This window comes from Solea solea, chromosome 1 (genome assembly GCF_958295425.1).
Source record: "Solea solea chromosome 1, fSolSol10.1, whole genome shotgun sequence".
Lineage (NCBI taxonomy): Eukaryota > Metazoa > Chordata > Actinopteri > Pleuronectiformes > Soleidae > Solea > Solea solea.
Window position 1 is genome coordinate 28,603,635 of NC_081134.1, and position 62,610 is coordinate 28,666,244.

The 62,610-nt window shown below is 41.1% G+C and overlaps 5 protein-coding genes across 6 annotated transcripts; 3 read left to right on the forward strand and 2 right to left on the reverse strand.

Annotated features, from left to right (window-relative positions):
- Positions 1 to 228: 228 nt before the first annotated feature.
- si:ch73-264p11.1 (uncharacterized protein LOC100000923 homolog) lies at positions 229 to 6,030 on the reverse strand. 2 transcript variants are annotated; one of them, XM_058637225.1, is made up of 5 exons: positions 5,451 to 6,030; positions 3,473 to 3,709; positions 2,744 to 2,807; positions 1,531 to 1,708; positions 229 to 1,328 (listed from the first exon to the last, which is right to left on the reverse strand). In XM_058637225.1, exons 2-5 carry the CDS (start codon positions 3,619 to 3,621, stop codon positions 1,279 to 1,281), a joined length of 441 nt encoding a protein of 146 aa, XP_058493208.1. In that variant the 5' UTR covers positions 3,622 to 3,709; positions 5,451 to 6,030; the 3' UTR covers positions 229 to 1,278. The 2 variants fall into 2 exon arrangements, with proteins under 2 accessions (XP_058493208.1, XP_058493197.1); XM_058637214.1 differs by having other exon boundaries at positions 4,905 to 6,030.
- Positions 6,031 to 6,163: 133 nt separating this feature from the next.
- On the forward strand, positions 6,164 to 21,268 carry avl9 (AVL9 homolog (S. cerevisiase)). The gene is made up of 16 exons (XM_058637201.1): positions 6,164 to 6,400; positions 10,246 to 10,366; positions 10,953 to 11,038; positions 11,273 to 11,344; positions 12,046 to 12,135; positions 12,609 to 12,675; positions 12,847 to 12,887; positions 12,973 to 13,011; positions 13,098 to 13,167; positions 14,422 to 14,882; positions 15,664 to 15,798; positions 15,881 to 16,100; positions 16,464 to 16,581; positions 17,305 to 17,358; positions 18,247 to 18,335; positions 18,730 to 21,268. The coding sequence occupies exons 1-16, from the start codon at positions 6,317 to 6,319 to the stop codon at positions 18,849 to 18,851; spliced, it is 1,869 nt and encodes a 622-aa protein (XP_058493184.1). The 5' UTR covers positions 6,164 to 6,316; the 3' UTR covers positions 18,852 to 21,268.
- Positions 21,269 to 22,380: 1,112 nt separating this feature from the next.
- On the reverse strand, positions 22,381 to 34,191 carry kbtbd2 (kelch repeat and BTB (POZ) domain containing 2). The gene is made up of 4 exons (XM_058631416.1): positions 34,015 to 34,191; positions 31,264 to 31,883; positions 27,326 to 27,491; positions 22,381 to 26,895 (listed from the first exon to the last, which is right to left on the reverse strand). Exons 2-4 carry the CDS (start codon positions 31,434 to 31,436, stop codon positions 25,336 to 25,338), a joined length of 1,899 nt encoding a protein of 632 aa, XP_058487399.1. The 5' UTR covers positions 31,437 to 31,883; positions 34,015 to 34,191; the 3' UTR covers positions 22,381 to 25,335.
- Positions 34,192 to 35,133: 942 nt separating this feature from the next.
- On the forward strand, positions 35,134 to 39,773 carry buc (bucky ball). Its single transcript, XM_058631427.1, has 7 exons — positions 35,134 to 35,592; positions 35,690 to 35,842; positions 36,652 to 38,094; positions 38,381 to 38,482; positions 39,135 to 39,224; positions 39,301 to 39,361; positions 39,457 to 39,773. Exons 1-6 carry the CDS (start codon positions 35,586 to 35,588, stop codon positions 39,327 to 39,329), a joined length of 1,824 nt encoding a protein of 607 aa, XP_058487410.1. The 5' UTR covers positions 35,134 to 35,585; the 3' UTR covers positions 39,330 to 39,361; positions 39,457 to 39,773.
- Positions 39,774 to 40,763: 990 nt separating this feature from the next.
- buc2l (bucky ball 2-like) lies at positions 40,764 to 45,926 on the forward strand. Its single transcript, XM_058638949.1, has 4 exons — positions 40,764 to 41,124; positions 42,036 to 44,120; positions 44,306 to 44,416; positions 44,701 to 45,926. Exons 1-4 carry the CDS (start codon positions 40,857 to 40,859, stop codon positions 44,727 to 44,729), a joined length of 2,493 nt encoding a protein of 830 aa, XP_058494932.1. The 5' UTR covers positions 40,764 to 40,856; the 3' UTR covers positions 44,730 to 45,926.
- Positions 45,927 to 62,610: the final 16,684 nt, after the last annotated feature.

Here is a 62,610-nt window from a genome sequence, read left to right on the forward strand (position 1 = left end):
CATATGATGGGAAAGACGCGAGTGACGTCAGAGGCGGAGCATTAACCAGACGTAACTTTAAAAAAAGAAAATAAAACAAAGGTTGCTTCATATTTATTATGTAAAGTAGAATACATTCGCACACACAAAATAATATTTACTTTATCATTTTTACTTATGTAATCAATATAAGATATGAATTAAACTTTAAATGACATTGTATTTACATTTGCATTTATTTCATCAGTTTGATCAACATATGCTCAATTATATTTAAGAGTCATGTACGAACAAAAAAGAAAAGGGAACAATAAAAACAACTAAATGTTAATATTCAGCAAACTACAAAAACAACATTGTCATATTGTAAATTACATCCAGTGCTTGTTTCATTTTATATTCCACTTTGGTGCCACATAAGACGACTGATAATTAATAATAAGGCAACCAAATAATGAAAATAATATAAATCTTACTTGATCATCATTTAAGATCATATTGATCATTTAAGATAACGTGTACAATTTATTGCTGTTACACATTTGCCATGTGTCTGCTGTCGCTCTTATTGCTTCTAGAAAATGTGGCCAGACCACTGACCATCTCTGTATACCCCACCTCTCTGTGTCTCCACTGAATAAAAGTTTTTTTTTCTCATAGAGTCCTCCAATAGTGAAGCACTTATGCTTGAGAACAAAGAACAAATACATGTGGTTCATATTTTGGTGTGTGAGACAACAGGAAGTCTGATGGCCACACAGACAAATATGCATAAAGATGGCTTTGCAGGAAACAACAAAACGGTAAAAAGATACAAAAAAAGGTGACATTTTAATCGCGTGCGCAATTCACAGGAAATGAAATAATTGAATAGTAAAATGGAGAAGAATGCCACCTTACGAGCAAATGTATTTCATGGAGTAAATAAAATATCATAATAACACTTTCACAACTATAAACACAGATATTGTGAGTAAAACCTCATCTCTGTATCGTCACATTACAACAACAAAACCTGTAACTCTTTGGTCTCAAGGAGCCAAATCAAGATTCCACCCTTACATTAAGAGTAAAGATTATTTTCAAAGCCACAATTTATTTCCTGTGCAGTGTCACCACTCTGCTTTTGACACTTATGTAAGGTAACTACAATATGTCGACAGGAAACAAGTGTTCGACCAAGGGGCCTCACAATAACAGGGTTCTTCATTTGAATCCTGGGTGTACCGAGAGAATCTCTCTGTGTGCGCACTGGGTCTTCTCCTCTCACAGTCCCAAAACATGCGGAACCAATGTTTGTCATTGTGTTACTTCAGGCAGAACTTCGACGTACTCAGAATCTGAATAGTCTAGAAGAAGAGAAAAAAAACACATCATGAATCAATCTGAAACGCTGTCAGTGTATGAAAAAAAGGAAGATCATGGGTCTGGACCCACAAATGGGTAATGGGAGTTTTCTTTTGGGTCCCCTAACAAATTTGCCCAAAATTTCCCAACCTTTTAGTGAAGATTTATGTTCAATAACATGCATTTAAATGATACGTGTCATACTTTCATAGTCATTCTCTTTTGGCGCTTCTTTGGGTGGTATGGGACTCCGGATCAACAAGGCCGTCTTCCTTTTCACAGAATGGCGCAGGTGCATGGCCAAACCCTGGTTCCTCCTCTTATAGTGAAGAATCAGATCGTCCAGACTCTTGAAGAATGTCTCTTGCAGACCACCTGCTGCCTGAGAGCAGGAAAAAAGTCACAACAGTTTCAACTTCACTGCAAAAACATCATAGTTGTTTCAACTTCACTGCAAAAACTCACAGTAGCTTTTAGCTTCACTGCAGAAACTCACTGTAGTTACAACTTTACTGCAAAAACTCACTGTAGTTTTAGCTTCACTGCAATAAATTCACTGTAGTTTTAGCTGCACTGCAAAAAATTTACTGAAGCTTTAGCTTCACTGCAAAAAACCCACAGTAGCTTTAGCTTCACTGCAAAAAACTCACTGTAGCTTTAGTTTCACTGCAAAAACCTTACTGTAGCTTTAGCTTCACTGCAAAAACCTCACTGTAGCTTTTAGCTTCACTGCCAAAACTCACTGTAGTTACAACTTTACTGCAAAAACTCACTGTAGTTTCAGTTTTACTGCAAAAAACTCACTGTAGCTTTAGTTTCACTGTAAAACAAACTCACTGTAGCTTTAGCTTCGCTGCAAAAACCTCAATGTAGATTTAGCTTCATTGCAAAAACCTCACTGTAGCTTTTAGCTTCACTGCAAAAACTCACTGTAGTTACAACTTTACTGCAAAAACTCACTGTTGTTTCAGTTTTACTGCAAAAAACTCACTGTAGTTTCAGCTTCACTGGAATAAACTCACTGTAGTTTTAGCTTCACTGCAATAAATTCACTGTAGTTTTAGCTGAACTACAAAAAATTCACTGAAGCTTTAGCTTCACTGCAAAAAACTCACTGTAGCTTTAACTTCACTGTAAAACCAACTCACTGTAGTTTTAACTTCACTGCAAAAACCTCACTGTAGTTTTTAGCTTCACTGCAAGAACCTCACTTTAGCTTTAGCTTAACTGCAAAACACTCAATATAGTTTTGCTGCAATTCACTTCACTTATACAAGCATACTTATAGGTGGTACATTTCAAGTTCCGTCATATATTGATATTTTTAATGACTTGACACAATAATCAGTAATAATGGTTCATATGATCATAAAGTATAATAAGTAAATGGAAGTTTGTCAAGTGTGTGTTTATTTACCAGGAGAGTGTATTGTCCAGTGTGTGTCTGAAGCACTCTGTATGTGTACACCACCTTTTTTTTACTGCAGAGAAAGAAAAAACATTTAAAAAGAAATAGAGAATCTCTCTCTCTAGATTTGTCTCAAATTTTAACACTGCATACATAATGACGAACTGCATGTAAGACGACGAGATAGAAAAACAACCACATCTTCATTTCCTTTTCAATGACACTCAACGTTAGAAACGCACAGAAAAAGAAAGAAAATACTGCGCTAAATGTTATTATTATTATAATTTTCTTCAAATCTCTTGTTTAAATACATATTTTTATGAAAACCTTTACTAATTGTATCACACAGTCTTAAAGCTAGCTTGTGTTATTTGGCGTGTGTTTTCTTTTTTATTTTCATGGCCTGATTTTAGTCTGTCCCACTTGTAGTTTTATTTTGGAAAGTGCAATACAAATAAAGTTTATTACTACAATTATTTATTATTTTGTTGCTTGAAAAAAAAGGAAAAAAAAGGAAATGTACAAAAAAATAAGAATATACTGTATATGAAATTGTACAAAATGGTCTTTTATACCACAAGGGATTAATTGCTTAAAAATTCAATAAAGTGTCAATGTTTTTGGATTAAAATTCAAATGTTTTTGTATTTATTGTACGTGTACTGACCTCATTATACTTGACATGTCCAATTAAATGTAAAATGACCTTAAATGAAGTGAAAGTAAATGACTCACTAGACACAGAGACACTTGGCTCCCAGGATGGTCTCACTGTCTCGGATCAGGTAAGCCCCGTCCCTGTTCTTCTTCCCCAGGAGTTCCTCGCACTCCTCCTTGCTGATGGCGCCATGGTAACACACCGGCACATCTGCTGCTGCCGCCATGGTGCACCTTCTTCTGCTTCACAGCAGGGGATCCTCGTCATGGAGACAGACGTCCAGTCGTGGTGGTGAAGAGAGAGGAAAGATGATGCTGTGACACACAGAAACAAAAAGTGAGAATGAAGAAACCACTGACGTGGTCGTCGGGGGCCTCTCAGGAAGTGTGTGGTGGTGGAGCAGGCTTCCGAGTATCAAACAGAAGTATTAATTGAGGAAATGACTCAAAAAATCTGAAAAAAGAGATACAAACTATTTAAAAGTACATTACATGTCATTTAGCAGACACTTTCATCCAAAGTGACTTATAAGGAAATTGAGTACAACCTGCCAGGGGATGGAGTTGAACTTGCGACCATGAAGTCTTTGGCACACTGGGTACCGGTCTTAACCACTGAGCCACTTGACCCCTTGTGACTTCGCATCTCCAATAAATACTGTTGTGACTCTTGATTTTGCAAAATAAGTGACACTACTCATCATAAAAAATACATTATTATTTCAATAAATAAAACATACTTGAAACATCTAGTCCAAATCAAAATAACTAAATAATGGACTTATTTTACAGGTTTTGCCAACTTGTGAAATGTACCTTTAAAATCTTCAATAAAACATGCAAAGAGATTTGTTTTCCCCATTAAAAGACACAATGTCATCTTCGGTGAGGTTGCTTCCGCTTTCCGAGTTGGAAATCCGACTCGAACTTGGAAGTTCTGACCTCCAGCGATAACCGGAAAGTGTTTTTCCCAGGTATAGTACATCAATGAACGCTTTTCCATTGAAAGTGGAAATAAATTAACATTTATATTTAAATATATTATACATACATTATTATTATATATATTATATTATTATATATTAATATTTAAGTCACTATGACATCAAAATAAACATTTTAGTGTTTTACTCATGTATATGTTGCTTGAAATGTCCCCTTAGCTAAGGGAGAGTAGATTGTTTTGTGCTTAGTAGCAACATTTCTGCTCTAAAATATCAAAAATAGAAAAGACTAATGTTATACAAGATACTTTACTAAGTTTTCTTAAAGGCGACATAGAATGCTTGTATCACACATATATGTTAGTTATGGAGGTCTAATTACATATATTAACTTGTTTTCATGGTTAAAATCCTCCTAATCGCTGCAAACGAGCCGATCAAAATATCTCCTCACTGACGCTCTCGTGGCGCTGTTTCAGACCAAAACCACACCCCCAGAACGTGGACTGTGTTGTGATTGGCCAGCCAAAGAGAGCTTTCCCACTGTCCTGTTATTGGCCAGGTACCTGGAAGTGACGTAATAGAGCTCTCAGATACACAGCTCCCCCTCTGGCACGGTGGATGCTCTGCATCTCAGCAGCTACAACGAGAGTAGTTCTTCTTCCTCTGCGGTTGAATGTACGCAACCGGATGTGCCCGGACTAGTGCCCGCACCGGGAGGCACTACGGTGGTGAGAGGAGTGGTGAGGATTTCTGATGACGACATCAAACTACGGAAGTGCCGATCCGCTTCGCAGAGCCCAGGAAAACAATAAAACCCTATTTTCTCAGCAGTGGCTGAACTGTTTGTTCTGAAACTTTAGGGTTTCATAAACGAGGTAATGACGCAGATACACACACACAAACGCAGCGTTAATTGGAGCTTCCGGTCTATGTGGCCTTTAACCCTTGGGTGTCATTATTGTCCATTTGGGCAAATTCCTCTTGATCTGGCATCATTTTAAGAGATTCTTCGGATTTTTTCAAAAAGGGTTTGAATCCTCAAAATGATTAAATGCTTGGTTTTGAGCAGGGCTAAAGTTATTTAGGAGATCTATACAGAAAAAATATACCTGTAAAGTTTTTATGACGTTTCGTGGACGTTTTCGTAGATATTATTTTCCTTAATGACTTAAGAGGGAACTGTCCAGGGTGTACCCCGCCTATCGCCCGATGTAGCTGAGATTGGCACAGCACCCCCCGCGACCCTCTGGTTGAGGATAAAGCGGTAGATGATGACTGACTGACTTAAGAGGGCAGTAAATTAAAGTGAAGCCAGAGTGTTCATCTAACCAAAAACATTCCCAACTGTTTTCAAACCCGAATGACGGCAACTTTTTGACCATCTCGCAATAACTTCCGGGTCAAATCTATAACGAAACTGAGCGAAGTAGGAAATATTCAGAACTACCAGTTCGCGGATGTGTTGTCTTTTGTGTTTTTTAGTAATTTATTCTTTGTATTTAAATTTGATTTTGTTTTTGTCGCTCAGGAGAAGCAAACGTGTCGATGCAAATGTGTCGCCTCCCGAAGTTATCAAACGGCCTTCTTCTTTAATGATTGTGATGGAGGGACACCTAGCGGCAGGAGTTACGCACTGTGTGTTTTTTAGATCAAGTAAGTTTGTTAATTCCTTGATTTGTGAACACACATTACGTTAAAAAATACATCAAAGAACGTTGACGTTAAGGTCAGTTCTTAGCCAAGTCAAACGCGGAAGTGCGCTGTAGTGAACTACCTCAATGTGCTCATTATTACTGCGGTTCTTTGTGTGACGAAGCGGAACAGAACGGAGTGATCGTCGCCGCCGCTGCTGCTGTTGTTGTTGCTGCTGCGGCGTAGCTCCGCTCTGTTCATCGCTCCCGGAGCGAATATCGCCTCCTTTTTACCGTTCCCTCGTCTGACCCTGGAGCTCAGAGCTGTGCAGGGCAAGGTGGACATGGAGCCTCACGGCAGAGACGACGTCAAAGGACCGGTGCTGCACATCGTGGTGGTGGGATTCCACCATAAAAAGGGCTGTCAGGTAGGTGAACCCTGCTCCGAGCTAATGTGGCTAACTGACAACAAATAAAGGCGCATTTCCTGCTGTTTTTGCTGTAATCCTGCTGGATTATGATGATTCTATAATGATTTATATGTGCTGCTATTAAAATAACAACACATATAAATAATCCTGCAGTGGTGATCAGTGTAGTTTCCTGTCTGACATAAAGTGAAGTGAAATCAGCTGTTTCCCTGGGTTAGCTAACATCTCATCCAGCGTTTTAGCACACGATATTATTACGATATTTAGGTCATGATACAATAATAAAGTGCTTGTACCACACTGCAATATTATCACGGCACACTATACGATAGTATTACGATATTTATGGCATTATACAATATTACGATACTTATGCCACAGTATGTTAATATCATGATACTTATGCCACAATACCCGATACTTATGCCCCCGTGCTACATTACAGTAGTTATTCCATGATACAATATTATCACAATACTTATACCACAGTGAAATATTATCACAATACTACCACAATGATATTATCATATTAATGCCACAGTACGATATTATCACAATACAATTACCACAGTATATCATTGTGTTACTTGAGCCACAGTATGATATTATTGCGATACTAATACCACAATGCAATATTATCATGGTACTTTTACCACAATATTATCACGATAGTTATTCCATGATACAATTTTGTCACAATAATTGTACGACAATAATGTGATAAGTGTTACTTATGCCACAATAAGCTATTATTAGGATACATCATTATCACAATACTTACACCACAATACAATATTATTGAGATACTTCTGCCATATTTTGTCATGAAATTATGTTCATATGTTAATATATATGTTGTCGTCCCAATGAAGAATCATGTTGTTCAGAATATTGCAATGCTTTCATGTCTGTTCCTGGACTCTGCAGTCGTTCTGCAGCTCTGCTCTCGCTCTTTAATCGATCTGCCGTCTTGTTTACAACCTGCTGCCTCTCAACAACCGTGTGGAGTGGAGACATTCTGTGTCGTGGTTCACTGGGAACCAATGTGGTGAAGAAGAGAAACTGATGCTGTGATGATTAATCCATTATCAGTTCGTGGCATCAAGTCTGATTTTAGCTTTGGCTCATTTCTTGATAAATTATGTCTTTTGATTGTTGTTACCATGGCGAGCTTGCATGAAGAAATTTGCTTGTGTTTACGTCATGGTAAAGGGTTGTGTGTGTGGACTGCAGGTTCATTGAGTTTTTTGAGTTTCAGTTTGAAGGATTTAGCGGCATCTAGTGGCCAATTTGCAGACTACAAAGTTCAATTACAAATCTAATGCTTTGACAGCAGTGATTAAAAACTAATCTAAATTTATGGAATAATAAGTCAAAAAATGTCAGACAAAAGGTTAAAATATAATAAACTAGAAAAAAAATGATTAAGTGAAAGTCAAAACTATGAGATAAAAAGTTAAAATTTCAAATGTATGGAAAATGTATAATTAAAAAGGTAATTTGAGACATAAAAAAGTTAGAATTATGAGATTAAAAGTCAAAATGATGGGGTTAAATGTCAAAATTCAAAAAATCTAAATCATGAAAAAGGTAAATTTACGTGAGATGAAGACGTTAGAATTACGAGACAAAACTCGTAAACATTATGAGACTAAGTGTCAGAATCAAATACATTGTGGAATAAATGTCTGAAAAGGTTGTCTGTATCTAAAATAATTCTGGCTAACTAGCAGGAGTTGCTAATGTTGCTATTGCTAAAGTTAGCCCCCGACAACGTTTAGAGTGGACTTGAACAACTATGTTGCCATAATTATACAATAAAATGTTCAGTGTTTTATTGTCTACATCCAACAAATGCGACTTTCTATGGCCTCCTCCGTTTGCAAACAAGCTAACATCATGCTAACTGAAGGGATTAAGCTCTTCATGAACACAACAACAACAGTCAGTAGTTTACGCGCTAAAAAAACCAAAACTCTCTCTGAGAGAAATATGAAACACGAGGAACGTGATGACAAAGCAACTATGACTCAGCAGAATGTTCTGGAAACACACGGCAGCTCATTAGCAAACATACGAAAAAATGGAGGGAAAAAATCACAAGGACAGGAAGCTAAATCTCAACATATACACATTGAATTCAAAATAAAACAGGAAACATCGTTTGAAAAAAGAGCAGTAAAACTTCAGATTTGGTGTCAAATTATTATTCTATATCTATAAAACAATAATTAAATCCATTCACACAGGAAGTTGTCGTGTTTCAAACTTGTTTAGCGGCGATTATAAACCTTTTAAGTTGCACCTGCTCAACACAAGTAGAGATAATTCATCCTCTAATTATCCTGTTGATTATAATTACATAATATAGTTTGTAATCACACAATTGTGACTATTATTAAATTGGTTTATTTGTCGGGCTGCAGCAGAGCAGATCAGTGTGAGGAGTCTCTGTGTTTCTGTTGCGGTTATCTGATCAGGGGTCAGTGACCTCCTGCTGAGTGTCAGATGATCTGTCTCTGTCCTGTCATCCATCTGTCGCAGCAGCAGCAGCAGCAGCAGCAGGTGCTGTCTTTTGTTCAGATACAGTCAACTCGCCCTGAGGGAGCTGCTGCTGCTGCTGCTGCGCCGGTGTGTGGTGCGTTCAGGAGCAGCACGTTTCAGGTTAATCCTGTAGGACGAGAGGCTGCCAATAATGGGCTTTATCTCACACCACGTGTTTCTCCAGCAAAGAAAAGACGACAGAGAAAAGAAAAACAGGCTTACATACAGACAGATAACAGACATATCACACATGTCAAACATCCACATCATGCATGAATAAATGAGTATTTTCAAAAACCTGGAACTGCAGCTCACACTTGTTCTCACTACTGAATAATCTGTGGATTATTTTCTTCATGATTTAGTTCATAAAATGTGGTGAAAAACTCGACGACTTCTTCAAAACAAACCAAAGTTTTTTTCACTTTACTGTAGACGGTTAATCTGAACGCACAGACAAAAACAGCAACATTTAAACAGATTAGGGGATTAATCGGGTTACGAGGCTTAAACTGAAGCCACGATACAAACATCCACAATCGCAAATGATGATATTTCATCCAAAAAACCAATGAACACTGATGTATGAAAGAAGAGAGAATATTTTTAACAATAGTCAAATGAAAATAAATAAAAAACAGAATGCGATGATAATTTCCAGTGTTGGGTTTAATTGTGAATGTGGAAAATTGTTTGTATGCATTCCTGGTGATTTATTTTGTAGCACCACTAGGGGGAGCTGCATCTTTCCCCACATTTTCATTTTCTTGATTGATTTGATGACTCGTTTGGTCTGAAAATGTTGAAAAGTGTTGCAAATTATTCAGTGAAAGTCAAAAATGATGACATGAAAAGTGAACATTTTCGTGGGATAAAAGTCTGAAATGATGAAAGTTTGTCTGGATATGCGATCATTTGCAATCATTTAAAGTTTTTAATCTCTTAAAAAACACCCACGTTAAGTCGTTTTGTGGTGGATCTTCATGATTAGGATAATTTTATGTAAGTGACCTTATGATGCCGTTTAGCTCACCAATATACAGTACTGCCACAAGGGGGAGCTGCGTCTTTCTGGACATTTTTGATCATTTTCTTGATTCATCAATGACTTGTTTGGTCCACAAAGTGTTGAATTAAATGTTGAAAAATCGGAAAACAACGGCTAGCCCAAGCTTTATTGTACATTTGTGTCCGTTGCTTTTTTTTTTTGACTTCTTAAAAAAAGAAACCAGGGTAAAAAGCCAGGAGGAAATTCGCGAACAAGAGTCTAACCTAGTCTCCTTTCGTCACTTCCTTAGGTGGAGTTCTCGTATCCTCCGCTGATGCCGGACGAAGGTCACGACAGTAACCTGCTGCCCGAGGAGTGGAAGTACCTGCCATTCCTCGCTCTGCCAGACGGGGCGCACAACTACCAGGAAGGTAACGACTCGTCCACGCGCTCCGATTTCAAATTCATGCTGAAAAAAACGTGATATTTCCAGTTTTTGGATTGTGTGTTTTTCTTTCTCTGATATCAGAAAATAAAACAGTGATTTATTAAATATTTGATCTCCAATTGACCTTGGGGGTCACGGAGTGTCCAGTTTGGCCAGGAGGGGGCGATGCAGTGAAAAAAAAACCCAAACATGAGCTCAAAATGGAATCTATATTTGTTATGATATTTCATCGAATTTCAAAATAAGTGTCTATTTTGACATGAAACAATAAAAAACCTAATATCTGCATCTTATATAAGCAGCAGTTTGAGTTTTTACAGTGTGAACTGTGTGTGTGTGTGTGTGTGTGTGTGTGTGTGTCTAGAATGTGAAGAGTCCATTGAAAGTGAATGGAGGGAAACAGTGAACTTTACCCTCAGGTTGATCCAGTTTGTCTGCTGTTTTGAAACCACTGTGTGTGTGTGTGTGCTTGTGCGTGCGCGTGTGTGTGTGTGTGTGTGCGTGTGTGTGCGCGCGTGTGTGTGCGCGAGGAATCACCTGACTCTGCTTGTTGTTCATGTTTCCTGCAGACACAGTGTTCTTTCACCTGCCTCCTCTCACTGGAGACATGAAGTGTGTTTACGGAGTTTCCTGTTATCGACAAATAGAAGCAAAGGTCAGTTTACCAAAAAAAACTCATAAAACCTTCATTTTCTTCAACGTTGCATGAAGCATGAAGACAATAAGTCAATATTTACGCGTGAAACGTGTTATGTAATAAATCTTATGTAAAATGACTCGTATGTGGCTCGTGACTCAGTCTTCGACAAAGAGCCTTTCAAAATAAAAGCCACAGACGCTGTTGGAGCAGGAAAGTTGTTAAATATTAAATATCTACCTCTGCCATCAGGCCCTGAAGGTGCGACAGGCTGACGTCACCAGGGAAACGGTTCAGAAGAGCGTCTGTGTCCTCAGTCGAGTGGTGAGTTGCTCGACGATGACGTCGTCTTCTCACGATTCGAATTGGTACTGATGACATGACGAGTGGAGGAACTGAAGCTTATCCTCTAATGTTCATATAATACATCTAGACACTGTGTTTTAGATCAATGACAGGGAAAAAAAAAAATCTTACTTGAAATTATAAGCATTTTCATGCTTATTTAAGCACAAAAACATACACATAAAACACACAAATCTCCCACAATTCAACAGTGACGGTGACAAACCCAGAGGAAGAAAAACTGATTTTAACCACTTAACAAAAGGCTCACCTCATTAAAGTGGACACTCGCTTTCTGTCACTGTTGGACGCCACGTATTCTCCTTACACCAAAGCCCATTTAAAAAATTGGCGATTTTAGCTCTCGGGGAAGCTGGAGCTGTTGATCCGCTGCTGCCTCAATTCCTGAATTCAAATGCGTTATTTTGTGACTTTGAAGTTTGAAATTCTTCGGCAGGATTAACGTGATTGACGCAAATGAACCAAACGTAGCAGTGACGTAGCAGTAGCTCCTGCGTTTGCATGAGCTAAAAACGCTGATTTTCTCAAAAGATGGACTTTGGTGTGGGAGAGTGAGCGGTTTTACAAAACATGGGTTTCCAGGCAGGAAAAGTCTGTCTATAGATTTATGCTGGCATAGATTATCTGTAGTGACCCGGTGTTTGTTTTTGAACCGGCAGCCTCTGTACGGCCTCCTTCAAGCCAAACTGCAGCTCATCACACACGCGTACTTTGAGGAGAAAGACTTCTCGCAGATCTCTATTCTACAGGTGAGAACCTCAGCTGCTGTGTGCGTTTACATTTAAAGGTCCAGTGTGTAAGAGTTAGTGACATCTAGTGTCGAGACTGCAGATTGAAGACGGGTTCTTTGTGAGCCTCTGTTAGGCACAAGATGGCCGCCTCCATAAAGCAAGACCCTCAAGTACAAATAAAAATCTTATTTTTAACACTTCCTTCCGTTTACATCGGAATTCGGAAGTCGGAGTCGGAAGTGACTCACAGCGTCTTCGAATCATAAAAAAAACAAGCTAGTCGAGCTAGCTATTGTTAGCAATGTCAGTCAATAACCAAAATGATTCTTATTTTTAAGCCATCATACACTTCTAAATGGTTGTTTACTCAGTTTCTGTGTTTAAAAAAAAAAAACCTAAATATTACACACTGGACCTTTTAATTAAAAATTGGTGGGAAAAATAAGGTTTACACCGTGTTAGCTTGTTTTTACGGCTGTTTTGTTTCGCAGGAACTTTACGACCACATGAACGGCTCGCTGAAGGGTTCGTCGCTGGAGGGATCGCAGGTTTATTTAGGTAAATAAACGCAAAAAACCAACACAGAATGTGTGATGTTATTATTTAAACACTGTGAACCACTGACGGCAACTTTAATGTTTAAAAATGACAACTAAAACGCCGTCTCATCAGACGACGACAAACACCTGTTGTGTGAGTTTCATGAGTTCATGAGCATTTTTCTCTCAGGATTATCGCCAAGAGATTTGATTCTGCACTTTCGACACAAGGTAGGAGAAACAGAAACCGTACAATTCAACGTTATATTAACAGACATTTGTATAGATGAGTAAACGTCTTTACTCTTCATTGCAGGTTCTTATTCTCTTCAAACTTATCCTGCTGGAAAAGAAGGTACAAACAACCGTAACGACCACTTTTTTCACATGACTTCAGTGTTATTCTATTTTAAACTACAACTTACTGTTTTTGTTTTTCAGGTGCTGTTCTACGTGTCTCCTGTCAACACACTCGTCGGCGCGTTGATGACAGTTTTATCTCTGTTTCCAGGTCAGTAAAAACTAAAACTTTGACTTATTAATAAAACATTCACTTAATACGTCTGTGCCACTTTAAGTCTTAGATCGTTATCTCATTATCAAACTGTCCTTTTTTTTGTGTGAATTCTTTTTATTGAATTTTCCTTTTAACAAACAAAAAACAAAACAAAAGAACAACCCTCATTCCCATCCGCCAACCCACTGCACAATACAAAGGTTGTTTTATGTATGTCATTTACAATAAGCAAAAGACAGCAGAGAGGCCTATCTTTACAATTATGGAGTTATGACATCAAAGTTCATTTCTTCAATAATTTGGAGGACTGGTTGCCACACAGCAACACATTTTTGTTTATTGCCCTGTATAGAGTAACAAATTTGCTCCAAAGTTAAATGTTGCATCAAATCGTTAACCCAATGCTTCAATGTGGGTGGAGACTTGTCCTTCCATTTCATAAGAATAAGTTGTCTGGCCAAAAAAGTAGCAAAAGCTATCATTATTTTACCAGTCCAGTCGTTTTTAATACCTTGGAGAAAAACCTAAAACCAGACTTCCAAAATTCAGCCAATTTTGGACGGCTCCAGAACATAAAGTACCAGATACTGTGCAACAACGGTCACATATATCATCAACATTAAACTTTCTTTTCAACAGGAAACTGAAGTTTGTAAAACACTCACTTCCTAACCCACACCAAACCCCATAGATAAAATCATCGATTTAACATCACAGCAAACAGGAGTTGTTCATTCACTGCTGCCTCCATCACTAAGTTCAAATGTCTGATTTTGTGCCTTTGGTGTTTCAAATCCTTTGTTCGGATTCACTTCAGTGACACAAAGTGACCACACGAGGCAGCAGTAGACCAGCAGCTCCTGTGTCCCCGCCAGCTAAAATCACTGATTTTCTCTATGGGGTTTGGTGTGGGAGAGTGAGTGGTTTACAAACGTGAGTTTCCAGTGAAAAAAAGGTCGTCCAGCAGTGAGATAAAGTGATGAATGCATTGTTAAGATGTCATAGACTTGAGCTGGTGTAGATTTAATGAGATGAGCCTTTTGTGAAGTGGTGACTTTAAGACCTTGTAGCTTGGAGTATGTTCTGGATTTAGGAGGAAAGTAACAAAATGAAGGAAAAAGGATAAAAAAAGCTGGAGCAGTTAGGGACTGATGTTGGAGTGGTTGAAAACGACATGATATTAACAGTTATTCTGGATAATTCAGGGTGTTTGGAGTTTATTTAGTTTGGATGATGATGTTGTCGCAGGTTTGATCGAGCACGGCCTGGTGGACTCGTCTCACTACAGACCAAAGAGCAGCGTGTCCGAGGACCCGGGTCTGCTGGACAGTTTCTCTGCAGCCGACGAGTTCGTCTCCGTGTCGGTCACTGACACGCTGGAGCTGGAGGAGGAGGCGGAGTCAGCCCCGGCGTCCTCTGAGAACAGTGCGGAGGGAGAGAACGACCACCTCCTTAAACCGCCGTCGCGGACGTCACCGGACTCGTCAGAGAGCGACTGGGAGACTCTTGACCCCAGCGTGCTGGAGGAAACCGGACCCAAAGACACGACGTCGGCGACGACGACGACGACAGACTCCTCCCTCAACAAACCAACCACGCCCATCACTGTGCAGCCGCAGCCGGGCAACGGTCAGGGGGGCGTCACCCAGGGTCTGGTGTCCGGTCTGGAGGAGGATCAGTACGGTCTGCCGCTCGCCATCTTCACCAAGGTACCGACGCTCAAGAGTTTAATATCACATATAATAAAACATTATTACAGCACCACATACAGGCCGACAAGTGTACTACAGCGTTTAGAGTCATTTTGTGTTTCAAGACGTGAAACAAAAGAAAAATGAGGGAACAGAGAAACTTTTTTTAGATAAATACTTAGAGATATTCGCCATCGACTTTGTCTTTAGTTTGATTTCCAGCCTCGTGTGACGTTCGAGGTGCAGAGGATATTTGACTTAAAAGAAAAAAAAGACTTAAGCAAGACTTGACCACAATAGTCCCGTGTGATTGCGAGCCGTTAGCAAAGTCATTTGTGTGTCCTCCACTGTCGTCTCTTCAAAAATAATAAACTCACTGTTGTCAGCCGCGCTCACAGCGCCCTCCATTGGGAAACATGTTACCTTAAAATGGATGTCATTTTTTTAGAGAGAATTTTAAACAATTTGCAACGTTAGTTCTGTTAAAAAAATCTCTTTCATAAACATCAGCAATAAAAACTGAAATATCTCTAAAATAAGGCAATATTGAATTAAATAAATGGATTGTTTCAGGAAATTAGCAGCGAAATAAGTCTTTAAAACAGAGATTTTACAATAACCGCCAACAATTTTACAATTAATGTACATAAAGTGACATTTAATATCTTATTAGTTAAGTTATAAGTTAGTTTATTAATTCAGCTTCTTTAGTTTGGCGAGTGAGACAATGACATCCTAACAGGAAATGGGTCTTCACTTGACAGTAACCGCCTGACCTGTGACCTCTTGTCGTTGCCAGGGTTACCTGTGTCTGCCCTACATGGCTCTGCAGCAGCATCACCTCCTGTCAGACGTGACGGTGCGGGGCTTCGTTGCCGGGGCGACCAACATCCTCTTCCACCAGCAGAGGCACCTGAGTGACGCTGTCGTCGAGGCCAGTCTCGCTTTTATTTTTGACTTTATTTTAATGTTTTAAAAAAGCACTGAGAGTAAATAGTGTGGTTTTGTCACTGCAGGTGGAAGAAGGTCGGATCCAGATCCAGGACCTGGAGCTGAGGAAGATCCTGAGCTTGACGACGGCAGACCTGCGTTTCGCCGACTACCTCGTCAAACACGTGACGGAGAACCGCGATGACGTCTTCCTGGACGGGACGGGCTGGGAGGGCGGAGACGAGTGGATCAGGGCTCAGTTTACGCTTTACCTGCATTCGTTACTGTCGTCTGCTCTGCAGGACGGTGAGTTTCCGTCTCCCACACCAAACCCCACAGAGAGACACAGGAGCTGCTGCTCTACTGCGGCCTCGTGTGGTCATTTTGTGTCACTGAGGTTAATCTGAATGAAGGATTTCAAATGCTGAATTCACTAAAATAAGACATGTGAACTTAGTGATGGAGGTAGCAGTGGATCAGCAGCTCCTGTGTGCTGTGATGTTAAAATCACTGGTTTTCTTTGGTTTACAAAGTGACACAAAATTCAGTTTTTTTGGTTGTAAAGTCATCGTTGGTACAGATTTTTAGACGTCATGTTTAACAGAGTTTGTGTTCAGACTCATCGTCAGGTCATCAGAGCGTAAACTTTGTCTCTTCTGTCGTCTCCAGATAACGAGCGGCTTCTGGCCGATTACGGCGCCGCTTTCACCGCGGCGTGGAAAATCACACACAACCACCGGGTGTGGCTCAGCAACAAGCACCCGGCCATGACCTCCATCACCCCAGGGTGAGTGCTTTAAAACAACATCAAAATAATGAGTTATTGAACGTTTAAGACAAAAAATAACACTTTTTGTGGCGGGGCCGCATTAAGTGGAGTGGTGGGCCACATGTGGCCCGTGGACCACGAGTTTGACCACAGTGTAATTGTAAATATTCTGTTAGCTTCTCACTGTGATCAGGTTTTATTATGTTTGAAGTCGATAAGACAGAAAATATTAAACTTAATCTTTAAATTAAATCATAAAATCAATTTTTTTAAAAGATGCAACTAATAATTTCATAAGTTATTGTCTGTGTGCTCATTTTAACAGTTATTTATTATTTTTATATTAAAATATCGATTAAAAAGATCCCGTCATTAAAAAGCACAGGAATAAAACTGTGGAACAGAAAACACAAAGAAGAAAATGTTTGTTTGTCTCATTTTTATGTTTCAAAATGTCATTTTTTTTTTTTTTTTTAAATGTAGAGTGTGGAAATCTTAAATCCACAATAAGAAATGCTTTAATACCAACTTTAATTTTGCATATAAACTTATTTTACTTTGAAAATCTGTGTTTAAACCCTTTAAATATTAAAGTTTAGGAGTTTTATTCACTCTTGCATTAAAGAAAGATGAATATTACAGCATGAAATGAGTTATAAAACCCATTGAAGTTTGTATTTTGTGTTAAACATGACGTAATAATATGGTTCTAATTCATCGTTGTTGTTTGTGTTGTCTCAGTCATCCGTTCCAGGGTCAGTACAGCGTCGCTGACGTGAAGCTGCGGCTCTCACAGTGAGTCATCACACTTTTATTTGTGTCCTTGTAAGAGCAGGAGGTTCAGAGCTGAGTCAGAGTGTGTGTGTGTGTGTTGCTGCCCTCTGCTGGTAACAAGTGACACGACCTCATTAAAGAGTGAAATATTTCAGTGTTCCTTTAAAAAAAAAGGAGTATATTAATAAAACACATCATGACGGGAAGAGGCTGAACGGTTCTTAATTTAGTGTTTTTATTTTGAAAAGGCACCGCAGTGAGACTTCAGTGCTGTTTTCTGTGATTTTAAACATATATGAAGACATTTATGCGTTCACAGGAAACTGTCGTCTCTGAACAGAATAAGATAACATTATTTGGTGAGATATCGTTGTGGTGTCCCTTATGTTCAGTCTCCTGCGAGCCATGCGTCATCCTTAAAAGGAGGCGGTGACAGGGACCTTAAAGAGACACACATGTCCTCAAAGAGACACAGAATGATTCTGAAGACAAAATGTCCTTAATAGAGAAAATTATTTTGAAGAGACAAATGTTAGTACGTGGTCGTCGCTCGCATTTTTAACAGTTTAACAGCTGTATTCATTTTCAGATTTAAGAATAATTGGCTCATTAGAGTCTGTGATGTCAGCAGCTGCTGATATTAATCCACGTGACCTTTTATTATTATTTAAATAAACATTTGATCAGGTGACGCGGGTGTAGGTGCGGGGGGGGGGGGTTTGTGCTGAAGGTCGTCAGGTCAGCGGGGATTCAGTATTAAAGGTTAAAGTGTTGGACTCTGTTCAGATGGACTCAGGTGGACCTGGATTGAGTCCGATCCGCTCTCAGGAAGAACCTCTCCAGAGTGATTAAAGACAGAGTACGCTGTTTGTGCTCCTCATGAACCTGTCCTCCGTTTCTTCTCCACAGCTCGGTGCAGAACAGCGAGCGAGGGAAGAAGATCGGAAACGCCATGATGACCACCAGCCGCAGCGTCGTCCAGACGGGAAAAGCAGTGGGTAAGAAAGCACAGTTACCGTGGTAACCACTTTTCTGTGTGGATTTTTAAATAATTTTATTAAAAAACAAAACAAAAACACAAAGAAATCTTCACTCTAGGACAAAAAATTCAAGGTGACTCGATCTCCCAAAAAAAACCAAACCCTGCAGCTTCCTTTTGGATTAAAAGCCGACGTGATACAAAAATGTTACGAATTCTCTGAAACTTATTCGCAGCTTTGAGATTTCAAACTCAAATGAAACCATCAGTGTTTTTAAAAAGGTCATTTTCGTGGCTTTTCTCCCCGTGGTAACGTTGATTTTAGATTAACCTGAGATCTAATAATCATATTTATATAACGCTTTTCTGAACACTCAAAGACGCTTGAGATCTCACCTGCTTCTCCACCTCAGGTCAGTCGGTGGGCGGAGCTTTGACCAGCGCCAAGTCCGCCATGTCCACCTGGTTCTCCACGCTGGCTCAGCCGGCCGCCGTGGCTCCGCCGGACTCTGCTGAACCTGAGGTCAAACCCTGACCTTCAGGTTTCCTCTTCACTGACTCTGTCCCTGTCCTCTGCTACGCTGAAGCCTGAGGGTCAGAAAGCTGCATTTTAATGAAGGATTGGAAAGAAAAGCCTGGGGGCCCCTGTGTGGATGAGAATGGTACGGTCCAAATATCCACTGTGAGGCCCGAGAGGTCGTCACCTGAGCTGCTTCTTCTTCCTGTGAGACGTCGTTTTCACTCTTTGCTACGGTCGGTCCGTGTCCAATATTTTGATAAATAAATAAAAAAATAAATGTAAAAAAACCAGAGGGTGAAAATAATAATAATAATAAAACACCTTAAAAAACTACTGTGTGAAGGTATAAACTGAAAAAAAAAAAACTTATTTTCAAAACTATTTTTCCTCCAAAAATGTCTAATAAGTCATGAAAGGATCAGTTGCTTCTTCAGTTTATTTATTCTACATATTTGGGGCGTTTTGAATTTTCCCAGATCCTCATAACTGACAAAAATAAAGTAAAAACTGAATCAGACGAGTAAAACCATCAGTAAAAAAACATTGTGAGCTAATTCATGAAAACAGAGAGCAAAGTGTTTGCTTTAAACTCTGTAAACACAAAAAACAACTTACATTTTCTTTTGCTAGGCAGTGGCAGCTAATGTTAGCATGTTAAACGTAGTGTAACTGTGGAAAAATCGTAACTTTGGGAAACTTTTCCTAAGAAAAATAGTAAAAGATTCTAAACTCTGTATGACAAAAATGTCATTAGCAACATTTATTAATTAATTTACCGTCCACATAAAAATTAGCATGTATGGGTTAGCTAAACATGCGTTTTAGCTCACTAGCTAGCTAGCAGTCATGTAGCTTTGACTCAGTAAGAAAAAGGGACATCAAATTCATTATTTACTCTTAATCTGAATTTGACAACTAAAAAATTTTTTTTAGGGAAATAAAAGCTGAGTCATGTTAGCAAGCTAACTTTATAAGCTTGCTGGTTATCCTCGTTTTCAAAAATGGCAGAACCGGTTGAATGTTAAAGTGATATATTTAATTTTAGGTACAAAAGAGTTCCAAATTTGTTTGTTTTTTAAATTATTCTGGGGAAAATTACCCCTGTGTCAATATTCCCAGCATTACACTAACATTACCCACATGCTAACTAGCCTAGCAACTGTATCTTCACAACTTTACCCCTTTAATTTCTTGGTGGGAAAAAAAGGAATAAAAACAGAAAAATTAGTGAATTGAATTTCTTGGAAATATCGTTTACTGATGGATATTTTTGACTTTCCTGACTTCTCTGCACAGTACATATGGTATTTATTGCAAAAATATTCAAGTTTTCAGATTAAAAAATATTTCTTATATTATTTAAAAGGCAGTTATCGCATATTTTTCCTTTTGATAACGAAGAAATTTACTTGAAAATTGAGTTTTTCTCATTTTAAACAATTATAAGATGACGGTTTCTGAAACGACCACCTTGTTATCGCGTGAATCCTTTTTTAAAAACCTGAAAAACAGATTCAAGTGCTTTTCGTTCACCCAGACCTTTTCTACCGTACTCACTGTCAGTATATATATTTTCTGATTTATCTTCAGAATGTAAACGGTATTTACAGCAAAAATGACAAAATATTTAAGATTAAAAACATGGCTTATATTATTTAAAGGGCAGTAAATGCTGCATTTTCCTTTTGATAACTTGAAAATGGAGTCATTTTACAGCTGGATTTTTACAAAAAAATAGAAATTATGAACGCCGTTTATCCCGGTTTATGTAATAAAACTTCCTGTAACTATGAAAGGAATTTTTAACTTGAAAACTGAGTTTTTATCACCGTAAACTCATTTAAATTGTCTTTTTTTTAAAATAATCAAGGTATACGTAATCAAATGTAACCGTTATCTTCACCCACGCCTTTTATACCATATATAGTATATATAAATAAATATAAATATATTGGGAAAACTATGATGAGTAAAACCTTAAGAGAGTTTTAAAAAGTCACATAACTTTATTTATTTGTCGTGTTTGAAAATAATCCACATTTTTGTCATGACAACACTGGAGCGACGAGTCCTAATCTGTGGACCACTGTGAGTTTATTTCTTTGATTACTTTTATTGCCACGCATTCACGTGTATTTGTGTGAAAAAAAAAGTGCTTCCAGCCTCGATTGTTTTGCTTGTGTTGGATTATAAATGTCTCTTTTACATAAACCTGTGTTTAAAAATGTTTTTGTTTTCTTCGGTTTGTTAAAGGTTTGAGTTTCTGTTTTTTTTTACCCTCTTTTTTTTCCCTTTCTTCTATTTAAAGAGATTTGAATGTATTGTGAAGTCAAATTCACACAATATTTTCTTGACCGATGCTTTTAATGTTATTTGGAGAACGTGATACGATGAGATTATATTGCTGGATTAAAAATTATATAATTAAATTAAATGTACCGCAGACTCTTTTCTTTTAAAATAAATAATCAGTTAAAGGCACAAACTCAAGTTTACAAGGAAATTAAGTGCTGTATTTATAATACTAAATATGTTTGTAAGCAATGTGTCATATCCCACATTTAAAAAAAAAATATATATATATACATATACACACACAGATACACATATATATATATATATATATATATATACACACACAGATATATATATATATATATAAATATACAGACACATACATATACATATATATATATATATATATATATATATATATATATATATATATATATATATATATATATATATATATATATACAGATGTCCACATATTGACTAACTTTTGATTCATTTTCCATTTTTCATCATTTCAAATCAAAACACTTATTTTATAATTCGGTGAAACGTTGTCATAAATATGAAGTTCTCATAGTTTTAAGCTGGTGTTGTTCCTCTCTGCACACAATTTAACAATCATGACACTCACCCTTTTTATGTTGTTTTCTCAAAACAAACTCCACAGAGAAAATCAGTGATTTTAGCTCAAACGCTCAGTTCTGACCTCGGTCTCAACTCTCTCTCTCTGCACACGTGTGTTCAGGTGGATCCTGGAGGCTGATTGGTTGCTCCTGCACAGGTGATTCCAATATAACAATCAACTGCTGTGGACACAGCACTATACGTCATGAAAGTGCTGCCGTGTCACATATTATAGTGATGTGTCATGTAATACAGCGCTATGTGATTTAGTAAAGTGCTGTGTCATGTAATAGTGTTATGTCAATTAACGCGCCGTGTCGTGTCACGCATCACGTAATGTGCTGCGTCATGTCACGTAATGTCCTGCCGAGTCACGTAGTAAAGTGCCGTCTTGTCACGGAATGTGCTGCGTCATGGAATATGCCGCCATGTCGTGTCGTGTAACAAGTGCCATGTCATGTCACGTAATGTCCTGCCGAGTCACGTAGTATAGTGCCGTCTTGTCACGGAATATGCTGCCATGTCGTGTCATGTAACAAGTGCCATGTCATGTCACGTCTACATTCAGGACAGTTCCCATGACAACACGAATGATGACAGAAATGAAACAGTGACTCAGCGTCAGGAAGGTTTTTGGTACGTTGTTTTTTTAATAAATTAACGTTCATTCAAAATACAGTGCCAAAGGAATATGATGCAGCCAGACATGCTCGTTAAGTTTCTGTCATGAAGCACCTGTGCTCATGTTTGTAAAGTCAGAGCGAGGGGGGGAGGAGCCTCTTCCCCCTCCCCCTCCACTACTACAACTACTACTACTGCTAGTGGTTGCCGGGACGATTCCCGTAGCAACAGCCCCTGGGCCAGCCCTCTTCTCTCACAACCAATCAGCAGCAAGAATCCTCAATATTCAAAAAAAAAGGAAAAATGGAAAATTCTACCCACAATCACACTACAGTAATGTCTGATATTAAATAATAAAAAAATGACACTAATACAAAATAGACCTGGTTATTTTCCCCCACACTAGAACAGTTTTTATAACATATGAAAAATATATATTTTATTATATATATAATTCAGCAGCTTGGGAATAATAATAACAATAATAATACAAATCAAAAATACATGAGCCTGAAACCAACGTTTGAACCGAGTGTGTGTGTGTGAGTAAGTGACGATCACATGACGATGGATGAACAGTGAGGTGGCGTAAATGCTGGCTGTGTGGAAGACCTGTGTGACGGACAGGCTGAGGAGGCGGGGTCGGGGCAAAGGAGGAGGGTGGAGCTGCGAGGGAGGAGAGGTGACGACCGGACCTGCAGCCGCCCTTTTGTGGACGCTGCTCCTCCGCTCGCACCACGGGAAAATAAAAGGAATTGATTTTTGTCTCCGTGGATTTAAAGACGGCTCTGAAAAGCTTTTTGGTGGAGAAACGCAAACATTTACCAGATTTAAATGTCAAATAATGTTTGTTAATCTAACGCTTAAAGGTCTCACGTGAGGGTTTATTGTAGAACATTTCGTAAACGTAATAAGTATGTCTGTAAGTGCTTTAAAATAATGTTTTTTTTCTCATAATCTTCAATATGCCTTGGGTGGGGTGGGGGTCTTGCTTTAAGGCAGCGGCCATTTTGTGCAACCACAAATGGACTAACCTATCTGAATCAAGAAACTACGGTGGCCTTTACAGATCGCAGAGGGCTTTCTTCTTCTTCTTCTTCTTCTATGGCCTCTACTGTTTACTGCAGTCTGCACTCTGACCACTAGTTGTCGCCACCACTGGATCTTTTTCAAATGAAAGACAGGAAAGAAATGATGTAAAAAAAGGCAGCGAAAACAACGATTTATCAAGACACGCAGATCTACGGCGGAGTATTACAACACTGAGTAAAAGAAAAAATTAACAGACTTCGAGATCAAAGTCTTAATTTACGAGAAAAAAGTCGCAAATTGACAAGAATAAAGTCGTAGGTTTGAGATTTAAGTGGTAAATTTATGGGATTACAGTCGTACAGATCATCTGCAGAACAAGAAGTTATTATCAGAACAGATCATTATTGACTATTATTGAAGAATTACTTAATCCGACAGAACAAGCGACGTGAAAATCTGGAAATACTGTTGATCTAAAATGTACGTTTGAATCATTTTAGGTTTTTTGTCCACGTTAATCAATAATAACGAGATACTTTTGACGTTTTTCTGAACAGAAACGTAAAATAACATCACTTTTAAGTTACGAAATATTTCTGAATTCATATATATATATATATATATATATATATATAGAACCCAATGAGTTTATTTATGACATTAACGAACCAGGAAAACATTTCCTGATTGATTTTATTGGTCTGAAACATGTTTTTTCAGCTAATTTCTCTTCATAGAACAAAATCATTAAATGACGATAATCATCCGCGTCACTCCAAAAGACAGAAATTTATCATTTTCGATTTTTTTCCACTGATTGTTGCTCAAACTAACTCATATTTGTGCGTCCAGGTAACCGCACGTGAACAAACTTAATATTAAGTTTTGCTGTAACCATCTTCTCCTCCACAAAGTCGTGAGAACTTTTCAGAGTGAAACTTTAATGGCGCAGTGTTTAATGCTCTAAAGGTAAAGGTGAGGATTTTATCCCTTTATCAGTGGTGAGAAGAAGAGGAGGAGGAGGAGGAGGAGAGAGGGAAGCCTACATTTAGAGGGTGGAGGTGGAGGGAGGTTTTGGTACAGTTGCCATTGTCATTCAGAGAAGGTTTAGCAGTTAAGTGCATCATCATCAAAAATCGACATTTAGATTATCACATTGTAGAAACAGTATGATGTAATAATATCTAACAGATGTCACAAATGACAGAAGAAAAAAACAGAAACAAAAGAAACAAATATACATTTTCAGATTACTAGTATCTTTTTAAAGGCATAATACAGGTTTTTGTTGAAGTGTCGTGTGTGTGTGTGTTTGTCCGCTTACGTTTAATTTACATGATTCCCATATTTATTTTTCCATGATTCCAATATTATTATTTTATATCTTTACTTTTTCCCCCCAACAGGAAGTTTCACCTTTACCAAACTCCATAGTGAAAAGCGACGACTTTAACGTCACAGAACACAGGAGCTGTTGACTCACTGCTGCCCCCATCAGGGAGTTCAAATGTGTTATGACGCGACTTTGTTTAATCCGAATAAATGATTTTAAACAGCAGAGTGACACAAAGTGACCACACGAGGCAGCAGTTGACCAGCAGCTCCTGTGTCTCCATGAGCTAAAATCACTGATTTCCTCTATGGGCTTTGGTGTGGCAGAGTGAGTGGTTCACGCCACACTTCAAAAAACAAACAACAAAAAACCTGCACTATCCCTTTAAGGGCCATCTTTTTTTTGCGCGTCCATCACTCGACAGCAGCAGCTGCGTCTGATGAAGTCCGCCATCGTCCAACAGAAAAAAATCCCGCGGCGACGCAGAAAAAACGTCAAACCCTTTTCCTCGGGGGGAACTCGTCGTCGACTCCCCTCCGACCGCGCTCGTCCCCCCGCGTTCAGTCAGCGAGGCGATGGAGGGGAGGTTAAGAGCTATACGTGAGGCAGCGTCACCAGCTCGCCGTCCACCTCGAACTCCTCCGCCCCGTCGGGGGAGAAGAGGTACGTGGGAGGTTTCCACGGAGACTCCTCCAGGCAGGACGGGTACAGCTTCCCCACCGCACAGCGGAAGTCCTTCCCTAGGTCCCAGAGCACGCGCTCAGACACGGGCTGCCGCAGGTACCAGCGGTCCAGCTCCACGTCGTACTGATAGATGGCGTACTTGGCGCGCTCGTTCATGTGCGTCTCACGCATGAAGATGCACAGTGAGTTGAGCAGCACCACCGCCCGCACGCATGGGTCCGAGTAGCGCTTTGCAGGGATGTTGGCGGCCAGGCGCCACTCGTTTTTGTTGACGTCGTAGATCTCCACGGTGACGGACGAGCCGTCGATGGTGCTCGTGGGCAGGCGGATGCCGGAGTTGCTGACCACGTGGAGGCCGCCGACGTAGAAGATGAGGTCGCCGAAGGCGGCGGCGGAGGCGAAGCAGCGGCTGGTCTTGCGCATGGCCATCTCCACCCAGGTGTCGGCGCGGGGGAAATAGCAGTACATGAGGTCGTGCGTCATCACGTAGATGCAGTCGTGCGCCACCACGGACGTGCTCCAGTTCCAGGCAAAGGGCAGAGGGCTCATCATGCTCCACTCGTCCTTCTCGCAGTCGTAGCGCTCCACCGTGCGCTTGTTCAGCTCGCCGCCGACGTTGTCGCCGCCGATTGCGTAGATGTAGCCGTCGCAGTAGACCAGCGAGGGCTTGATGCGCGCGCACAGCATGGGCGTCTTGGGCACCCACGTGTTCTGCTGCGCGTCGAACCAGAAGAAGCTGTCGACCGAGCGGAACATGGCCTGCAGCTTCCCGCTCTTCCCGTGGTTGGTGATGGAGTTCTTGAGCGAGATCTGTCCGCCGGCGATGAACACGTCGTTGTCGGGCGTGACGAGCGTCCCCACCTTCTGCAGGTCGCCCGGCGGGTTGCGGAGCTTGTAGACCTTCTCCGCCTGCGGGCTGTAACACACGACCGCCAAGGGCACCGACTCGCACATGACGTAGCCCTCCACCTGCGTCTCGGACAGCGCCTCCATGAAGATCAGCATCTCCTCCTTGGTCATGCCTAACCGCGGCTTGAAGAACTTGGGCATGGACTTGTAGAGGCCCTGCACCACCACCGACTTGTCGTTGGGCGGCAGACCCTGGAACCAGGCGCGCTGCGTCACCTCCGACAGTGCGTCGATGCGGATCTGGCTCAGCACGGAGGACAGGTGCTGTGAGCGCGCCTCCATGTTGTACTCCAGCCACAGCATGGCCGCCTCGCGCACTGTCTCCTCCTTCTCCACGTTGAGGTTGTCGCTGCTCAGGACGTCGACGAGCAGCTCGTGCGAGAGCTGCAGGAAGGCCTCATGTCGGTAAACCATGGGGAACTTGTGCTCCACCATGCGCTTGGCGCTCTGCTTCAACTCGCTGCAGCTGAACAGGTCGCCGATGCTCAGCATGCGGACGCAGTTCTCTGCATTTATCTTCTTCACCAGATAGTCTCTGCATTGCAGCAAGACGTCCTCCACCTGAGAGAGAGAGAGAGAGAGAGAGACTCATTCAGAACGTTCTGTTCTCTCTGAATCAACACATACAAAAAAGGCCATACACCATACAGTATATCAAGTGCAAATGATACTGAAAGGAATAGTTGAGGGTTTCAAGTATGGTCTTGACACATGGAAAACAAGGAAAAACAGATATTAACCAATAAACAAAAGGCTCACCGAATAAAATATTAACCAGTTCAAGTCTATCATATCTTTAAGAACATGTCTATAACGTTTTCTTGCCGTTAAAACTTAGAATTTTCAAACTGGAAACTTGCATTTTGCGTCAGTTTGTAAGCCACTCACTTCCTGTCCAGGAATGTTTTGTCTAATGTTGAAATGAATCAAAATACTGTATCTTCAGTGTGTGGAGATGTTTGTGGTGTGCGTTGACGGTGAGTTCAGTGACCTGTAGGAAGCAGGCCGTCTCGTACAGCGGCTCCACCGTTCTGTCACTGATGGCCAGGTTGCCCGTGTAGGCGTAGGTGATGATGATCTGCAGCGTGGCCGCGTCCACGTTCCTCAGGTGGACGTGGGTCTGTTTGCTCTCGCTGAGGCCGCTCATGAACATCGCTCTGCAGTAACAAAAAAACAAAACAATAAGTAGTGATTTAACGCACAGCTGATCGCAGAAAGAGCACTTCCTTAAGAAAACCCCCGATAAATCGAGTGATATTCAATGACTAAATTAAATTTGCGACAGGTGATCAAATAACCTGAATTTAAAACATATAAATAGATTAAATCAGTATTGGTATGTTTAATGTGAATATTTGAGTGATCTATAAATAGATTAAATCAGTATTGGTATGTTTAATGTGAATATTTCCTCGTTTCCTTGCTTCTTTAATCACTAATTACTTGTATCTGTATTAAAATACAAGAACACTTAAGAGATGAGAGGCGTATTATTATTTTAAGTGGTGCCTTGAGGCAACATTAAAATCATGAATAAGCAGCAGCATGTGTGTTGTTTACAGACAGATATTTAAAACCAATGAACCCGTCCAGTATTATTTATTACAAGCTTAAAATACTGTTATTACCTTTCATTTCAGATCACACCTGCTTCACTTCTTTAGGAAATTGACTATAAATATGGTCAAATTCTGCTAAACACACAAATAATTAGGCTTAAAATTAAAGAAATGACTTTTTTTAATCAATATATATATAATATTTAATTATTTGGTGAATTTCACTAACTTACCCAATATTATATGATGATTATCAATAGAACAGCCTTTAAAATCGGGAAAAAGTCACCACAGATACTTCAATCATGGTAAGAACCTACGATTATATCTCCTCTCATGTTATGGTCTAGATAAACTATCAATAATATTGCCCTAATTAGTGATATAGAGATGTTATAACATTCATTTATTTGGTTTATTTAGAGCGAATGTGATGACTAAACTCACAGGAATCTTCATTGTCGACCAAACACGCGTCCACACCCGGCACAGACAGGTGACCTCGAACTAGAGTCGCTGACTCAGCACCGACTCTCTGTGTGTGTGTGTGTGTGTGCGTGTGCGTGCGTGCGCGTGAGCTGCCTACTCTTCTCCAGCTCTCAGAGTGACTCACAGCCTCTTCAAACATCCTTTTCACTACATCAATTACTCATATTTTAAAAACACGTGGCGAGCACGTAGTGAATTTGCATTCATCTCTGGAGCCAAACACACAATGATTAACAAGATTTTAGACACTAAAAAGATACAACAATCTGTGTCGCTTAAGTCTACGACATCTTAAGAACATGTTCACGTCTTTATCTCACTGTTAGACAGACTTTTACAGCAGAAAACTGAAGTTTGTGAACCACTCGCTCTCCCACACCAAACTCCATAGAGAAAATCAGTGATTTTAGCTCACAGATACAGGAGCTGCTGGTCTTCTGCTGCCTCGTGGGGTCACTTTGTGTCACTGAGGCAGATCCGAATGAAGGATTTCAAATGCCGAAGTCACAAAATAACACATTTGAACTGGAGGCAGCAGTGGATCAACAACTCCTGTGTGCTGTGATGTTAAAAACACTCATTATTTCTATGGGGTTTGGAGTGGGAGAGCGTTTACAAGGCAACACAAATGTCAGTTTCTAGTTGTTGTCCATGTCTCAGGCTGGTTCTCCCTGAACATGGTCTAGAAAACCCACCTTTTCAGTCTCATTATGAACTGTATGTCCAAGTTCAAGCGAGAGGTCAAAGAGACTGTATTTATAACCATAGTTGTAGGGCTGCACCAATTACTAGATTATCACTAATTAATTGTCAACCATTTTTTAACACTTTATGGCCCAAACAACTTAATCAAATATAGAAATAATTGTTAGTTGCAGCTCTGTGAGTTTGTGAAGAAAATGGTTAATTGAGTAAGAAATGAGCAGATTCATTGATGAAAAAAGGCAACTGTGGCTATGATTTTGACTTTGTACAGTTAATTTTAATTAAAAAAACTCACTTTAGATGGAATTGGACAATAGAAGTCATGATAATTTGTCTACATAACAGCCCTCCGCTGCTGAACAGGGACTTTGGGGAGTGTGTGTCGATCACAGTGGGGACTAAACCTGCCAGCCTGGATTACGCAACTCTGCAGGCATACATACCCCTGCCCTGCATTCCTCCCTCCTCCCTTTTCCTCTCCATCTCTTACCAGGACCTACGTGACCAGACTTTCCCCCACAAACACCAGCTCCCTCCAGAGTCCCAGCGTCTCCCCCACTTTCTCTGAAGCAACGTGTGTGAGTGGGGAAGGGGGAGGAGGAGGGAGGAGACGCAGCAGCAGAGCAGCAGGAAAAAAGAGGGATGGCGCAGTTTAGAGGAAACACGACAACACCTCTGAACCCTCGAGGGGAAATGCTTTGCATGTTCGCACCAGATAGCGAGTGTGTGAGAAGCGGCGGGGACGTCAAGTCGTCCAGACCTTTTCTTGGAATGCATGTGTGTGTGTGTGTGTGTGTGTGTGTGTGTGTGTGTAGCGAGGGAGGGAGGGAGTAAAGGGAGGGGCTGAGACAGTCAGCGAGGTAGATAACGTGTCCGAAATGCTGCATGAGCCCCCGTCTTGTACAGATGGACTCTTCCCAGAGCTGAGGCTGCTGCTGCTGCTCTTTATCCATTTGCTGCTGCTGCTCTTTATACATTTACCGCAGCACACACACACACACACACACACACACACACACTTATTATGTGATGTTGCGAGTACAAATGAGGCCTCCCAGGGGCCTCCAGGGATAAACGTCTGTGGTGCTACAGGTTAGCGACTACTTCGTTTTGTTCTGTGTGGAACCACATCAAAGATGGCAAATTGAGCCTCTCCGTTACAAAGGGAGAGTTCTTTTGTGTGTGTGTGGTTGTATAACGTTAAGACACATGGTCAGAGCTGCCTGCGATGTGTACACCCCTTGCGACACACAAGGAAAAACACATTTGGTAGACAAAAGGTGCGGAGCCGACGTCAGCTTTGAATTAAAATACGAGAAAGACCACAAAATAACAACTAATTCAATGTTTTTTCTTTCATTAAAGGTCTGTTAGCTTCAGAATGTATTACTATACAATAATTGAGTAGGCAGCTGAATGTCAGAGAGCCATTTCACTGATTCATAAAAAGGTTCACCTAATAAAATATAGACCAACTTAGTCAACAACGTTTTGAAAAATGTTGATTTGAGGTTTTTTGATCATGAGGTTTTTTTCTTTTGCCTTTAAAATCTTTGGATCAGATTTACCCCAGTGGCACAAAGTGACCACACGAGGCAGCAGTAGACCAGCAGCTCCTGTGTCCCTGTGGCCTTAAATCGCAGATTTTCTCTATGGAGTTTGGTGTGGGAGCAGAACAGTAAAAAGACTGTCCATCTTAGAGATTAAACAAAAAATATATTGTTATGCGATCATAGCTTGAGGCCGAAGTAGATTTTATTAGGTTAGCTTTTTGTGTCGCTACATCATAAACCGGAACAATCACTCGAAAGGAAACATCGCCTCCTTATTTTCCGTCCTCGACGTATAGTGTGGGTGGCACTATACTCTGACACTCGCTCTCCAGTGCGGTGCATTATTCATTGTAACAGTAGGAGGTGAGCACTTCCATACATAACAACGGTGTCGCACGATGACAATGTACCTACACCTCGACAAACACCCACACTGTGACAGGGAATAACTCTCGTCTTTAAGCACAAAAACCCCCAACACTGCATTATTTATTGAAACTGAAGGAGGCAGCGTGGTCACAATCGGCTCGTTAAAGAAAAAAACAGCAACCCCCCCCCCCCAACCCGATGTACAACAAGAGCAGTGTGTGTGGGGGGAGGTGATAATGCTGTGGTGCACTTACCTGAAATAGGAGCTACATGTGGCCAGGACCATCTTGTGACATGGGAACTCTGTTTCCTCCACCAGCAGCACAACATCAGTCAGTAACTTCTGTTCGTAAAAGAACTTGAGCTGCTCCAGCAGGGAGACAGCGTAGTCCGTGTTGACCGGCCTGCGCTCACTGAGATCCGACATGGTTGCATCCCATGAATCGCGCCCCAGTTTTGAACAGTCACACGGCCGGCAGAACCGGACACAAACCAACCAGGAGAAAAAATTAAATAAAATACCTATCTATACCTTTACAGATACGAGAGGGTAAACCTCTGGCAGATACGAGAGGGTAAACCCGAGGCAGCAGCTCCTCAACACCTCCACCGGCTCAAGTGGAGGTGTTTAACTCCTGTGTGCAGAACAAGAACACTCTCCGCAGCTCCTTCTTCTGGAGATGAGCTGAAAGACGAGACGAGAAGGTTCCGGGGTCCGTGGAAACCGAGTGTGATAGTCAGGAGTTGAGAGGAAGGGGAGGATTTTCACCCTCGTAGGTACATGTGTTGTCTGAGGTCATGCAGTGAGGCACTGGGGCACCGGAGGTAGAGAGGAACGTGACGACCGTCACAACACCGCTACATCAGTGCTCGTCTGAAACAAACATAATAAAAAAGCACAAAACATGTGGAAATTAGCGGGACATGGAGAAGAAATCCAACTAAATTTAGAATTTAATAGAAGAATTAGGGCTGCAACTCACAAGTCTTTTCATGACCACTTAATCTGTGCTGATCAGCATTTCCCAAAACTCTAAATAATGTTGTCAAATGTCAGTTTTAATGATTTCTTGGTGATTTGGAGCAAAGAAACCAGAAAAAAAAAAACCATGACTCATCGGTGAGTGTCGAGAACCACCATTTTAAACTATTACACTGTTTATACCTCTTTGGCCACAATCAGCCATTTTAAAAGCAAAACTGTTACAAATAATCTACTTCCATAAAAATTAAATAAACTTCAACATGACTCAGTCAAAATGCTGTTCCGCTTATATTTACATTTTTAGTCCGTACTGAAATAATGAAATGCTAGTTCAGCTTTTTTGGGACGGTTTCCTCAGATTTTTCGCTATATTGGACTGATCAGTATTGTATTGGCTTAGCTTTACTATTAATAAAGTACGATATTTACCGATCGCATACATTATGAATTAACCCAACTATCCAACTTTACAGTGCTGTTATAACAGAGACAAAACACACTAACACATCTACAATATGTAAAACAATAATATTATGGCTAAAGAAGATAAAGTCAATAAGATAGAGGGCTGCAATTATTCTACATAAAACTACAGTTGATTTTTCAGCTTCTTGAATGTGAATATTTATGGTTTATTTGCTCAATAAAACAAAAGGAAATCATTAATACTGATTTTGGTTTGTGGACAGATAAGACATTTGAGAACAACATTATTTAGAGGCTTGGGGAAACACTGATCAAAATTTTAGGGCTACAACTAATTATTATTTCAGTTTTAATGATTTCTTTTTGTTATATGGCGTAAAGAAACCATAAAAGATTCACATTTAAGAAGCTGAAAAATTGGAAACATGACAATGTGTTTTAGTAACTGATAAATAATCAAATCGTCATTGCAGCCCTACAACAAATATTCGATTAATTGTGAAAATAGTTGGCAAAGAAAGGTGTTTAGCTGTAAGAAGAATCGAGCTCCTCTGCTGACGCCCCAAACATCTTTGTGCTTCTTGGCAGGAAACCATGACACAGTGAGCTTTCACCGGCTTTAAGCAGCAGCAGCAGAACACAGAATACAGACCTGATGCAGAACAATACTGAAGCACTGCAGCTACCACATGTGGCATCAGGTCAAAAAATAACCCCAATAATAAGTTAAATAACATTGAGTGTTGTATCTAGCTCTCAGATTAACTTTTAAAATACAGGTGGTTTGCATGGATGAATTTTTGAACCATCAACACACAGCGATGATTCAGATCTGCTGGTAACACACCCAGACTCTCACTCATGCCTACCAACGATATTAGTCACCTATTATCATGTTTTAAATACATAAGGGGACACTGTATGAGTCATTGTTTTGCTTAAGAATAGTAATGGGTGCGATTTTAACATAATTTACAGACTGTGTATAAATGTTAAAACCAACGTTGATCCATTTTAACGCGTTAACTTCACGCTACACACTCAAGAAGACCATTAAACATGTTTTACACACACATAAGGATGTACATTATTTGGTTAGAACAGAGGTAAACGCATACAATTCCCAGAACTAGTCTGATACTAGCTAACTACAGTTAGCACGTCACCGTTAGCCACCATGTCCAAAACAAACCCAGTCTAAAAAAAACACGCACGCTTGGGTTTACTTGAGATTTGTCAAATTCTCTGTAGCTTTATGTCAAATAATTTCATCACATGTGTGGCTTTTATTGCTGTTTTTGATCAATGTGTGTGATCAGTTAGCGTCGGTGTCATGTTATATCGCTGCAGCGAGTTAGCGGACTTTAGCTTCCCTCCACATCACAGTGACGGTGTCGGCTAACGCGCTAGCATCTTCGCCAGCAGGTCGTAACACACTCGAGCATCTGACACCATCACATTATCTGTTACGTTTATCTAAAACGGGACAAAATAAGAGACACAAAAACAGCACTGGTACAAACATTACAGAGCGGTCACGCTGCTAACTAGCACCACTTAAGCTAAAAGAGCTACATAAACGGAAGCTGGCTACCTGCGAACATCCAGACTCCGCCGCGGTCACCGTTCACACGCTCAACCGTAGCCGAGGCTTTTCCTGTCCGCACAAAGTTGCCAAGTAAGCGCCCGAAGCCGAAATTAGACATTAAACGGTTGAGGAGAAGCGCCGAGCAGCGGACAACCTTTCAGCGCATCATAAGCGCCTGAAAGACCAGAGGCCAAATTAGGAAAATACGCATGCGCACACATTAAGAGGCCCGCTAGCGACCTCTGTCGGACAGACGCGCACATATGAAAACATGACGTCAGAATTTTGACTTTTTTCTCAGAATTTTGGCTTTTATTTTATTTTTTGATTTTGTTTGAATTTGGGATTCTGACTTTTTTCTCAAAATTCAGACATTTCTTTTTTAATATATACATTTTTTACTTACTAATCCTCATCCTTTGCACTAATTTATTTATACACTACCTCAGTACCGTCAAGCCACAAGTTACCACGGTTTTAGTTCTTTTTTTAATGTTGTATTCTGTAATCTTTCGATTTAATTTTTCTTATTCTATTATTATAAAATCTTTTATAGTCACACATAGCACCTTACACCCAGAGGTTTAATTTAATGTTTACATTTTTAAGTTCAATATTGTTTGTTCTTTTCGTAATGTTTGGGCTGACCGGGTTCTAGAGAGACTGCAATTTTGTCTTAATGTGTGTTGAAATGACAATAAATGAATTGAATCATTTGAATCTCTTGGAAACAAACAATTTAATTCTTAAAGCCAGAATTCTGAGGGGAAAAAATACTTTTTTTCTCGGAATTCTGACTTTTTCCTCAAAATTCTGACCTTTTTTCCTCAAAATTCTGGCTTCTTCTTTTTCCCCCAACATTTTTTTTTTTAAATTTGGCCCTAATGTGGCCCTAATCCATTTTAAAATTAAAGAAAATAAAACACCCTAACATCTGAGAGATTCAACAGGTAAACATTAAGGGGCAGGAAAAAATAAGCTAGTATATAAAAAAATCAGTCAATAGATAAGTTACATAAAGGCACATGACAGATTAAAATGGCAATGACACTTAGTTGCAGCTCTAATATGTTATTATATTAAAACTTAACAAATGACGATTACTTTCTAAGTATAAAATATATATATATATATATATATATATATATATATACTGTATGTGGTGTGTGTATATTCCATAAAAACAAGTGCTTTTCTCTAAAGTTTTTACCTAAAGAAAAGAGAATGCTACTGCTATAAATTATTTTATAACTCATTTCATTTTTTCCCCTCCATTTGTTGTTGTTTTATTTCAAACTTTGATGCTTGATGTGGACCAGGTTCAGGGTGAGCAGCAGGTGTTTCCTGTTGGACTAATTAGAGGAGAATCTGTGTCTTTGTCAGTCTGGTGAGCTGAGAGCGAGAGAGAGAAGCTTTTTCTTCACTTCAGTTTGTTTGATAGGAAAACAGACTGTGAGTTAAGTACAAGAAAAAGAAAAAGCTTGACTTTATTTTTCCCAGGAGCTGAGGGTTTATGTTTATCATTGTCATCGTCGGCATTTTATTCTGACAGGTTGAGCAAGAACGTGACCGTGAACATGGACGGTAAAGTAATTAAAGTTCATTCATTGAAGTGTAAAATGAGCTTTTACAGAGTTATAGTTTTGATATTTTGTTGTTGTGATATTTCCTCGTGCTGCAGATGGAAGCCAGCAGCCGCACACATACGGGAGTGGACAACAGAGAACTCAACACCCCAGACCTTTCTTCTACGTCCAGCCTCCATCTCAACCTTATTACCTGTACCAGCAATGGCAGATGAACAACCCGTACAATCACTATGGTTTGCCTGGAGGTATTAACGTGTTTAAACCTTGCTGAAATTAGGTCCTGAGACATGGAAACATGGCTGCCAGTGGGGACAACAAGGGAAAAACTGATTTTGTCTTCTTCGAAATCAATGCCAGATTAAGTCCACAATGTTTGCTGCTATATTTCTCTGTTAGACATCGTTTTCTGAGGTAGAAACTGAAGTTTGTGAACCACTAACACTCCAGCACCGAAGCCCATAGAGAAAATCAGTGGTTTTAACATCACAGCACATAGGAGCTGTTGATCCACTGCTGCCTCCATCACTGACTTCAAATGTGTTATTTTGTCACTTCGGCATTGGAAAACCTTTATTCAGATTTACACCTCAGTGACTGTTTAGGTACTAATACTAATGATAGCAGCAGTAGACCAGCAGCTCCTGTGTCCTTGTGAGCTAAAATTTTTTTGATATTCTCTCTCGGATTTGGAATGGGAGCAGGAAGAGTTCATAACAGACTTGTGTGACATAAACTTACAAATACATTAAAAGATATCATAGATTTAATTAGGTGGGCCTTTAATTAAGAGGCTAAAATGTTTAAATGAACAACATATAGGACGAACAAAAAAGACGACAAAGTAGAAATGACAGCAAAGATCATTTAGATAAATGAAATCAAAGTAAAAAAAATATTGAATCAAACAAATTTCAAAAAAACAAAGTCAATTTATGTCCGTGATCCACCAAACTGTTCATCCTTGACTGTGTCGGAACCTCATGAAACCACATCTCTTTAAAGAACTTTGTTCAGCGTTGATCACCTTACATCTCGCATGTCTTTGTTTCTCTAGGTTTTAACTTCAGTCGTCCCTGCATGTACCCATACCAGTACATGCAGTATCCTGGTTTTGTTTTCCCACCTGCTCCGATTAATCCAGCCGATTACAGGCGAATGTTTGAGCCCCGGTTCCACGCTCCAGCCTGGCAGCAGCAGCAGCAGCAGCAGCAGCATCACCTGCAGCATCAAGGGCGTCGAGAAATGGCCTGTTCAGAGGCTCAGACCGACCCCAGTGATGCCATAACCAAGCTCATTGAGTGTCTGGACAAGATCCGAACCAGCGATCTCAGACAGGGCCCGGACAGAGAACTGGACTCTGGAGTCGCCTCCCAGTCCTCAGGCATGTTCTCTCCAGGAGAGGAGAAGAAAAGTGAAGAGCAAGGTCACATCTTGCCGTCGGTGCCGGACGATCTGGAGTGTCCAGCTGTGACACTGAGTGACTCCACCACCGCGGTGTATGACGGTGAGTCCAGCCGCAGGAGCTTGGACACCCTGAGTCCTTATGGATGCTGGTCAGGAGCCTTGGAAGAGGAGTTGCCTCTCGATAGCTCCTCTGTCCATGAGGAGCATCATGGGCTTCAGCAGATTGCACGCGCTGAACACTTTGACAAGGTCGCACATGTCCAGTCAGACATTGTAGTGACCGGTGCAAGTGCTCGCAAATGCGACACCGAGGAGCTCCTCAAGTCCTCACTGGCTTCTTCTGTGATCACAGAAGCTAAAAGCTCCAACAGCGCCTCAAAGGTGGAACATCAGACCTCTTCCTTGGATGCAGCCAAACCTGATCCAAGCTTCCAGATCCTCAAGCTGCCCTTTGAGAGTGTTTTGACGCCCGGAGCTGCAGGAGGTGGTCACTTCTCCTCGCCTGCAGCCCCCTACCTCTACAACTACATCTCCATGCAGACCACACATGAGCGCATGAGCGTCCTCAGTCCGTCCCTTGACGAGCTCTCCTCCAGAGATGAGATGATCTCCACAGATCTCGACGACGTAGATCTCTTCCCTAAGACTGTGTACACGGGTCACAGGCTCTCCGAGGTCATCGGAGTGTCCCCTGCACCTGCCGAGGACGTAGAAGACGAGTGGCTGCCGGGTTTGAAGAGGATTGTGTGCGTCTGCTGCGGGAAGAACATGGCAAAGGGCGCCGGGAGGAGCAGAGTCCACAATTCCACCATATACAGAGATGAAGCCGCAGACTCTGACGAGGAGAGCAGGTACGGAAGAGGGTGCGAGCAGCCGGTCCGAGTGGTCGTGAGGAAGCACACTGCAGCCAGGAAGCCTCACTCTGTCCCACCGAGACACACGGGCAAACCTTGGTACAAAAGGGGCCAGCACAAAGACCCTTCAGATCCATTCCACCAGGAGGGAGGTCTGGATCGTTGTAAGCAGGAATCAGCTGATGGAGGAGGGATCGCAGAGGTGCTGCTCAGTGAGCTGCAGTGCAGAACATGCCAAGGTAAGTTTTCAGCCAGATTGTAACTCAATCCTCACTTTTGCAAACACGTCAGGGAACTACGGTGGCCTTCACATACCAATAAGAGTAGTGTTCTTTTGTTGGGCTGCTGTAGACATGAAACAGCGGCCTCCAAGGTCATCAAGACCTGTATTTAAAGAACATATAAAAGGCTTATTCAAGCATACTTATTGGTAGTTTAATCAATTTCTGCTGGTTTAAACCTTTGACCTCTTTTTTTTTTTTGTGAATAATCTTTCATGTTAGAACGATGTGGACTCTTTTATAGATGGACACTGCAGTGAGGACGTGACCCCTGCTGACCAGACCAGGTGGACAGAGGGCGATGTGATTCCCAGAAGGAGACAGACGGCTCCTCCGCAACGACAAGGTTGGGGAAAAAAGATCCCGAAATTTAAACCAGTTTTGACGAAACAGCAGCACAACAAGGTCTTGGTTTTTGTAGTTTTGTACTTGTCAAAGTTTAGCTTGTTTCTTTATAGACTCTTTCAAGAGTACAATTCATGTTGGTTGATAAAATGGCTGCCAGGGAAACGGATTTTGTCCACTCAACAAATATACTTAAATAAACCAGTGTCCGCTAAAACATATAAGCAGCTTTATCTCACTGTTAGACAGACTTTTCCAACAGTAAACTGATGTCTGTAAACCATTCACTCTCCCACACCAAACCCCATAGAGAATATCAATGATTTTAACATCAGAGCACCCAGAAGTTGTTGATCCACTGCTGCCTCCATCAGAGTCAGATGTCTCTTTTAGTGACTTCAGCTTTGAAATCCTTCATTCAGATTCACCTCAGTGACACAGACTGACCACACGAGGCAGCACTAGACCAGCAGCTCCCGTGTCCCCTGTGATCTTAAATCACTGATTTTTCTCTATAGAGTTTGCTGTGGGAGAGTGAATCTCAGTTTCCAGTCTCAAGAAATCACTTTATAAAGAAATCACTTCATAAAAGTCAGTCCTCCCTTAACTTATAGTGAACATTTTTATTTGGCTTGTTTTTACCGTTTATTTAGAGATGAGCTCACAGAGAAAAGTGATGTATCACCGGCCGAGAGACGAGGACAATGATGACGATGAGCCTCCACCGTTACACTGGGAGAGAGGTGCTCTAATGTTTCTCTGAAGTACAAACATTTAAATCGGCATTACTTTACAATGTTTTTAACTTTTCACACACAGGCTCTACCATGAGAGAATCGAGATGTTAGCGACTGGACTTCTGAACAAAGTGTGTTGAGCTGTAGGTGAAACTCCACACACACTCCTCACATACAGTACACTGACACTTTAAAATGTAATAATAATAATGAATTATTGCGTTTTTTCTCTCCTCAGGTCCCCAACAGGTGTAAATGTTCCAGGATAATGTGTGTGTGTGTGTGTTTATGTGTGTGTATGAAAACACTTAAGAGCACCAGGTGAAATGCACGGCACACAAAGCCTCTTTTTTTTGTTAGATTTAAATGTAAAAAAGCCAAAAAAAATAATATACGTGTGTGTATATATAATTCTGCAGTGACACTGCCTTGCACTTTTCATGATTATTGGATTTCACAGTTGGGCTGAAAGGTTGTGCCACTGTTTGGGGTCAGTCCAATAAAATGATGTCATTATTTAATTTATTGTGTGTTTATTTTATTTTTCTGAAGGAATAAAAGTGCAAAGGTTCCATCTGTTTAAGTGTTACTTACTCTAGATTTTACACTCATTTCATTAGTTCACCTCTAATTATTAAATATTATTCTATTACATAGTATAATATTATTTAATTGACCTAACATGCTGTATAAAACAGCATTACATGTCAGATTTATCGACTATCGTCCACTAATGTTGACATAATCTGAAATAATGGAGAATTGTGTTCTTTTATGTTATTGTAAACATAATAAACTCCACTTATTTAAATAAAAAAAATGCAATTTAATGTTTATTTGAAGACTGGGTGATAATCATTTGATACATTTTACTATAATAGACTAAAACACATAAATGAAGACTGTACTTCATCTACTAACCCTTAGGTGGCAGTAGTTTGTTCATTAAAATAATCATAACATATATTGATCTGCATTTTTCTTAAGAAAAATGCTTTAGAGTACAAGAAATGAATGTTTGTTAAATTATGTGTTTATTAAAAGGTAAACACATAAAGGGGAATAGTTTTAATATTTGTCTTGTGGTGCAAATGTTCTACGTAGGAACCTGAAAACATTTCATAATATGAATTATAACTATTAAAAACACCAAAAAAGTTAAAGATCCAATGAATTTTATGTTTTTATGCAACAACCTCAGTAAAAAAAGATGCTACAAAAGACCAGGAGGCGCCACTATGCACCAAAACCTAACCTCCCACTATGATGGTGAGCCCAAAGTTTCACTTCACCGTAAGTTATCTTTTCTCTCCTATCTCGATTAGAGCGATTAGAGTCCTTCCTCAGGTGAGCTTATTTACCACAGTGGGCGGAGCTGATATGCCACAGTGGACGGGAACCAGAGGAATGTGAGCGTTTTTCATTGGCTTTAAATCCAAGCTCTGATTGGACAGTCGTCACCTGGGAAGAAAAATGTAGCCAATCAGTGAAGAGTTTGATAAAAACAGGTCCGCCTCTTCAGCCCACACCTTTGATTTCTAATTTAAATCATACTTGGAAAGCAGTGTTGGTTTGTTAGGGATCATCTTTTTGCATGAAGGTAAATGTTTCCATGACTATTGTCCTCTTTTGTTAGAGATGGCGGCAGCTACGTCGATTTTTCAAAACTCTTACTCTGGTCTGGGCCACCGGGGTCCAAACCCAGCACACGGAGTGCAACATGTTCAAGGGGCACGTCAAGCAGTCCCAGGAGCTTCAGGAGCTTCACGCACTGAGGAGCAGCACCACAAACCTTTCTTCTACGTCCAGCCCTCACAGCCGTATGTGCCCATGCAGAGTCTGCAGTGGCCGGTACCTGTGCCCATACCCATGTCCTACAACCCTTACTACGGCTACCATGGTTTAGGTAACGTACCAAAAACTGCGTTACCTCTATTATCCGCACCAGCTTGCAAATATGCCACTTTATTAGGTACACAGGACACCAGGCATGGTCTTCGGTTACAGCTTCAGCAGTTTATCAGCACTTAAATTACCTTTCTGACCTTTCTTCCTCATTCTTCAGCAGCTCTGATTTGCCTCCATCTCATTTATTTATTGGCAATAACAAGCAGTTGAAAAGGTGTGCCTAATAAAATGGCCACCAAGTATGATAGATAGATAAATAGACTCAGCATGAAAACTAGCATGTTTTTGACATCTGCTTTAGTGACAACATTGGGTCATATATTAGCCCCAATTGTATGTCATTTGTTGGTTTTCAGCCTAAACCTTAGCATGCTAGCCTCCCCCCCATTGTGCACTACACATGTTAGCATATAGCTCCTTATATATCCATATGCTCGTTTAGCTTTGTTTTTAAACTGTCTTTGCTTCCGGTTTTGCTAATGTTTTAGCCTGGTTTCTAATAGGTTTAGAATTTGAATGAGCCAATGATACCTTGTTTATTATTAACCAAAATTGTTTGGAATATTTTAACATAACACTATGAATGTAAGATTGTTTGTCATCTATAGGGAGCTAATGCTAACCTTGTTTAAAAAAAAAAAAAAAAAAAAAAGTTTATGTCCAATCCAGCTTGTACTGTATGGTCAAATTTGTTTTGAGGCACATGCTGTATTTAAATTATATTAATGTTGATGGAGAAATTTCTAATGTATAAGAAACTTCATCAATATAAAAACTGAGAATCAAACACAAATTGACCACAATAAAATTGAAACCAAAATGAATTATGATCTGTTGGATTTATGTCAGCATAATCCTCTAAATGTATTTAGCTTTAAATGTTTTTTTCTTTTTTTTCTTCTGTTCCAGGTTATGGAGTGCCAATGATGCCCCACTATCAGCCAAATCCATACATGGAGCCCCCTGGCTTTGTTGTACCTCACACCCATCTCCACTTGATGGACTACAGGCGCATGCTCAACCCCCAGTATTACCAGACCATGGCCTATCACTCCCGCAGGTTCCGCTATCAACACAACAGCGCGACCAGAGAGATGACCAGCTCTCAGGTTCAGACTGAGCCACTGGCCGCAACCCAGAGGACCAGCACGCCAGGTTCCACTGACGCTGAAACCACCAGTGGTATCTCTGTCTGCAGCAGTGACGCCCCCTGTGGCCCCACCAGCCAGATGCTCTCACCACCGTTGATTTTGCAGAAAGGGAATCATTCTCTGGAGCTCAAAGATCTGGTGGTGCCCTCTTCTCCGACCAGGATGTCGTCAAATGGCGGCGGCTTTGTGATTCAGACTGAGGAAGTGAGGATCGAGTGCTGCACCACACCGGTGGGGCTGCAACTTCTTCACTCCCATGAGACTGCGGAAGTGTCCCACAGGTACCCGCAAGATGTAGTCCAGTGCAGCGCTGTCCTCCAGGGCAGCATGCTGCAGGATGACGGACCACACCTTCCCATAGAGCAGTCGGATCAGACACATCAAGCTTGTCCAGACATTCTTTTGGTTGGTGGACACGGCACTCCTGCTCCTGAGGAGACCAGGAATCAGATGGACTCTGACACTGAGGTTTCTACTTTGGGATCTCAAGTAGCTACTCTCAGTGATGTTGAGAAGAGGAGTGAGGATGACCTGATTAAATGCTCAGAGAATGCCCATTTGAAAGTTGTCCACTTGCCCTTCGACCCCAAGTATCTGGAGGAGCTGCAGAAGATGGAGTCCACCGTGTGGTCGACAGAGGAAACCTTGATCCCCTCCCCTGAATCGCGGATCCGAAATGACTCTCACTTTGCCAAAGTGTCTCGGGAAGATGTCCTCACTATGAAAGAGGAAACTCGGATACAAGAGATAGTCTCCATGTTGGAGATGCCTCCTCTGGTGGAGAATGCACTGGAGGATATGGTCCCTAGACAGATGGATGAGTTGGTGTCAGAATCCAATATCTGCTCTGCGATGGATGTTGCAGAGAAAATTCCTATGACCAAACTGATACACACAGCAGAGGTGGATCTTGCGCGTGATTTGTTGGTTAATTCCCCTCTCAGGGGAAATGGAGACCAACAGAGAGAAAAAGACTTCCAGGACACTTCATTTGAATCGTTGCCTGCCTACCTCCCCTCAAGTAGCTGGCTCGCTGACTTTGATAACGTCTACTACTGTAGCAAGATGCCACCAACTCCCAAAAAGCTGTGCAAACCCGTGAGCAACTGTGGTTTGGACGTTCCCTCTCGACGAAGAAAACTAGAGCTTGAATACAAAGAACAACTTGGTGTTCGCAAACCAAAAGAGCGGTTCAAACCCAAAGAGAAGGTGGATCGGCGAAGCCTCTCGGACCACGAATGCTGCCTCAGAAGGAACTTCAATGAGAATTCATTCTCCTCGTATGCGTCGAAGAGGGAGCGACTTTGCTCCAGGTGTTTGGCAAAACGACGGATCTGCACATCTGCCGGTGCGGGAGTCGATGGCGGGAGCTCGAAGCGAAAAGCTGTCCCACTTCAACAGTGGAACGACGCACTCGTACCGACGTGTGAGGCGTGTAAGTTTCACACCAAGAAACTGATTAGAAAAGGCTCCAATCCTGTTATTCGTTGTCTTCATAATGGACATGATACTGAGGGAGAATGTTCTGAGAACAGTCTGTGTCGCAGGGGCCCAAAATTGAGGCCAGGCAATGACCCCAGGAAGCTTGCAGACTTTAAGAGGCCACTGGCCTCCAAGCAGAACTTGGAGAAGTTCCCTGCAGCGATGACGTACCCCAAACTGAGGGAGAAGAACTGTGTGTGTAACGACCCACAACATCAGGCTGTCGCATGGGAGCGGCTGCGCTCCTGTCCCCACGGCAACAACATGCGTGAAATGGACGAAAACTGTGTGTCGCCCATTTCCCTTCAGGAGAAATGGAGGAGCATGGATCAAATGTACCTGACGCACAGATGGCAAAATGGTAAGAAAGTGACTATCATAGTTTTCTACAGGATTTAAAGGTCTTTGCTCATAACATAGCTGCATGTTTGGAACGTGAAGTACGATATTAGCCAAGTTTGGTCCCTGTCATTTGTTAATTTGCCCATTTGAACTAGTTGGCAATCCAGTATCGCTAACTGTCTTATGTTATTTGTATCATCGCAGGTCCTCATTCAACGGAGAAGTCATGGAAAGCAGTGATGCCTAACCCTGATGTTGATGTCTCCAAGAATGAAGCCAGATCACAGCACTGGAACAAACACAAGAAATCACAAGGTTTGTTTGATTGTTTTTGTCACTTGAATCCAACTCTTTTTATATATATATATACACACACACCAAATTATAACTATTTTTAAAGTAGGATAATGAAGAAATTGTTAAAAGGCAGGAAATGTGTTTCTCTATTTGGTTTTACAGATTAATTTATTTAGCTGCGTCCCCCCCCCCCCGTGTGTGTGTGTGTGTGTGTATATGTATATTATTGCTGACCTGTTTTTGAAGCTTTTATCATAATCTTATGACATCTTGTATTTAATTAAATTGTGTTTTTCTTGCAGGAACACGTAGAAAAGACACACGATGCTGATTTTTTTTTTTGCACAAGAGCACAATGTGGGGAAAAAAAAGCACTTTTTAAAAATGTTGTATGCACTTTAATTTATAATTTATTTCACTAAATATTTGTACAAAGGAAAAATCACTGTTCACTATTTATTAACCTTTAAATAAACACAAAATTTATTATAACGTTTTTGTATTTTTCTTGGTTTCTTCAAGTGTTGTTTGTACAATGAATGCTGTAGTAACTATATTTGTCCACTAGATGGAACTGTTTTTATATGCACAACATGATTGTTTGCCAATGTACAGTCATGGCAAATGAAGCAGTCATGTTGTGCATATAAAATAAGTCAAATGTAATGTAAATGTAATGTAAATCCTGAATATAAGACTGCAAATATTGGCATGAGACTCATAACTGACTGTCTAATGTAGGAATGACTGCTCAGTCCATGTCACTGATTGCACAGCAGCTGCCAGGGAATCAAACCTGTGACCTTTTGATAACAGTGTGACCTTTTATTGACTAATACGATATTTTTTTGAAAAAAACAACTAAGGAAAAGTAAGGTTGCTTCATTTGAAACCAGTGTAAATACATGTGTTGCATTTTTACTGCAATTTAAATGGGATAAACTGGTAAATCAGAAATGTATCCCCTCTTATTTGTAATGAGTTCCCCGATTGCATCTACACCTGTCAGTCTACGATGTCTTTTGAAAAATATGTGTACTGTTTTATCTCAGTGTTAGACTTTTCCAGCAGGAAACTGAAGTTTATAAACCACTCGCTCTCCCAATCCAAACCCATAGAGAAAATCCGTGACAACACACAGAAGGTGTTGATCCACTGCTGCCTCATCACTAAGTTTAAATGTTTTATTTTGTCACTTTTGTGTTTTAAAAACTTAATTCAGGTTAACCTCAGTGACACAAAGTGACCACACGAGACAGCAGTGGACCAGCAGCTCCTGTGTCCACTGATGTTTCGCTATGGGGGTTGATGTGGGAGACTGAGTGGTTTGTTTTTTGAACTTACAGAATAGTAAATAATTTGGTACAAACATTTGGTGATGTTTACCTCCCTTTTATGACTTGAATACTTAAACCGCCTGAATTGAAAACATGGGCTGTCGCCATGGACAATCTTAAGTTTTTAAGTTGTTTAGAATTGGTTGAAATATGTAGGAGATGGTGGGGAAAAAAGTATAGCAATATAATAATGAAAAAAAACAAACAAGTTTGTGAACGCTGACTCTGCATTCCCAATGATTTGTTACATTTTGAGAATAAAGTCATGTATATTTAGTATTTTTCTTTCTGAACTTCTCATTTTAATTTATCAAACATTTTTTAATTGTAATTTAATTTGTTTTACTAATAAAACCTACCACTGTCAGTGTAACCGGTGTAGTTTTGTGGTCTGCGTTGTGAAGAATTCGCTGTACAATGAATATCTTTTGGAGGTAGTTTCTACAAGGCAAGTAAAAGAAAACTATCAGCATGTGAAAGGGAAATATGCCCTCCATAAAATAAACATGTACACTGTGTCAAATTTAGCATGGTAATCTCCATATATGCATAATGACAATGCTAAACAATACACAAATCACACAAGCGCACATTACGTACCTCTCCCACAATATGCAGCAGCAGAAGGGGAGAGGTGAGGCCAGACACACCCTTAAATACCAGGTGGGCACCCCAAAAGTGAACGTGAGGGACAGAAAATCATAAAGGTTCCACATGACAACTTAACCTCCTGTGTCAGGGTAAAATATAAAAATAAAAACTTAAAACATACATTTTGTGTAATTATAAAATGAAAAGGCCAAATAAAATAAATATCAGGTATAAATTGCAGTACCTAAAAATATACTGTAGTAACTGACCCTGTTACATCAGGTTAAAATTGTTACCGGTATAAATGTCTCAAAATATCAAAAGGTACAATTTCACTATGTGACAAACTTATAATTATCTGGTTTCATAAGAAAAGAAAAAAAATCCAAATGGTTTTCCGGGTTTGGTTTTGCTTCCAGAAACAACATAATCCCACAGGATTGGACACATTAATCTATACATTTCCTCTCGTGTATATACTGCACATATAAGAAGTGAAGCGGCCTGTTTGTGATGATGTCAGCAAAGTCAACACTTGAACACAACAGTGAGACGCCGTGTTCCCACACTGCAGAGAATTAATAGACGAGTCGAACTCGTGTCGTGCAGCGAAGGCGGCGACTCTGGACCTCATTATTGACCCGTAATACGTAACGTAATACGCCCACAGCGGGCAACATTACACAAAGGTATTGAATAAATAATGACTGGTGTTGGAACAGACCATTACAGAGTTTATGCAGTGTTCAGCAGACTTTAGGAAGCAGGTAATGAATCCAGTTTTTTCCCCTCGACTTTGTTTCTGAATGAAACATTTAATGACGAGCGTGATGGTTTTTCTGGCTCCAGGCGAGGAAAACGCTCGGATGCAGAGCGACTTTTCCTGACAGATGCTTCATGAGAGGGGGGATTGTAAGGAGTCGACGTGTGATCGTCAGAGTCTCGCAGCGGGGCGGTGGCGGGTTTTCCCGCCTCCTTTCTTCTCCCCCGTCCTCCGCAGAGAGCGAGAAAAAAGCCCACACAATGTGCCGGAACTTCAAAAGGTTGAAGAAAAGGCGAGCGATGCATTTGTCTGAAGAACAGCGAGTCAAAAGCTTTTGGCAATTGACAGAAAATCTCAAAGGGTAAGTAAAAAAAATTAAAAAAGAGATTCTGACGTGTCGTCAGTGCTAACGACCTGCGCGAGAACTAGCATGAGACACAGACGACGACGGCAAGAACAACAACAATACAAACAGATTTAATCCACTTAACAATAGACTTTACTAATAAAATCTATGTCGCCTTAAGTCTATGACGTCTTAAGAACATGTCCATGTCTTTAAATCACTGTTAGATAGACTTTTCTAACAGGAAACTGACGTTTTTTGTCACCTTGTAAACCACTCACTCTCCCACACCAAACCCCTTGAGAAAATCAACCATTTTACATCACAGCACACAGGAGTTATTGTTCCACTGCTGCCTCCATCAGTGAGTTCAGACGTCTCATTTTGTGACTTCTGTGTTTGAAATCCTTTGCTCAGATTAACCTCTGTGACACACGCTGACCACACGAGGCAGCAGTCGACCAGCAGCTACTGTTTCCCCACGAGCTAAAATCACTGATTTTCTCTATGGGGTTTGGTGTGGGAGAGTGAGTGGTTTACAAACTTCACTTTTCTGTGAGATAAAGACGGGAACATATTCTTAAGATATCGTCACTTTAGCTTGAGTTCCAGTTGAATGAAACGTATCTCAAGCTCACCGTTAGCCGTTGTTAGCAATACCAGTCACTAACAAAGCCTTACGTGGTATTTTGTGCATGTTTGAAAACATAAAATGCATGTTTCTAGTGTGTTTGTCTGTTGAAGCTTCTGTATACACGTACACAAACACATCTACTGTATATTCAATTTATGCCAATAAACCCTCTAAATGTTACATATTGGTCTTTTTAAGTGGCTCGTTTCCACACAAACACTCTCCTAAACAACCCTGGACTCTCACTTTAAGTGGTTTCTGTGTCGGCACAGTCTCTGATGTATGTGGTGAGGTCGTCCTGACGGGATGAAGGAGGGAGACGTCGCCGCAGTGGAGCGTAAAAAGCACATGATTTCCCCTCAGATTGGACGGTTCTCGGGACGGGCAGCCTCGCTCGGACACTTGCAGGCTCCGTCTCCATGACGCCGGCATGATGGGTAAAATGTGGAAGTGTTTGACGTGATTGGCTCCTGTGTGGATTTCTGAGGAGGTGAAAACTCCTCTCCTCGTCTCTGTGGGTAAACGATGATTTGTCTTCACAAAGATTTAGTGCATGAGACAAAAATGTCTAGTGGAGAATAAAAAGATGAAGAAACCAAGTCTTTTTTTTTTAACACAACAAAATCTTTTGTATTTCTTATTACCCTTCTTTAACCTTTTTCCTCAGGTAAACATTTTAGAGTTGTTATAGTTTGTGATTTGCAAATTAACACATGAATACGAGTTTTACAGTATTTATTGGCGCTTTGAGGATTGCTCCCCCTACTGGTGAACCCAGAAAACTCCTATTTATTATAATAACTGATGACTATTTCTTCATTTCTTTTATTTACTATTGACTATATGACTATTTATTTTTGATTTATCTCTGTTTGGTGTGACACTATTTTTCCTGTAAGAAAAGTCAGTAGAACAAACGCTGGAATTTAAACGTCTGTTTACCTTGCATATCTGAATTTTTCCAGTTTTAATCTCATATATTATGTGTTTGGTTATGTGCGTGTGTGTGTGTGTGTGTGTGTTTGTGTGTGTGTGTGTGTAAAGCAGTGGGAGGTTGAGAACATCCATCCTGTCTCGTTTGCAGTGATTCTGTCGAGTTTCAAACACTGAACCTCTGACAAAAGCTCATCATCAGTTGACGTCTCGCAGACGAGCGATTGAGTGCTTTATTCTGACGAGTATTTTCCTCTGAACGGAGGAGGTGTTTCCAGTTGTTTCCAGGCATTTTTCAATAATTTTCCTGTTATTTCCAGGTGTTTACAGATGTTTTCTAGTTGTTTCCAGGCATTTTGCAATTGTTCTCAGGTGTTTCTCATTGTATCTGATTGTTTCCAGGTGTTTCCAGTAGTTTTCCAGGCATCTTTCAATTGTATTCAGTTGTTTCTAAGTGTTTTCCAGGTGTCTCCAGGTGTTTTCCAGATGTGTCCACCTGTTCTAAACACTCAGTATCAACATGTCTTCTACAAGCAGGACAGTATCGTATTGTCGTATTAAATTGGACACAAAAAGACAGCAGCTAGTGCTAATATCATAGCTTTAAAAATCTTTCTTTCTGAATTGGAAATCCAGTTCCAGTTGTCCGACCTTCCGACCTCTGCCTGCAGTTGGAACGTACCATCAGTGCAGGAGGAGTCTGAATGGTTTGACAACTTGGAGAAACCCCAAGATTTTTGTCAGCTGCGTAAGTTTTGCGTAAACGGCCTCGATGCCACAGACTGACTCTGTAAATGATATACTGCACTCGTCCTCACCTCTGTGTCAGATCTTCGTCGACTTCGTCCTCAGACGACGGCGTCATGCTGACGTCACCGTCTCTCCTCCACGGCTCTTCGAGGACATGATGGATGAGTCGTCCACGAGTCCCTTCTGTCACCCAGACGCCCAATTAGGAGACGGCTACAGTCGACCACTCTGGACTGAGAGGGTTGAGGGCGCAGCATCAGTCACTCAGCAGACCACGCTAACACTGGTCACATGACGCAGCAGCAACAGCACGTTTGTGTGTGTGTGTGTGTGTGTGTGTGTGTTCTTCCTCTGAGGCTTAACTGTTGTCATTAACTAACTGTTGTCATTAACTAACAACAGCAGGGTTGTTGGTTTGATTTCCACCTCCCACGCTCAGGTGTGCATGCACTCGATGAAGCAGTGACACAGTCCAAGGTCATCGGGCGGCTGCAGCTGGAGGAAATGTAGCTACAGTGAAAACACGGCGAGGACCACGGAGACGTGAGCCACACTTTCCTACAGCTGACATTTATTTACTCACACTTATTTTGCTTCAACGGAATTGTTTTGGTCTCTGGAGCTGAGCTTGTGCAATTATACACTTCTAGCTCCACTCCATTTTTTTTTTTTGCTTTCCCATCAGTGATAGAACCTGGTACGTCATTTTTCGCACCTCATAGTCTGCGCTAGACTCGGCTCAGTTGGGGGTTGCAACCTTCAGCCGCTCTGAATTTGCTTTCACACTTTAGTGACACGAACCAAAACCTTTTTGAATAACTCCTCGCCTGAGGGCGGCACTGCATCAAGAATTACTCAAGAAGACGAAGACAAACAATGAACAAGAAAACTATAAATAACTGTAAGTATCTAACGTTTATAATGTGACAAACATTAGATATTTACAGTTATTTTGTCAGATGTAGACGGGGAAAACTTGGGGAACGAGTTCCAGACGGACAGTGACTCCAAGCCTGTGGCGACCTTCTGTCCATTGAGCTGTCACTACAAAACTCCAGCCAATCAGGAGGCAGCTTCCTAAGGCCCGCCCACAAACAAAAAACCATGACGCTAAGAACAAGTGTATTTTGTGTGTAGTGTAACAATGAAATACAATATTTTTAATGATTAGATCAATATTTTTTTTTGCTTCTTAAAAAGTGTTGTTTGAAATATTGACAAAAATCTATTTCCACACACGCACGTATGTTTTGGTTGTGTTTACCCACAATGCCCTGCGCTGTAGTCCGCCTGAAGCGAACCGAGACCTATGTTTTTAGGCGGACCCGAGTTCACACCTGCCCAAACAAAAACGGACTTTCCGAGCGAACACACTAGGATTCTACTAAGAAGGAGCTGGTGTGAACGCAGCCTAGCTGAGCCGATAAAGTGTGACGTCGACAGACTGCCGGCCCCTGATTGATCAGAGAGTGTCGTCACTGGAAGAGTCAAAGCCGAACAATGCCGAACTGAAGATCAGTAAAAAAGACTTAAAAATCCCTGAAAATATTAACGTTTATCTCCAACATTTAAAGGAAAGGTCTAAAATCTCAATATTTAACAGAGGAGTCCGGTGAATTTAGCGTTCAGCTGTATTTCAGTTCAGCGACTGAATCATTAATCCACTGATTCTAATGATTCAGTTACACCGAAAACACAACTGCTTTACAAAGTCACAAGTTTGTCCTGACCACATCACGGCAGTCTCACGCAGCCGTTGCTACGAAGACCCCGCCCACATTGAGGAGGAGCTATGAAGTGGACTGGAAAACAACGTGTTCTGATACCACACCGTCAAGTCGAGTAGAACCGAGTAAGTGCTGGAACTTTATTATGGAAAAGCGACACAAGTGTGCGACTTGTGCATGTTCCATAACCCGCGCCCCGAAAAGGGAAGCTAACCTCGCCTTCTGCCCTACGTCAGCTGTCAAACCTGATGTTTTTGAAGGACAAAGCGCTCGGTGTGGTGTCGTGTGCTCACGTCTCACCCTCAGTTCACTGTCTTCTAACAACCGAGCAGCAAATCTCGCCGTGTTTCCGACCCAAAGCTTTCACAACATGCTCAGTGTTTATGGAGAAGGTCAAATTCAAACACCGGTGACGCTCGACTGCTCGTGAGCTCCGTGTGTAAATGTCAGGGGTGCGCGCACACACACACACACACATGGGTGCAGCGTCGCCCCAATATCGAGTCAATGTGCCGTGAAGTTTCTCAGAGTCGTGTTCTGACCTGCAGCTCCTGTGTCCACACAAGCTTAAAAACATTGATTTTGGGAGATTGAGGTTCAGATTAACTACTCATCACAAATCAGATTATAATACTGCAAAGTGTGATACGATGGGTGTTAAAGGGTTAAGGTTTAAGGGTTTAAACCAGGTCTAAAAAAAAAAAAATAATGTTCCCACAGAGAGATGAATACAAACACAGGGAACAGCAGAGCTCTGAATTGTTGTTTTCCTGCTTCAGATTCTTGGCAGCGCTGTGTCACCACACGCAGAGGGACGACCTCGAGGAAACTCACAGACGGTGCTTTACTGACCCAAATAACACAACACACCAGAGGTGTGGCTGCTGCTGCTGCTGCTGCTGCTGCTGCTGCGCAGTGGCGGCAGCAGACACGCGGGAACGTGGCGTTCCTCTCTCCGCAGACCTGATGTGGCAGAAACGATCATCACTTCCACAGGGAAAACACATGTTTCTGGTTTCTTTTGCACCATTTGACTCATTAAAATTCATTAACACTGAAAATACATTTGAGAACATGGATGTTTTCTAATCTCTGAATTTGAACATTTACATTAGAAAAATGACATTTGAATTCAGACAGACTGTCTAAATCCTCACAGCTTGTGCGTCTGTCACCAGTTCAGTATCTCACTCGTCCCCCTCGTCGCACTGATGTCCATTGTCTCGTCTTCTCTAATTCATTCTCGCCTCTCTCATGTTTCTTCACCAGACTTCGGCTGATCATTTCTCTGAAGACAGAGAGGACAGTGATGACAGTGAGGACAGTGATGACAGTGAGGACAGTGATGACAGTGAGGACAGTCTGGACAGTGAGGGTTAGAAATGACAGCTACATGAAACAAACAAATAATAAAAATAACAACAGTGTAATAATGACAATTCATTCACAATGTTGTGTCCAGGTGTGTCAGAGTCTCCTGAGGCCTCTGCTGCTGTTGGCCCCGCCCCTCCCTCTGCCTGATTGGTCCAACCTCTGGTCACTTAGAGTCGACACCTGTTACAAATTACCACCACATCAGCAACTGTGATTTCATCAGAGTATCTTCTGTCTGAGCCCTTTGTCTTTGACTCAGAGCTGACAAACCACAGTAACCACAGTGGAAAAACACCTGGAGAACTAGAAAGAAGAAGAGAACACCTGGAAACAGCTGGACAGCACCTGGAAACACGAGGATAATACCCAGGAAACTGCTGAGAATACTGGTTAACAGCTGGAAACATCCAGGAAATACAGTGGAAACACCTGAAAACTTCTGAACAGAACCTGGAAAACTCACAGGAACAACTGAAAACTAGAAAACACCTGGAAACTGATAGATAATACCAGTAAACCACTCGAAACATCTGGAAAACACCTGCATAATACACAGGAACAACCGGAAACTGGAAAAGACCCAGAAACTACCCAGGAAAACATCTGGAAACACTTGGAAAAACATATTTTATATAAAAGATTTTAGTGACTTAAATGAACAGAAATGTGTGAACATACAGCTGTTTGATTTAAATAGAACAAATCTTCTCTGTGTGAACAGAAAAACTGTGCTCACATCAGGGAATGAAGCACAACTGGAGTTTTGAGTTTATTCCAGGAGCCTGACCTTCAGTCGTCGCACTAAGAGGGGACGATATATGATATTATATGATGTGTTATATTATTATTATAATAACTACTGACACAGCGTGTGCTCTCCTGCTGCAGAGTTTCCTGCTCAGCCTCCTGCAGCGTCCACCGCTCTAATGACCTTCTCACCGTCCACCGTCTCCAGGAGACACATTTCATGCATTTTCACATGAACCAAAGCGTGACGGTGAACATGTGAAAGTTCACACCTGTGCGAGCACCTCCTCCCCCTCCTCCTCCTCCTCTTCCTCCCCCTCCTCCTCCTCGTCTCTGTCCATCACCTCCATCTCCTGCAAAAACCTCTGATCTCCAGTTGAGCTCTGCTAATCCGTGATGCAGGCGCAGCGGGGTTTTCTCCACAAATCAGCCACTCGGTCAGATATTTCTTCCCCATCAGGGATTAACTGAACCTTCCTGAGGAAAGTGAGGAGAAGGAAGTCATATCTTGTGTGAACAGGCTTCCAAAAAAAAAAAAAAAAAGCAGACGGGATCAAATTTCTCTCTGCTCTTTAGGTTTTTATTCATCACAGTTGAAGGAATGAGTTTATTTTGTGTATGTAAAAAAAAGTGTTGGATTTCCTGTAGTTTCCTTTCATTTTTGACACCAGGACATCGTGTGAGACATGAATCTCTCATGTTTGAGGTTTCAGGGCAGCCATGATTAACTCTTTTGAGAATATTTTTATCAGTTTCTGTGATTTTTCAGCTTCTTCAATGTGGATATTTCCTGGTTTCTTTGCTCCATATAATAATAAAAAAAAAAAGGACAAAACAAGATAATTATTTCAAGGTTTGGGTAACAGCCAAGAAGATCTTTATTAGAGCTTTATTCAGCTTTATAGCCAGAAAACACCTGGAAAACACCTCAAAACTGCTGGATAATACAGGGAAACAACTGGAAACATCCAGAAAACACATGTAAACACCTGTAAAACACTTGGAAAACACCTCAAAACTGCTGAATAATACAGGGAAACAACTGGAAAAATCCAGAAAACAACGGGAAACACCTGGAAAACACCTTTCACGACCCACCTGCAGTACTGTTATGGACCATTAGGGCTGTAGTAAAATAACAACAGGCGTTGAATAATATAAAATGTACACTTTTAGTGACATATACACTGAACTTTAATGACGATAAATCTTAATTAAATAAAAAAAAACTATATACCTTAAGATAAACACTGTTTAGATGACTAAATAATAACTAAAGATGTTTAGAATTCACTCACATGCTAAAATGGTTTATTCTGCAGACTATTAGCGGTCGGATAACTGAAAAAAATGTAGATTAGCGGCTAAAAAAAGCTACGGAAGTGTGTGTTTATTACTTTTTGTACAATTATAAGCTAAATCCACTTATTTTAAGTTTTCTTCCACTTTTTTTTTTTTTTTTAAAAACACCCAGTAACTTCAAACAGACTCATCATGCATGAGATATTTTATTCATCTTTCATTTTCACAGCGGTGATTTCTTTTTTTCCCCCTTTTTTTCCCCGGAGATTCAAATTTGCACTCGGCCAAAGCTTTGATTGGGGGGGGGGGGGGGGCGTTTGATCCGACCTCGGCTGCAACCATTTCCCAGAATTCCTCCCGTCCTCGTCTTCAAAGACAAAAGACGCTGCAGGTCGTCGTGTTGATTTAAAAACTCATCATCATCACTGAAACTCGTGATTAAAGGGATCGTTTTAAGTAAAAAGCTCAGGATTCACGTTTTATCTCAAATTCTCTCTTAATTGAGAAAGACCTGAAGTCATAATTTCTTATTTAGTGAGTGAGTAAACTTTCCATCTGCACTTTTAGGTACAGACAAGAACATAAACTACCTTTTTTTAATTGTAATTTGTCAAACTTTCATGTATTTCATGTATTTTTTGCTTCATCTCTGTCTTTAAAAATGTCTACATTAAATTTAGCATTTTTTACCTCCTCTCCCTTTCAGGTAAGGGCCTTGATCTGTGGAGGCCACCAGCTTGTGCCGCCATGTTTCTACGGCAGCCTGAACGGACAAAACCAGAAATGCTGCATTGTACATTTTGAATCGGAACCTTTCGAGGAAAACAAAGAACTTCATCCTCTCTTGGTATGTTACAATCTGCAGTTTCACCACTAGGTGTCACTGCTTCTTATACACAAAAACAACACAATTAGCAAAAATTTAGCTAATTTAGCATTTGTTTTGGTCATTTTTGTCTATTGTCTCTTGTGTATTTTAGGTAAGGGCCTTGCTTAATGGAGGCCGCCAAAAACAGGTTGTTACAAAAACAGCTGGTATTTCATGTTCATCTTTTGGGGTTAACACAGGTTACAAATGTGACTCTTTGTTAACAAAATTCATATAAATGTTATTATTTTACTAAAAAACTTACATTCAACAGAGTCATAACACATTAACACAGCCAAAATTTATTTTTATTTGTGAGTAAATAAATAAAAGAAAATCAAAAGGAAGCTACAGAGGGAAAAAAGCCCTGCACAGTGATAAAGTCATACAGTTTAAAGCGTCTCTCGTCTCATTGTCTGTAACGTGATTCATTCACAAACATCGGCGTCTCCAGGGGGGAAACGGGTCAGTGAGGCTCGTCTTTAACCCGCTATAAACCCAATCTCACATCAGAGTGTTTCACCTCCCTCAGTCAGAGTGAGGTCACCTTAACTCCTATCTCCTCCTCATCGGGGCTCAGACTGAGGCGGGATTTGATTTGGTGAAATTGATCGAGGTGGAGTTGGCGGCTTTAGATCTGTTAAAATGTAATCAGCAGCGCCTTCCACCTTTTTTTTATTAGAAATGCCTGAGGAGAAAAGTGGGGTGGTCAGATTTTAGGATCCTTTTGTAGTTCCTGTTAAGTCCTGTCAGTCTTTATGGTCCTTTTTTAGTACTTGTGAAGTCCTGTGGGTATTCAGAGTCTTTCTTGGGTCCTTGTGACATCCTGTAAGTCTTTATGGTCCTTTTGCAATTCTTGTGAGTTCCATTTGGTCTGCAGGATCCTTACGGGATCCTACTGAGGTCTTGTCAGTCTTCTGGGTCCTTTTGTTGTCCCCGTTAAGTCTTGTTAGTCTTTGTGGTCCCTTTGCAGTACATGTGAAGTCCTGTACATCTTTAGGGTCCTTTTGCAATTCCTGTGAGGTCCATTCAGTCTACAGGAGTGCTTATCAGGATCCTTCGAACTGTAGGATTCTGACAGGGTCCTTCATGGATCTTGTGAGGGCCCTTTTGGTGTCATTGTGAGGTCTTGTCTGTCTTTGTGGTCCTTGCGAGGTCCTTTCATAAGAAATGCATAATGATGGTTATGTTATAGGTGTGTTTTTGAAGTTGTACCTTTACTCTCTCTTTGGAATTCTGTTTGATTTTGGTTCTTTTGTTTAGTTTTTCTTTCATTTTAAACACTTTCTTCTGCATTTGGTTCCCGTTTTTGTTTAATCGTGGCATCAAGGAAATGGTCTGACTAAAACAAGCTGTAATCACTGTTGTCATGCAGAGTGAACTATCTCTCCTGCACGAGTAGTTTTCCTCTAAACATCACAAACCTGGAAGTAACAGAACCATTTAGTACAATTAGTCAGGACGCGGCAGCACATTTTCACTGTGCTCGCTTCAAGGTTGATTTGCTCATTGCAGAGAAACAAAGTGATTAAAAACGTATGAAGTTGTGGGAAAAGTGGCGGCTGCTCGCCAGCTGTCTGATAACAGTGAACACAGAACATGAGTGTGAATCTGCTGCTGCTTACATCATAAAACACAGATGAGCAGTGACTCACACAAGGTCACACGCTGCCCTCAGGTCCCACCGACTGTAAATCACTGCCCGATGCTCCAGCATCGGCCAAATGCTTAATAACTGTAAATGTTCTCATGTCTCTGCAGTGACTGAACCTGGTGCCAGTACCGTCACAGCCTGGGAGGTCACTCCAGTCCCTGTAGGGTCCTGTCAACCGGCAGGGTTTCATTAGTTAGCGAGGTCTTTGAAGGTTATTAACTGCCTTCAAGTTCCTGTTGGCTGGCAGGTTTCTGATGGTTCACATAGTCCTTCCAGAGTCCTTGCCAGGTCCTGGCTGTCTTCAGGGGCCTTTCAATGTCCTTGTAAAGTCTTAACTGTCCTTACGGGTCCTTTTGTAATTCTTGAGCGGTCCTGACTGTCTTTAGGATCCTTTTGTGATCCATGGGAAATCCTTTCTGTCTTCACAGTCCTTTTGCAGTTCTTGTGAGGTACTGTCTGTCTTTTTGGTTCCTTTTGTAATTCTTGAGAGCTCCTGATTGTCTTTCCAGTCCTTTTACAGATCTTGGGAGGTCCTTACTGTCTTCAGGGTCCTTTCATAGTTCATCTTCGGTCCTGACTGTCTTCAGAGACTTTTTGTAAGTCTTGAAAGGTCCTGATAATCTTCAGGGTCCATTTGCAGTTCCTGTGAAGTCCTGACTGTCTTCAGTATCCTTTGTGGTCCATGGGAGATCCTTGCTGTCTTCACAGTCCTTTTGCAGTTCTTGTGAGGTCCTGTCTGTCTTTGTCGTCCCTTTGTAGTTCTTAATAGGTCGTGAAAGTCTTCAGAGTACTTTTGTAATTCTGGAGAGCTCCTGATTGTCTTTTAGGTCATTTTACAGATCATGGGAGGTCCTGAAAGTCTTCAGGGTCTTTTCTCAGTCCTTGTGAAGTCCTGATTGTATTCTGGGTTCTTTTGTAGTTATCGTGAGGTCCTGGTGATCCTTAGGGTTGTTTCTCTACTCAGATCATATGTATTGCATTGTAGGCTTTAAATCAAGATTGTCATTTTTAACGACGGAATTAGCAAATAAATCGCAAACACTGCGACTTTATTGTTCTTGGCCAAGTTATAATTATATGTATATAAATATAAAAAAAATTTGGAAAACCATTCTTATCACGTTCAGTAGCTCATGTGCTTGGGCTCCATCTTGTTTTAAAAAACAGTAAATATTGAATCGAGGGTCGACATTAAAGATTAATAGCGCAGCCGCCAGTGTCCAGAATTCCAAAAAACTGCTCAACCTGACTGCAAGTCCATGTTTTTTTCTGTGAAATCAGCCGCACGCTCACAGAGCTTTGATTATGTGCGAGATACTTTTTTACATAATATAACTCGACAGTGACACTGACATGAGAGTGCGAGGAAAGGCCTCGCACTCTTCTGTCTTTTCTTCCCACGACTACCCAATTTGTCAGAGTGGAAGCAGAACACAGACTCGCAGCTTCTGAAGAAGAACAACACGTGTGTGTGTGTGGACGACCTGACAAAACCCTCGGGAACGAGACACATCCACTGCTCGACATACATTACGCTTCCTCTCTGCATACAGAACGTACTATACATCACATCAGGCATGACGGGGAAGGTGGGGGGGGGGCGGGGATTTGTGTGGGCGAGAAAATCATGAAAGAGAGACAGACGAGGCTCTTTTTTCCCCGAGGATCTCCAGAGTGCACATCACTTTTTTTTACTCCTTTTTTTTCTGTGGATGCAGCTTGTCACTGCACATCACCCTAACAGTCGAGCAGCGAGCACAATACTAGGCAATTAGAAGCTCCCATGGAAGAGCAGGGAGCACAGGCTGTATGGTGGGGGGGTGGTGGTGTTGCATCCTCAGAAGACACTGATTCCTGGTGGAGGAAAAATCACACTCACTGTGCGTCTACCGTCACAGCTTTGTGCTCCCGCTCTGTGTTGAATTCCATTCGTTTAAACGTCCGGGACAAAACCTTTACCTCAAAAACCTGAACCGGAACCATACTTTCCATATCCGCGGATCTGTGGAAAGTACGCACATTTATGTCACTCCTGTTACTGCGTTGATCGGTTTGAACCCTGCGTCGACAAGTCTGCACCCTGTAGCACCTCCGCTCGAACCAGATGTGTTCGAAGGAGCTGTAGCATTGTTCTTTTCTTCTTTAGTAGGAATGCGTTCTATTCCCTGGGTCCAGACTCGTACCGCCACCCGATGGTGAAGTGGGACACTACAGGAACGTGACGCGCGATTATACCAGAGTCTGTGATATGCCACGGGCTTAAGGAAACGCAAAATAGGATGATTTCCTGGCAGCTTCTAAAATTAAACATGAGATTAACTTAACGCGGACCCTCTTTAAGTACAAACAGATTTTGGACTTACACAAGTGGCTTTTCCGCGAACAAGGAAAGTTTGACTTGGCCCAAATCCTAACCTTGATCAAAGGCTAAAAAAAAAAGACGCTAAATTGAGGTCTTTATTTTTGTCTGCTACAGGTTTGTGCAGCTGTTCTTCTCAGGACCCTGCACTGACTTCCATTCATTTGGACAGACTAAACAAAGTCTATATAACCATAACTAGTTAATGTCTAACCCTAACCTTAACCTAACTGCAATTCAAATCATAGTCCTTATGGTTCTCACAAATGAGGTTCTGCCTCGTTTGGACCAGGTTTTAGTGTCCATGAGGACTACTGTTCCTGACAAGGTCAGTGTTTATGACAGAAAAGGTCCTAAAAATACAACACACACACACACACACACACACACGATGCCCTGTCCCAGTTGGAGTCTTGCTCAGTTCAGTCGATGACCTGATTTTCCAGGAATGTGAGTGCTCTGTGTTTTTATCACTCACTTTTACAAGGCAGTGGCAGGGGAGGAGGAGGAGGAGGAGGAGTGAAGAAAAGTGTGATTTCCCTTCATCCGTTCATCCATCAACTACCAACCAAGGAATGGATGGATGATTGATGGACAATAGATGGATGAAGGAAAGTGTTAACCCAGAGTATGACATGTCATACATGGCCCAAGGTGACAATAATACGAGTAGACAGACTTTTCCAACAGGAAACTGCAGTTTGTAAACCGTTCACTCTTCCTCCAGCAAACCCCATTAAAAAAACAGTCAATTTACAATCACAGCACACAGGAGATGTTGATCCACTGCTGAATGAATTCGGCGTGAATTTGGCATTTGAAAGCCTTTGTTCGGATTTACCCCAGTGACCACACGAGGCAGCAGTAGACCAGCAGCTCCTGTGTCCCATCCATCCACATGAGCTTATATCGTTGATTTTCTGTGGGAGTGCGAGCGGTTTACAAACTTCTGTTTCCAAGTCTTTCTCGTGGCGAGATGAAGATCGTAGACTTATTTTATGAGACAGAAAGGTCCCGTGTGTTTAGAATTAGTGACATCTAGTGGTGGACATCAGTGAACTACGGTGGCCTATTCTAAAGCGATTATACGCTTATAAAAATGTACTTATCGGTAGTATATACACGTTCTAGTATAGTCAAATGCATTCTTTTGATGTTTTTTCTATGACTTTGACATATAATATGAAAAAAAACAAACACTTAAATCAACATCGTAGAGAGGTTAAGATTCTCTGTGTTGATGCTGGCGCAGATGTTTTATCGATCAGGAGGGAGCGAGGAGTGAAGGTTGTGTTCCTGAACTGCCTCAGTGTGTTTACTCCAGGTCTACAGTGAGGACAGCGTGTCCTCTGAATGCCAATTAAAACCTGTGATGGTCAAAATCATTGTCACGGTGCCGCGCTGATGACTGACAGCCCCTGACACGCCGTCGCCGCGCATGTGGCTCCCGTAATTAATCGCCGGGAGCTCGGCTGCATGTGGGTGGACGTGGACAATCGTCATTTTATTTCCTCATATGTGTGTGTGTGAAAGAAAGGTGGAGAAAACAGGAGGGAGAGTAAAGATAATTTTTTCTCCCCTCATCGCCTCCCTGTGCGATTGATCGCAGAGGCACAATTTGTTGCTTTCTGCGCAGCAATTTGTCGACTGGTGAGGAACAAAATGTACAACGTTTATCCAATGGTTGAGCTAAAGGTTAGCTGTGCCCTCCCTGGAGTGTGTGTGTGTGTGTGTGTGTGTGTGTGTGTGTTTCTTATACACACACACATTTGGAGGCACTGCAGCAGCTCGCCGCGCTCTGCTGCCAGATGTAGGCGCCAAAAGTCGAGCATTAGCATTTCACAAGCTCATCTGTTTCCATTAACTTGATCACACGCTGTATATGAGAGCCACGCTAATTCCCCCCCGTCGGCGTCTGAAGTGCCATCAGACATTTAAAATAAAAAATAAAAAATTCACGGTGCACACCGCTGTGTGTCGTGTGTCGCCGCGGTTACAGAGTCTGGAGTCATCTCACATTTCATTTAATTATCGTTCGTAATTAAAGCAAATATATCAGAGAGTGCTTACGCCGTGCGCCGCTGGTGTCAGTGAACGCAGCACCAGAGACGCTCAGGCCTCACACACACACATGATTTTATGTCTTAGTGAGGACACGTCATGGACAACTTAACCCTAAAACCAGGTCTTAACCCTGAAAAAGCTTCCATAAAGTTGTCCATACAAGGTCAAAGTGTCCCCACAAAGACAGGTTTGTACGTTCTTTGGACCTCACAAAGATATAAATACAAGTACACACACACTCTAGTTTCCATGACATCACTGATTTAACCTTAACTTAAACTAAACAGCATGTCTTTGCCTTAAAATGTAGTCAATTACATAATGGGGACTTTTTTTGTCCTCATAACGAGACTTTGTAAGCATATTGAGGACCTCACAACATGACCCTGACCTTTAACCTTATCCTTAACTGAAACCCAAGTCTAACCCTAACCCTAAAACACACCCAGTCTGGTTTCCATACTTCAGAGGACATTACATTGTCTGACATGCATTTCCTGGAGACTTACTTTAACCTTAACCATAACTACTGACAAGGGGGAAGGACAAGGGCGGAGTCACAGTGGGTGGGAACTAGCCTGGTACGCTGCAGTATTTCTTTAGCACTGACCATAATAAGAATAATAATCATATTATTATTACAACATAATTAAAGTTTTGTCGCTAAAATAATGGTGAGGGATTTGGTGATTTTTTTTTTTTTACCTAGATTTAGCTTCACCCTACTCTCTTGCAGAAGTTTATTTATTCATATTATTGGTTT

Excerpts from the sequence above, each read along its gene's own strand:
- buc (XM_058631427.1), top strand. Across the intron at positions 38,095-38,380 it reads GCAGTGCAGAACATGCCAAG|ATGGACACTGCAGTGAGGAC; the intron begins GTAAGTTTTCAG and ends ACTCTTTTATAG. Across the intron at positions 39,225-39,300 it reads ACCGTTACACTGGGAGAGAG|GCTCTACCATGAGAGAATCG; the intron begins GTGCTCTAATGT and ends TTTCACACACAG.
- si:ch73-264p11.1 (XM_058637225.1), bottom strand. The coding sequence starts at position 3,621 with ATGGCGGCAGCAGCAGATGTGCCGGTGTGTTACCATGGCGCCATCAGC. Across the intron at positions 2,808-3,472 it reads GCCAAGTGTCTCTGTGTCTA|TAAAAAAAAGGTGGTGTACA; the intron begins GTGAGTCATTTA and ends CTTTCTCTGCAG. Across the intron at positions 1,329-1,530 it reads AAAAGAGAATGACTATGAAA|ACTATTCAGATTCTGAGTAC; the intron begins GTATGACACGTA and ends CTCTTCTTCTAG.
- kbtbd2 (XM_058631416.1), bottom strand. The coding sequence starts at position 31,436 with ATGTCGGATCTCAGTGAGCGCAGGCCGGTCAACACGGACTACGCTGTC. Across the intron at positions 27,492-31,263 it reads ACATGTAGCTCCTATTTCAG|AGCGATGTTCATGAGCGGCC; the intron begins GTAAGTGCACCA and ends TTGTTACTGCAG. Across the intron at positions 26,896-27,325 it reads AGACGGCCTGCTTCCTACAG|GTGGAGGACGTCTTGCTGCA; the intron begins GTCACTGAACTC and ends TCTCTCTCTCAG.
- buc2l (XM_058638949.1), top strand. The coding sequence starts at position 40,857 with ATGGCGGCAGCTACGTCGATTTTTCAAAACTCTTACTCTGGTCTGGGC. Across the intron at positions 41,125-42,035 it reads CTACGGCTACCATGGTTTAG|GTTATGGAGTGCCAATGATG; the intron begins GTAACGTACCAA and ends CTTCTGTTCCAG. Across the intron at positions 44,417-44,700 it reads CAAACACAAGAAATCACAAG|GAACACGTAGAAAAGACACA; the intron begins GTTTGTTTGATT and ends TTTTTCTTGCAG.
- avl9 (XM_058637201.1), top strand. The coding sequence starts at position 6,317 with ATGGAGCCTCACGGCAGAGACGACGTCAAAGGACCGGTGCTGCACATC. Across the intron at positions 11,039-11,272 it reads ATCGACAAATAGAAGCAAAG|GCCCTGAAGGTGCGACAGGC; the intron begins GTCAGTTTACCA and ends CTCTGCCATCAG. Across the intron at positions 13,168-14,421 it reads AGTTTTATCTCTGTTTCCAG|GTTTGATCGAGCACGGCCTG; the intron begins GTCAGTAAAAAC and ends ATGTTGTCGCAG.